This window comes from Squalius cephalus, assembly GCF_949319135.1.
Source record: "Squalius cephalus genome assembly, chromosome: 17".
Taxonomy (NCBI): domain Eukaryota; kingdom Metazoa; phylum Chordata; class Actinopteri; order Cypriniformes; family Leuciscidae; genus Squalius; species Squalius cephalus.
In genome coordinates this window covers 24,963,271-25,025,188 of record NC_137138.1, presented here as the reverse complement: position 1 = coordinate 25,025,188, position 61,918 = coordinate 24,963,271, and the positions used below count along the sequence as shown (strand labels likewise).

Here is a 61,918-nt window from a genome sequence, read left to right as displayed (position 1 = left end):
ATATATATATATATATATATATATATATATATATATATATATATATCTTCTTTCTTTTTTTTGCATTACAGTACACTAGATTTGTGGAGAATTGCCTTGAAAATTCAGTCAAAATCCCAAAATAAAATTATTTTATTGCTGCATGCCAGTAAGGAGCCTTAAGTGTATTGAATCTCACAAAAAATGTTTCATATTTCACACCATAAATAATAGAAAAAAATAAGGAATTATATTTTGGATAAGATTTACCTAAAATCATTCAAATTACTTGCAGTGTGAGATCAATTTGCATTTTCCCCCAAATTCTTATGACTGTAATGTAAATGAAAAGAACAAAATTTATTTTATTTTTATATATAATTATATTAAAAATAATCTTTTTTTTTTGTACTCTTATATGATGAGAACTATATATATATATATAGTATATAAAATATCTTCTTTTTTTTTTTTTTGCATTACAGTACATTAGATTTGGGGAGAATTGTCATGAAAATGCCAAAATAAAATTACAAATTTCTGTCATCTCATATTTTATTTATTTATTTTTATTTATTATTATTATTATCTCCAAAAATATGACCTGGACAATTTTCGTGAGATTCGCACGTTTATGAAGAAAACGATTGAAATCTGGAACCGTATCTTTACCGAGGCAAAGAAACGCGAGCACATCTAGGGCACTGAAAGCTGTGAAGGCACACAGTAGATATTTCCCAGCTTTCCCTGTAAACACTTAATAATGTATCGCACACCACTGCACAGTTTGTTTGTAACATTTACTCACACGGAGGGAGTCACTGGTGATTTTGCGTTATGTAAATGAGCTATTTGCTCATCTAATATTGATTTTCACTAAACTCTTCATCTACAGTATCTTGCTAGTATGTGACTGTAAATGTTACTGCCATCATGTCATAAAAATCCCTTTTCAACGTAACGATAGCTTTGCATCACAGGCCAAGATGTTAATCTGAATTAATGTAGCACTTTAAAAAAAGAAAAAGCCCCAATTCTTGTGACCCCTTATTTGATACTGATTTACAGTATTTTTACATAATTTTGTCTCAATTTAACCAGTTATGGATGGCATTACCAGCCCAATTCCATTGATTTTGCTCACATTTAAAATGTTACGTGAAATCAATCTTACAGTTGTGCTCTCCTCATGTTTTCCATGTAAGTTAGATCTTCCTGTGCTTCATTATGCCTTTGTTTCTCAAGGAAACATTGAATGTACTGTCATTTGCTCAACCCCAGATCATCAACTAATAATGTTGTTTTAATTGTAGTAGCATTCATAACACGTATAGGCTTTGATATGCGGCGAAATGATACCACAATGTCCGAAACTAGTGTGGAATCTGTTACGGATGATCCAGAAGCCATCCTTCATCTGCAATGCTCATGCGCATGTGGCCTAGTCTCTTGCTCCACCTAGCGACGTACAGACAGAACTGAACTTGTATTTACTTGTAGCACTCGTTCTGAAACCGTCATTTCACCTAAAATTGGTTTAGGAGATGGAGTTCCCATATTTATTTTGACACCAGACAAACCCAACTGAAGTGCTGCCCCAAAAGCTTTTAGCCACATTTCCAATTCAAGTAGAAGCATCATATAGCTTTCACCTTAAAGCCATTGTACTCGGTTGTTTTGTCTTGTGCAGCGCGTTTTCTCGTAGATCCTGTAGTTAAACCTAGTTTATTAGAGTACAACCATTCCTTTGTCTTTGTTTCAGCTCTTTTAATGTTATTATTATGACCCATTTAAGACAGTACACTGCCAAACGTATACATCCCAGCTCAGTTTAATACGCTGCTGCGTGATGTATATTTCTCACATTGGCATTTTTAATCAAGGTACTTTTTTATCATTATTTTTACCAGAGTTTTTCAGATTTACAGTTTTTACCAATTTATGGTTATTTGAATGTGAGGGAAGCAGTATATCCCCTTTAAATGTGTACTGTTTACCTGGAAACACTACAGCTGAGCTGATTCTGAGAGTAGTCGAACAAGAGAAATTGTCTTATGTTTTCACTGGTCGTACAGTATGCTTACCGTTCACAGTATGTGTTGGAGAGAGAATTGTCTTGATTGATTAGGTGCTCTTCGACTATCAAATCTGAGGTTCATAAGGACATAATATTTGGCTTTTTTATTTGGACACTTGGTCCAATCATGCCTAAATCATGTAATACTTGCTTAAAATAATCAAAAGAAAAAAAAAAAAAAAAAAACGCTGTCAGTATGCTGGTAGTCATGAATGATTCATTTGTTTATTGTACACAGTAGGACTTTTATTCTGAAAACTCCAGTGCATTTAATTTTTTTTTTTTTTTTTCTTGTATTAATGATGAAAAAAAACCTGATCTGATCACAGCGATGGTTGGAGAAGTACAGCTTGTATTTATTGCACTTTTGTGATTTGGGTGTGCTGTCTTTCTTTTTCTTGTGAGACTTTTGAAAGCTGTGAATTTTATCATCGACACTGTACTGTCAACCAGAATTGTAAATATATCACCAGCACAAGAGTATGTTTTGTAGTTTCACAACAAATATAAAAAGTTCCTTTCTTCTAATCTTTATAATGTTTTGTGTGTTTTTGTGTTCTTACTCTCACATTCCTAAAAGATGTATCTGTATTGAGATCGAGGCCAATCAGTTTTCTTCTCATTCCAACTATTATGTGCAGTTACTAACAGTAAAGTATCAGAAAGAAGACTACATATGAGGAATATCACACAAATGACACTGATTCTCAAGAATGGCCTATATATATATATATATATATATATATATATATATATATATATATATATATATATATATAAACATAATAGTTGGTCCAACTTGCTCATAGATGAACGACAAACTCTCACACAACATCTTACATTATATATCCAGGTTCAAAGTTTAATTTAAAGGGACAGTTCACACAAAAATGAAACGTGTCATAATTTACTCGAAACCTGTATGAGTTTCTTTCTTCTGTTGAACACAAAAGAAGATATTAAAGAATGTTGGTAACCAGACAAATACCATGGAAGTCAATGCCGTGAAATGTCTGGTTACCATCATTCTTTAAAATATATTTTATGGTCAACAGAAGAAAGAAACTCAAACAGGTTTGAAACAACTTGAGCCCAAGTAATTGATCGAATTTTCGTTTTTGGGTGAACTGTCGCTTTAAAACATTTAAACTATGTAAATGTAAAGAATACAATATATTACTATGTAAAAAAAAATCCAAACTTTATATCTATCGTGCGTGTGTGTATTTAGGATATACAAAATATTTAATATAAATCAATTTGTGGCTGTGTTTTTTCCCACTGCCAACGACTGAAAGGCTATAGTTTTGGCGGGTATTTTCCCACAATCCCGCTGGACCGGAAGCAGCGCGCTGTGTGTTTAGAGTCGCTGCTACTGCTAGCTGCACAGCGGCTTCTACATCTACGCTGAAGAACACCTAACAACCTGCCAGGTAAATAGTCGTCTGAAACGTTGTGTTACTCCGTATGATATTTGTTTAGTAGCGTCTCATACTCTGGCTAGAATGGAAATGTTGTTTGTCAGCGTGTTTGGCGGCAGCAGACTAACAGAAGCTAGCGTTTTATGCTAATATCAAACCCTTGCACCAAATTCATGGTTGTTATTTTTTTTAAAAACGTCTTTAATGAACAAATAAGATGTAAAATCAAATTAATCTTTAAAAAAAATTGCTATTAGATACTAGGCTGTGAATGGTTAGAGTTAAGTTATCTAGATTAGGTTTAAGACGTTAATGTTAGTGAATATTTAATTAATATATTGTTATATGGTTATTTTAGTATTTCCACGCCTATGAGCGTTACATTTTGAATAAATGATAACCGAGTTTGCTAGTAGTTTGTTTGGGTCTGGAAACGTTGTGCATGTTAATATTCACTAATACATTTCATTTAATATTCACCTAACTTACTTCAGTCGTATGTCCACTATGAAAGTCAATTAAATATGTATTCCCTGATAAGATTCAAATGGAAGATTCTAGTTGCTAGAGTAGTCATTTGATTGAGTTAACAAACTTATTAATATTCATCAGTCTTTCATTAATAATCATGTAATTTAAAAAAAAATATTTCCTTGCTCATGAGTGATGAATCATAATTAATGCCATGATAACTCAATTGCTCTTCCTGGCAGAGTTTCTTTTGCGTGTGAGAGCTTCAGGATCGCTGGGATACTCGATCAGTTCCTCGACCTTCATCATCACCATCATCATGCCAGCCGCACTTGCAGATACCAGTCAAATTATCTGTGAGGTCTGGGCCAGCAATGTGGAGGAGGAGATGAGGAAGATCCGACAGATCATTCAAAACTACAACTACATCGCCATGGTGTGTGTGTGCCTGTGTGTGTGCCTGTGTTGCTTGCTATTCCATCCACTAATGATGTGGGAAAATGTCCTATAATAACTTTAAAATGATAATTGAGACAACGTTACCGGTCAAATAGAACATTTTTGTTAATATACACTACTATTTAACAGTTTGGGGTTGGTAAGATTCTTGGTTTCTTCTGCTCACCAATGTTACATTTATTTATCAATCAGAAATATATTAAAAACAGTAATATTGTAAGATATTATTACAATTTAAAATAACTATTTAAATGTATTTTATTCCTGTGATGCAAAGCTGAATTTTCAGCATCATTACTCCAGTCTTCAGTCACATGATCCTTCAGAAATCATTCTAATATGCTGATTTGATGCTCAATTATTATTATTGGTGCTCAATTATTAATAATGCTTCTTATTTTCAGATTTGAAAACTTAATATTTTTGTGGAAACCATGATACATTCTTTGATGAAGAAAAAGTTCAAAAGAACAGCATGTATTTGCAATAGAAATCTTTTGTAACATTATAAATGCTTTTACTGTCACGTTTGATTAATTTAATGCATCCTTGATAAAACGCATTTTCTTTACAAAAAAAAAAAAAGTATCCCAAACTTTTGAATAGTAGTGCATCAAAGTTTCAACAAAAAATATATAGCAGCAAAACCGGAAATGTTTCTTGAGCATCAAATCAGCATATTAGAATGATTTCTGAAGGATCATGTGACACTGAAGACTGGAGTAATGATGCTGAAAATTCAGCTTTACCATATTTGTGCTTTGGATCCTCAGGACACAGAGTTTCCTGGTGTTGTGGTTCGTCCCATTGGAGAGTTTCGCAGTACTGTTGACTATCAGTACCAGCTCCTGAGGTGCAACGTGGACCTTTTAAAAATCATCCAGCTGGGTTTGACGTTTATGAATGAAGATGGAGACTACCCGCCTGGAACCACAACATGGCAGTTCAACTTCAAGTTCAATCTGACGTAGGTGTCCAGCATTACTTGCTTAACCCTTCTCATCTCTTATGTTGATATTTGTGTCAGAGGCCTTGTTTACACCTGGTATTAAGATGCGTTTTGGTCGATCGGATCACAAGTGGACGACGCTAAATACTGGTGTAAACGGGGTCTAAAACTTTGAGCTTGTCCACTTTCGACCACTTCCAGAGGGAGTCGAAAATCAGTTCGACCGGATTGCTTTCGTAGTGTAAACGCTCATGTCGTCGAATGTGTTCAAACAGCCACAAAAAACGTCCTCTCTGCATATTGACCTAATGCGTAAACATAATGGGAAGCGCGCTAGCCTGGAGGGATTTAAACTCTGTTGGATGTAGTGTTGTCACGATACCAAAATTATGACTTCGATACGATACCAGGCCAAAATACCTCGATATCGATACCACGGCAAAAAAACTAAAACAGTAAAAGTAATTGAAAAATATGACAGAACTTACAAATCATTATTTTATAAATTAATTTTAAAAAGCTAAAAACTCACATGACCAGAATGTTCCTGCCCTGCTTTATGACCATTCCCTCCCCTTTATTAAAAATAATAATAATAATAATTACATGTCAGTGTGAACGTCCTTACCGAGATGTTTGAAACAATCACATTATCAATCATGCTAACATTTACAAACCTTTCACAACTCTGAACAGGTTGGGATGACCAAAATCTTATTTCATGATACGAGTCATTTAATATTTAATTTTATAATTATAATATAGATATTTAATTGAATTGTATCTTTGTTGTTAAAAATAAGCAAAAAAGCAAATTACAAACAATATGACAAATACTAGGCTATAAGAGCCGAGCAAAATAAACAGTGCTTAATTTATTTTTTGAAAGGTAAATAGACCTTCTGTAGCTGAAAAAATAAGGTCTTCACTCTAGAAATTAACTCTAGACTGATTCTTAATAAATAGATTAAATTTATTCAGTCAAGCATTGGGTGACTGTCTATTTTCTTTTGTTGTTGGATTAACATTAATCACACAGAATATTACGCTGCCGGTCCGGCCCTTTAAGACCTGCACGTATCCAATACATTGGAACATATACGATTTTTTTTTTACAAACGGTTTACGTTCACTAAAGACATACCCGACTGTGTTTACGTGAATACTCGCCAGGACGTGCGTTTTTACATATCATTTTGACTATTCAAACCTAATAATCCGCGAAAGAGAACTGAAGTCGCGATCGTATGCTGTCTGAACGGCGTGTGCGCGCTTCAGGTCTGAGCCCGGCAGCGCGAGCACGTCCCGCGCTTTATTTTTTCATATATGCAAGTTTCTTTGTCAAGTGCTGCGCGTATATATTTTACTGTTCTGCCTCCGTTGTTTAGTGAATGTACACGTCCTGACTCCAGCTGTCACACAGCTACGCAAATTAAGAAATACTGCTCTTATTATTTAGAGTACTGTCACTCTTAAAGTACTGGTACTAATAAAAGTTAATATAGTATCGTTTTTAAAAGCAGGGTATCGCGATACCTTTCTAGTACCGGTATATCGTGCAACACTAGTCGGATGGAGACATTCCTTGGTTCATTCCTGATTTCTAACACGCACTCACAGTGTTCGGCTGGTCTTGCGGCTGTCAGAGCAGAAATGAAGGCTGCTGCTCTCCGTATGTTTTTCCATCGTTTCCTGTTGTGTTCACATATAAATTGCGCAAGCTTATTTGATCAAAAGATCTGAAAAAACACAAATTTCCCACTCATAAACCCTCCCCTTGAAGAAATCAGGACAGAAGTGGTTGAAAGTGGACAAAATAGACAGATTAACACACCAGGTGTGAACAGGAACGTGTCTCCTTCGTCTGGTTGTGATAAGAACGACCAAAACGCATCTTAATACCAGGAGTAAACAAGGCCAGAGTGTTTTACAGAGTTAGCCTGAGCCAGTAATGGTAATGTTGGTGTTGTTTGGCCCTGTGTTTTGCAGAGAGGACATGTACTCCCAGGACTCCATAGATCTCCTCCAGAACTCTGGGCTGCAGTTTAAGAAGCACGAGGAGGAGGGCATCGACACACTCTACTTCGCAGAGCTCCTGATGACGTCAGGCCTGGTGCTGTGTGAAAATGTCAAGTGGCTCTCCTTTCACAGGTAATAGAAAAATCCTTCAATCTCTGCCGGACTCCAATCTGTCAATTTATTAAACATTTATACATATAATGACAATTGCAGGTGAGACTCGAAAAATTCGAATATCGTGCAAAAGTTCATGTATTTCAGTAATTCAAATTAAAAGGTGAAACTAATATATTTAGTATATATAACTATATACATATGCATGATTTTACTTTTCAGAGGGCTGACATTTCTGTATTTAAAATCTTTTTTTTTATTGATTTCATGTAATATTCTAATTTTCTGAGATTTTGAATTTGGGGTTTTCATAAGCTGTAAGCCATAATCATCAAAATTATAACTTTTGCACGATATTCTAATTTTGAGTTTCACCTGTATTATTTCTTAACAAAAATGCTTCACTGCTTTTTTGGGTCAAATTTGAGGTGCAAAAAAGTACTGTAGCTATCGTGCTAAAGCACACATTCTATCAGTTGCAGTTCTGGCACCGCCGTCCCAACACACACTGTCCAACATTCACATCACATGTTTAGCAACACACGTGACATTGACGTTCTTTGCTATCACAAAAGTTAAAGGGGTAATAAACTGCATTTCTTTTTTTTAGTTTTATAATGTTCTCTGGGGTCCACTCAGGGCTGCAACAACTAATCGATAAAATCGATTGTTGTAGGTAATGAAAATAATCGTCAACGAATTTGATTATCGATTAGTCGCGTCAAACAGACGGATTTTGAGACATTCAAGACTTGGAAGTAAACGCCCACTGCTATGATTGGGTAACAGTTTTGCATATTAGAAATCATTTCCAAGGTCCCCGCCATTACACGTGTTTCATGTTGAAAAAAAGATCTTGTTACATAGTTGAAACATTTGCCAACAGTGTGAAACATTTATGCATTTTACATAAGCTTTATAAGTCTTGGTTGTGGCAAATGTAAGTACTGAGTTACCACAGTTATAATTGAAAAATAATGACTTGGGGTGATTTGTGTAATTATGAATGAATGTGCCATTGTTTGTAATGCTGTCGTTCTTAAAGTCTATTCATAGTTCATCCTATTCTATAAAGTGAAAAACATATACATTGTCATTTATAAGTGTTTTAGTGTTTTAAATAAAATGAAGCTTGTCTTACTGATGACAAAACAGAAGATGTCGCTCACTGAAGCTTTTATTCAGGATTTCAGTGAATGGCTTAGAGAACGCTGCTTTTGTGATGGTTTAGATCTAAGTGCTTCCGATAATCCAACGCATTAACCCCATAAACGCTGAAGCAAAAATAAATGTTTGAGGGAATTTTCCGCATATAAGCGTGATGCCTGCGCGAATGATTAAAATCGAGTAGTTTTCTGAGCAATAAAAGCTGTTTTTGTACTAACCGAGGAAGTTTTGAGGACATTGTTTTAGCACAATGACCTCTTATGTGTCAAAAGAGTTAAACTGTTTCTTCGCACGTTGTTCCGACATAAGCAGAACAGCCATAGCGCGTGCACACTAAAAGCCTGTGACGGGAGTGCGAGTTGTGTCTTATTACGCTTAAACTGTTTATGAAAACCTTGTGTTTATTTGACAGTTGTTTATATCTTCAGTGAATGTAAACGGGTCGGATGCGTATCAGTTTATTAGATCTGCGCATTTGGTCTTAAAGTGACCAACACCAATGACAGATGGCAGCAGGTTAGATTGCATTCAGAGGACGAAAGATGAATGAATGAATAATTCAGAATATTTATGTAAAAACTTTAAGGTAAATTATTTAAAAATGTTTTTGAAAATATTAAGATGAGCACACATGTAGTAGTAGAGTCACTTTTTACACATGATGATTTTAGAGTCATCAAGTCCATTGTTCCATTTTGCAGTTTATTCTGGCTAAAACAGTCCACCGACAGGGCGAAAGATAATACGAACCAGGTCAATATTGCATTACTGAGAGAAAAAAACACAGATAAGTCACATCGGTGTACAAGTGACACTTTTTTTATTACATTCAGAAATAATGTAAAATACCAGTAAATAGAACAAACATGTATTTTACTTTCCCTCACACCAAAACAAATCCTTGAAATGTAATGGTATTCCGAACAGAAATACAAGTGCAAAACAAATTAGGGTGACATTCATCATAAACTTATATTAAAAACACCAAGTCTAAATTAATTTATTAATTTAAACCAAAACTACCGGCGTGCTGAAAATGTGCTATAAAATAAACTGCTCATTCAGCAAATCCAAATGTGTGCGCTTTGATCAAATTTTGCACACTTGACATAATTGCATTGTACAAATTGCTTTGGAATACGTCACAGCGCGTTTCAGATGATTAAAAAAAACATGACTTGTTGAATGGCACATCTAGGGACAGATTTACTAACAGCTTTCCAGCGCAAACCCTCTTTTGGCGTGAAACTACTGTCCGGATACTAAAGACACATAAAGGGGTGAATGGGGTTATTTTTGCAGCTCACCATATTGCATATGTGTTTATAAGAGTTTCCCTTTCAGACGCAACATGGGATGAGAGTATTTAAATGAATCACGCAAGGTGATTTACATATGGTATTTGCTCCATTATTTAAGCATGTCTTTAAACCAGACGCTAATTTGCGCTGCTCTTGTTAGATTGCGTCGGTCATTATGGAAATGATCCGGCTGCGTCTGTGTTCTTTAATTTGCTCATCAGCAGATCAGTAGACATCTGTGCGTTTTGGGGAATTCGCTCTCACGCTAATTTGCCCTGTTGAGTAAATCTGGTCCCTAGTGACATCTAAAGGTTTTTTTATGTGTTTTCTGTCCTCATTAGTGGCTATGATTTTGGATACCTGGTGAAGCTCCTCACAGACACCCGGCTGCCAGAAGAGGAGCACGAGTTCTTTCAGATCTTAAACCTTTTCTTCCCGGCCATTTACGACGTCAAATATCTTATGAAGAGCTGCAAAAACCTTAAGGTATGTCAAGTGCTGTAACCCGTGTTGTGATTGTCATTGTTCAAGATGATCAGTGAGTTTTGCTCTGTTTAGGGTGGACTTCAGGAGGTCGCGGACCAGCTGGAGCTAAAAAGGATCGGCAGGCAGCATCAGGCCGGCTCAGACTCGCTGCTCACTGGAATGGCTTTCTTCCGCATGAAAGAGGTTCATATTTTCTAAACGATCCCATAGCTGATGCTGGGAGTCTCAGCTGATCATTAATTCCGCTGTCGTGTTTTATTTCCTCAGCTGTTTTTTGAAGACAACATCGACGATGCCAAGTACTGTGGGCGACTCTATGGCCTGGGATCCGGTTCCACTCAAAGTCAGAACGGAATCTCCAATTCCTCGCAGGAGGAAGCCAACAACAAGCACTGACTAAAATCAAGTGGATGACGCACTTGTTTTAATCCCAGCATTGTTCTTTACAAAGATGATTTCAGATGATTCATGCATTCTAAAGGGACATTGGGACATGCAACCAAGCTAATCTCCGATTCTGTTCTGCTCTGTAGTCCATCACACCACGACGTTCCAGGACTCTAGATGTGCTCCTGTTCTTCCCATCGGCTGCTTTTTTGAAAATTTTATCTTTTGTTTTACAGTATTAAAAACACCATCGTTTTAAGCATGGGACCAGCGCTTGTGTATCTTACTGCTTACGAGACTCCAGGCATTTTAATATGCTCAGTCCTTTTTAGAAATGTTTTGATATTTTCTGGAAAGGCTCGAGATTGAATCATCACTGAGATGAGAGGAAATGCCTTCTCAACGTTGGAACACGTGACTTTGGGGTTGTGTTTTTAAAATAAGCCAGCATGTATGTATATTAAAATCGAAACTTTCAAAAGAAATTGCTATCTTTAAGCATTTTTCATGTAATAAATACATTTTAGATTGAGGTTTGGGGCATCTTTGAGAACACGAGTCCACTGGTCCTATGTAACAGTTTTAAATTTGTTCGTCACACGATCTCGACTGTTTGTGGTACGTGTTTTTATTGTATCTGTTGTTCGAGGCAGTTGTGTATTAAAATGTTTTCTATCGCCACAGTGGTGTCATGTCCAATTACAAGGCATGTGTACTGAAAACTGACCCTTTGTTTACAGCCTTTTAAAGGAATAATTCACCCCAAAATTTAAATGACTTGATCTAAGATTTCTTTCTTCAGCTGAAGAGAAATGAAGGTTTTAGAGGAAAACATTGGAGGATTTTTTTCTCCATTTAACGCCGGTGAATGGTGCCCAACATAGACCGTTTTTGACTGGGCTTCAAAGGGGTCCTCACTACCCCAGCTGACAAATATAAGGGTGTTCTCTAGCAAAACGATCAGTCATTTTAAGAAAAAACGTTTACGATCATCATTTAGCACTGCATTATTCATATACTTTATTATATATATAAAAAAAACCTCTAGTTAAAAGTTTTGTTTTGAAAACGACTTATGGTTGCGTTAATGACCTTTATTCGTCAGGTGGAGCCCTTTGAAGCCGTATAAATATTAAATTGTGGACCGTCAAAAATGGTCTATGTTCGGCACCATTCACTTACATGAAAACATTCATTTCGAAACCTTAATTTCTCTTCAGCTGAGAAAAGAAAGTCACATGCATAGTCTTGGGGTGAGTAAATAACCAGATCATTTTTGGGTGAAACATTCCTTTAAAGTTGGAAGGCTTAATTTTAGTTTTAATTACAGGACCTGTATTATACAGGTCGCTAGTTCGTTAATAGGATTGGGAATAGATTAGAAAATCAATTCCAAAACTTGATATTCAAGCGCCAAAGAGTTCTGCATGCGGGCTGTTTTCTGTGCTGCACTTCATATAGTGCACAGGTCAAAAATACACACGTCAAAAATATCCTCGTAAACAGTTTTGTCTTAAGTGAACGTAAACATTTGAGAAAGAAGAACAGTATAGGCCCATTGGATCTGTACATTGACAGCTATACCTGCTGCCAGCATTAATGTTAACCTAAGAAAATCAATCACTGAACTTGACAGAATAACTTTTGTAACTTTAGCGTAATCTGTGTTTTATTTGCCTGTTCGGCACTGACTGCTTTAATGGCAACTTGTGTCTGTGTAATGCTGTTTATATGCTTTGGAGATGTGTTCCCTATCGAACATCATTTATCCTTTTGTACATTTGTTCTTACACATCTTTATTTGATATTTTTTTATTCCTATGTTAACGTTGCCATCAAGTAACTTATACGATATAATCAGATATTGTGATATTCTAAAGGCGATTATCGATAAAATAGCCCTACATGCATATTTTTTTTTTATGATTCATCCATGCATTTTTTTTTTTAGCATCAGACTTCTCTATGATGATGTATCATGTATGCTAAACTATGCTAATTAAACCCGCCCCTTTCTTACAAGCTCGCATTCAGATCCGCCTCCAGCCAATCAACAACTGAAGGATAAAACCAAGTCCCGAACTACTATTTTTTCCTTTTTCGTTGTTTCATTCGGATGTATATCACAATACGGAGAAAAAAAAGGTTTGTCGCTACTTGTTTCGTTATGATTTAACATTTACACTTTTTAAACTTGACTTAATATTGATTAAAATATATATATTTTGTAAATAAATGTATCACAAAAGTGTCAAAAGAATTTTAAAAGAGAAAAAACTACACACAAAAAGACAATTTGTTTATCCGCATGTCATGTGACAACTGACATCAAACATGCAAATGTGTTAAATTATTGAAATATTAATTTAAAATATTAGGGGGTGCTTCAAATAAATATTTTAAGTCAACGGGGTTCGGCTGACAAAGTTTGGTTCAATAAAGAAAGTCAACTGGGAGAATGTGTTTTATTACAGACATAAGTCAAGTGAATTTTACATATCAAACAACTAATTGCATTTTACATATCAAACATAAGTAATTGCATATGAAAAACACTAAGTGCTATTTGGACAGTGTCAGTCTCTGCCAGGCTTTACAGAGCGATTCTGTAGTTCCGTATTTTCGCAACAAAGTCGTGGCTTCGGCACAGATGTGCTGCGGAAACAGAGTAAACTGTTTTTCCATGTGCAGAAAGACGATGCAACATTCCATGACGTCCGGAAATGGGTATTTCTAAAATAAGAGAGAAAAAAGAAAAAAATCTATCACAAAATGAAATCAGTTTGGTCAGAATACATGGCTACTCTTGAATGGCTGTCAATAGAGAAATCATATTTCATATTTGAAACACAAATTTCTAAGGCCTCAAAATTGTCAAAATGTTTAAAACATTTCTGAAATAACCTGTTGTACGCAATTTATTACATACCTTCTATCATCTGAATGATAGTTTATAATTCAAGTAGGTCTTTTAGTATTTTTTTTGTGAAATCATTACTGATTTTTATAAAGTAAAAGTAAGAATATTTTTTTATATTGTTAGTAATATTTCAAGATGAACAGTTACACTGCAGCAACTTAGGTTTACTTGATTATTCATCATATGTGAGTATCATATATGATACATCAGGCTTTTGAGGAATGTTTATTTGTGCATCTCTCAGATTTACATTTCAAGCTATCAGAATTTCATCTTACTTTTTGGACATATACAGTAGTCAACATTTGAAGTGGATCAAAAAAAGTTGTCCTAAGACAAGACCAGATATTCAAAATTCATGCATAACTTTGATGACAGGATTTGACTGCTCCAAATTGCATATTTTTGCTCAGTTTAATAAATTTTAGGTGTTTTCTACTCATATGATCTCCATTTTCTCCTATATCATACTTAATGAGCCATAAAAGCCTGATGTATCAAATATGATACTCAACAAAAAACACATATGCAAACTTTGTCTGACTATCATTTTATATGTCAGGCATTACGGGGTTAAAGGGACAGTTCACCCAAAAATAAAAATTCTGTCATCATTTACTCACCCTCAAGTCGTTCCAAACCTGTATGATTTTCACAAAAGAATGTCAGTTACCAAACAGCTGATGCTCCCCATTGACTTCCATAGCATTTTTCCCATACTATGGAAGTCAATGGGGTTCTGGTTACCTAGATTCTTCAAAATATCTTCTTTTGTGTTCAGCAGAAGAAAGAAACTCATACAGGTTTGGAACGACTTGATTTTGAGTAAATGATGACAGAACTTTCATTTTTGGGTGAACTGTCCCTTTAAGAAAACTGAGTAGCTTACTCTGAGCAGCTCAGGAATGGCAGTGAGCACTTTATGGTGTTCAGCAACCTGGGCAGTCAGTGTAGAGAGCGATTCACTGCTAAAGAGAGACAAAAAAGAGCTGTTAGACGTTTCTTTGAAGCACCTGAATCAAAGATACAGCATCAGAAATACCTGCTTCCACTAGCATGTTCCTCTGAAGTTTCAGATTGAGAGGTCTCTTTACACTGGCTGTGCTGCTGAATCAGGCTCGTCACTCTCTTCTGAATCTCTGCTATGGCTCTCTGGGTGGCCTGAAGATTGGCATGAGGTTCAGAGAGAAGAACGTTCCAGAAGCCCTCAGAGAAAGCGCCTTCAGATTGAGCTTCTCCGTTACAGTCTGCTTCATCGTTGTGGTTGTTCTCCGTTAAACGGTGACCGTTGCTGATGGTGTTACTGGTCAAAGCTGAAGTCTCATCACTGTAGTTCCACCATTTCTGATACATGAGCTGATAACAGACAAAAGCCTCCACGCTTTGAGAAATCATCAAGCTTCTCTCATCACTTGGGTCTAGTTTCTGTTTGTAAAGTGCCACCGACTCCAAACCTGCAACAAAAAGGGATGTACCAAAATTTCAGCCACCGTAGGACTATACATTATTTGGATAATTGTTTAAAAAATAAACCTGTTAAATCTGATTCTGTTGTATAGAACTTAATTAAAAATAATATACTGATATTTAATATTAATATATTTTCGGTTCAATTTAGGTTACTTTCAATAGAAGTGTGGTTATTTTTTTTATTGGCTTCTATTTTTATTTTTTTATTTTTTCATTAAAATGATTGAATTTCATTGAAAAGTAATACTAATACAATTATACAAAAAAGCTACTTTAAAATAAGAAAAAAGCAGTTTCGGTTTTCGACCAAGTGCATCCAGAAATGTAGGTTTCGGCCCAGAATTTTCATTTCGATGCATCCCTAATTTGAATAGTTAACTTTAAAGCTTTCATGGAAACAAAACTGAATATTCTTGTATCAGCATTTCTTATAAATGATTTACCCATGCACATCATGTGCCCATCTTTAATCAAAATAAATTCCCATCCCACTTGCAGTGACATTTCTTTTCTTCTCTGATGATGTGTTTACTGACACAAGGGCGGGACATCCTGATCAACCAATAGCAAACCACAACCATCCAATCAATTCCCAATGGACAAAATCAAGTCCTGCCCTACATTGTTTCTTGTTTGAGAAACCTTTTCACTGGGAATGTCATGATAGGGAAGAAAAAAACGATCGCGAATTCCGGTTCATGCCGACTTAAAAGTTCACTTGGATTGATTTTATTTTGGTGTTCAGTGTACATGTGGTCGTGTACCTCACCTTGTGGTAAAAGCAGCTGGCACATCTCCGCCATCAGCGTGAAGTGTCCCGCCTCTGAACCTCGACTCAGAGCTTGCAGTAGCTCCTCTAGAGTAGACGGCCAATCGCACAACAGCTGACTCAAAGCACACAGTGTCACGTCCAATGAAATGTGAGATAAGAGCTGAGGAATAAAAAAATAAGCGGAAGATTTGTGAATTTGACGATGACAGCAAACAGACTTCTCATAAAAGAGCATGCGCACACACACTCATGCACACACTCAAGCTCACATACTGTAAATGTTCAAATAGTGGGTGCAGTTTTTTATTACTTGCTTTTGTGTTTCACCTCCCTCCACAATTTTACGCTAGTGCGAGAAGCGCGTATGTGATGAATCATATCAGAGAAACGTCAATAGGCTATATTGGATTATGGTCTATTACTGCATCGCAATGCAAAGATTAAGCAGTGCTTATAGAGAGCCATAAATCACAGCAGTGCTGATATAGAGCCATAAATCACAGCAGTGCTGATATAGAGTCATAAATCCCAGCAGTGCTTATATAGAGCCATAAATCCCAGCAGTGCTGATATAGAGCCATAAATCACAGCGGTGCTTATATAGAGCCATAAATCCCAGCAGTGCTGAATGCTGATATAGAGCCATAAATCCCAGCAGTGCTGATATAGAGCCATAAATAACAGCCGTGCTTATATAGAGCCATAAATAACAGCCGTGCTTATATAGAGCCATAAATAACAGCCGTGCTTATATAGAACCATAAATCCCAGCAGTGCTGATATAGAGCCATAAATAACAGCCGTGCTTATATAGAGCCATAAATAACAGCCGTGCTGATATAGAGCCATAAATTACAGCAGTGCTTATATAGAGCCATAAATCCCAGCAGTGCTTATATAGAGCCATAAATCCCAGCAGTGCTGATATAGAGCCATAAATTACAGCAGTGCTTATACAGAGCCATAAATCCCAGCAGTGCTGAACTGCTGATATAGAGCCATAAATCCCAGCCGTGCTTATATAGAGCCATAAATCCCAGCAGTGCTGACATAGAGCCATAAATCACAGCACTGCTTATATAGAGCCATAAATAACAGCCGTGCTTATAAAGAGCCATAAATCACAGCAGTGCTTATATAGATCCATAAATCACAGCAGTGCTTATATAGATCCATAAATCCCAGCAGTGCTTATACAGAGCCATAAATAACAGCAGTGCTTATATAGAGCCATAAATCACAGCAGTGCTTATATAGAGCCATAAATCACAGCAGTGCTTATATAGAGCCATAAATCACAGCAGTGCTTATATAGAGCCATAAATCCCAGCAGTGCTGAACTGCTGATATAGAGCCATAAATCCCAGCCGTGCTTATATAGAGCCATAAATCCCAGCAGTGCTGACATAGAGCCATAAATCACAGCACTGCTTATATAGAGCCATAAATAACAGCCGTGCTTATAAAGAGCCATAAATCACAGCAGTGCTTATATAGATCCATAAATCACAGCAGTGCTTATATAGATCCATAAATCCCAGCAGTGCTTATACAGAGCCATAAATAACAGCAGTGCTTATATAGAGCCATAAATCACAGCAGTGCTTATATAGAGCCATAAATCACAGCAGTGCTTATATAGAGCCATAAATCACAGCAGTGCTTATATAGAGCCATAAATCCCAGCAGTGCTGAACTGCTGATATAGAGCCATAAATCCCAGCCGTGCTTATATAGAGCCATAAATCCCAGCAGTGCTGACATAGACCCATAAATCACAGCACTGCTTATATAGAGCCATAAATAACAGCCGTGCTTATAAAGAGCCATAAATCACAGCAGTGCTTATATAGATCCATAAATCACAGCAGTGCTTATATAGATCCATAAATCCCAGCAGTGCTTATACAGAGCCATAAATAACAGCAGTGCTTATATAGAGCCATAAATCATAGCAGTGCTTATATAGAGCCATAAATCACAGCAGTGCTTATATAGAGCCATAAATAACAGTCGTGCTTATATAGAGCCATAAATCACAACAGTGCTTATATAGAGTCATAAATCCCAGCCCTACTTATATAGAGCCATAAATCACAGCAGTGCTTATATAGAGCCATAAATAACAGTCGTGCTTATATAGAGCCATAAATCACAACAGTGCTTATAGATCCATAAAATCACAGCAGTGCTTATATAGAGTCATAAATCCCAGCCCTACTTATATAGAGCCATAAATCACAGCAGTGCTTATAGATCCATAAAATCACAGCAGTGCTTATATAGAGTCATAAATCCCAGCCCTACTTATATAGAGCCATAAATCACAGCAGTGCTTATATAGAGTCATAAATCCCAGCCCTACTTATATAGAGCCATAAATCACAGCAGTGCTTATATAGAGTCATAAATCCCAGCCCTACTTATATAGAGCCATAAATCACAGCAGTGCTGATATAGAGCCATAAATCACAGCAGTGCTTATATAGAGCCATAAATCACAGCAGTGCTTATATAGAGCCATAAATCACAGCAGTGTTTCAGCCATATCGCAAGTATGATATGGCACATCTGTATACAGATGTTGCTCAGCTCAATATTATCATCCATTTTGTCTATGTATTTCATTAAATATATTATTATATTATATTATATTATATTATATTATATTATATTATATTATATTATATTATATTATATTATATTATATTATATTATATTATATTATTAATCTGTCAACAGTGTCAAGTAGATCCGTTGGCATCTTAATTTCACACATACTTGCTTCATGGGAACACTAGTGGTGGCAGGAGGATTCTCGACAGCTCTCAGCTGTTGATGAAGTGTTTTCACTTTGACCAGGTCAGCAGCCGCCACTCCAAACTCGCTCTGCCACACTCTGTGCACCGCAGAGAGAACGTTCTCCTCACAGGGCTTAGACCAGGTGTGCGAAGAAGCCGCGGTCCAGGTGACCACATCTGTATCTGCCAGTGTTTGAGTGAGGATCTCATTAACACAGAACATCAGTCTGTGACCCTGTGAAGAAGAGGAGAGAAAGATGCTTTTGGTACACTGAACACTGATAATGTTTCTATAGTTACAATGAATATGCTATATGGAGAAAAAGGCAACATTTACCTTAGAATAATTGTTGGTTAGACAAACACACTATTCATAGTAATAATATTAATTATCATATATTAGATATTTTATTGGTCTTTTATATTGCTTTTGCCTAAAAAAAAAAAAAATAAATCCACTAAAAGACAACACTTGAAAATATATTTTCTTCCCTTATAAAACCGTAATTTAATTTATATCAGTGCCAGTTTAGCTTACTAATTCATTGAATATACATGTATATCTAATAACCAACAACTGGAAACAAACCAAAAGCGAGTCTTGCGTCCTCAGGACTTCCTGTGCTGTGGCCCAGTCCTGGGAAAGCATCAAGTCTTTGGCGCACCTCAGAGAGAGAGAATGTGCGAGCTCACTTTCTCCTGATACCCACGCCAGATTAGCCGCAGTCTTCAGCGACATCACATCCCCTTTCTTGGCAATGACTTTAGCTGCATCAAAGCTCGAGTCTGCGGCGAGGTAACTGGCAGGTGAAGGAAGAAAATACTTTGGTCAGTCAAAAAAAATAAAAATCTTTAGTCAGTTTCAATTATATTACCCCATTGACTGTATACAGCAATTTAAATCATACCACAATATTATACATACAATATTATTATGATATGGTATATACATGTTGACTGAGATCCAGTTAAAGGGATAGTTCAGCCAAAAATAAATGTTCTGTCATAATTTTCTCACCCTCATGTCGTCATTTCTTTCTTCTGCTGAACACAAACGAATATACTTTGAAGAATGTTAGTAACGAAACAGTTTCGGTTCTCATTCCCATTGGATTTTTTTGTGCATACAGTGGAAGTCAATGGAAATCGAACCTGTTAATGCCGAGGCCCGATTTTCGCTCGCCGACAAATGCCCGAAATCATAGGCAAATCGGTGCTCGTTCAAAGCGAGTGAGAATCACGCAGTGTGAATAATCAAAGACGCGATCTGAGAGAATCAAAATCCTGCGGTGTGAATGTGTTCTGACTGAAAACTACATCGGCGATGACCTACAGCCAATGAGAGAGCAAGATACAGGACAGCGAGAAGTTCGGGGAGGAGTTATAGACCAGAATATCAGTATTTTAATAGACACATTTACAATTATATCAAACAGAAACAAAGCACAAACGTTTGCCCTGATCAGCAGCAACAGCAGCACATTGCAAAATTATTTATTTACCCACAACTCTCTTTGCAGAACACACGATCCTTGCTCCCCTCGTCTCCCCAACAATTTCCTCCTGCATATTGTTTTCCCTCTCCTTTTCGCTGCAAATCAGCGCACAGACAATTTGGAATCTCAATCTTCTTGCATGCTATCATTTTAATAACAATTTCGGTCTCACGCACGCGTGATCTTGCGTTATTTCCTTATCAATTCTCGCGTGTTTGGTTGTGAAACGTAGTTTGCGGACCAGAGAGAGTTGTCTGCGATTCTTTCTTTTGTAAAGTCGCCGATCCATCGTGCAGTGTGAACACAGTGTGAACTGAATGCTACCCCAGATAGTCGTGCAGTGTGAAAAGAACAGTGACCCGACTACTTTGAAAATCATGCAGTGTGAACTCGGCATTAGTTTTTAACATTAGTCAAAATATCTTCTTTTGTGGTTAGAAGAAAGAAATGCATACAGGTTTGGAATGACATGAGTAAGGGTTGACAGAATTTTCATTTTTGGATGAACTATCCCTTTAATTGTAGAAAGTACATTTTAAATCATTAACTTTATTACAAAAAATGTAATATTAAGCAGCCCAACATTTTCCATGCATAATTCATTTCACCCTATAAAAAAAAACCCAGACAAGGGATCATGAATTGAGAAATCAAATTTCCCTTGATCTTTTGACATGTAAGAGGTCACAGTATACATATACACTATATATATGCTAATGTGTTTTCACTCACCATTTTGCCGCAGTAGCATAATGGCCATCCTTCTCCAGCACTGCAGCCCAGCTCATGTACAGATCCTTCAGCACAGGGTCCTCTGGCTGGAGTCTGGCTCTGGCTAAAGCGATGGCCTCGCTGAAGATTTATTGCAAAAACAAACGTGAACCTTCAACTCAGGCCAAACACCATTAACATGACAAACAATCGCTTATTGTGATGTTTCTAACCGGTAGAACTGGTGGCCCTTCAGGAGGTTGATGGCCTCATAGAGTTTATGGATGGAGACGAGATGTGACGCTGCTTTGAGGAACTGCTCTTGGTGGCAGAGTTGCTTCACATACGCCTCTACAGTCCTGGCCCATACCTGGTAGCCCGCTGAGAGAGGGTCAATGACAAATAAAGATGTCCAGGAGAAAAGGAGAAATCTTTTTGGGGTTATTCTACTGGACATTTAAAAACCTACACAAAACTTGTTTTTCTATGATTTTCAGTGTTTCCTGCATGCTGGTTACACCACACTGACTGGCCAATATTCTCAAAACTGCTTCACTGCATTTTTAAAAAGAAATTATAAAAGTTTAAAGTCCCCCTGTAGTCAATAATTGTATCCCCTAAAACTCATATTTGATCACCAAAATTACATATTTCAGCGTTTTTTCCTTGAAAAAAAAAAAACATTTCTTCATGCCTTAAAATAGCTTAAATGTAACTACACTCTTGCCTCATTTAGTATACGTGGTTCTATGAATATGCAAATTGGCCCCGCCTCCACTCACTCGCACCAGCTCAGAGATTCACTCGTTGACGTGATTGGTTACAAGGTAGTTTGTGACGTCAGAAACACCAGCGATTTCAACCCGAGTTTTTGAGACTGTCTTTGGTTCGCTGCAGTTTTAAGGAGAAAATACTCAGCAATGGTGCTGTCTTATCGGGGTTGGCATATTAAAAACACCACATAGACATATAATCAACAGTAAAAGCTTGACTCTCACCACAGGGGGACTTTAAGCATTTTTCCAAGAAAATGTTCCTTCAGACCTTTTTTCTTTTTTTACAATCTCTGGACAGTTACACCACCTTGAATACTTTTAAAAAATAATTACACAAATAATTTCATAATAAAATGTATATTTTTCTTAGTAAGTATAAGTAAGTATTTGAAGTAAAAAGTAAAACAATAATATACAAATATAATAATAATAAATTATACAATTTTGAACTAAAAATGTGTTCAGCAGTCATAATACCAGAAAACGTCTTACCCATTGGAGCTAAACTGAGGAGGTGGTCAGTCAGCTCTCCTTTCTCCACAGCAACATTTATTGCTCCAATCACGTCTCCTTTCCACAGCCTCAGATACACCATTGAGTCATAATGACCAGCCTCCATGTGGCTCTCCTCTGTTCAAAACACCACAATGAACTTAACACTGCTTCCAAATCAATGATGCCCGATTCACCTCAGATCTTCAGCATCCGAGCAGATATTGACCCCGCACTGGGCCCGACTCACCTTCCTCCTGAAACATCCTGTAGAGGGCATCCCTGTCCGTGAACAGGCCGAGCTGAATATGATCTCCAGATCCTGGAACACAAGCTCCGCTTTGCCCTGAGGAGCAGAAGGGAAAGGAAATGCGCTATACACATGACGGCCACATATTTACTCTCATTCTGTCATTGCAGAAGAATCTTTAAATTCCTCATTGATCTACATGAGAAGAAAAGCTTGTACTGCAGCGATAATACCATCTGATACCATAAATGTAATTTCCATATTCATAAACCTACCATTCTACCAGACTACCATTCAAATGTTTGGGGTAAGAAAGACTTAATGTTCTTCATACAGGCCCCACATTTTTTGAACAGTAGTGAACATGAAAGTCCAAAGTAAGTCTCAGCAGGACAACTGCATCATTATATCATAGTAAACATTCCAGAGAATTATTTTTTAATTATTGATTTAGCAGATGCATAATCAAATCTAGTTTCTTAAGGCCCGCTCACACCAAGGACGATAATTATAATGATATTGAAATGATAAATATAAATATATATAACATAACATTTGAGAGCAGTAGCACCGGTGCCACTAAGTTCTACAGATGGTGGCACCAGCACCTGATTTGGTAGTGCTGGGGGATTTTCAATCATAAAGGTAATTAATCATAAAATGACTATTGTTTTGCATTAATAAGTGCAGTAACTAATACTGTTACAGGTCTATTTCTCGGAAATGCACATTTGACAGTAAAGCACTGAGCTTGAGTTGAGATGCTGATAAAATGAACTTTTATTAACAGAAGTAACAAACAGATTTTTTTATAGATAATTTATTATTTTATTTTAAGTCATCACATTAAACATAACACTTAAGTTGGACAATATTTAGAGCCTTGAAGTGCTGGAAAAAGTGTGAAGCACTTGAAAGTCCTTGAAAAGTGCTTGAATTTCACTCTCAAAAGGTTGTACGAACCCTGAATGAATACAGTAAAAACATTCGACTATTTCTGCCACAATACCATGGTTACAGTTGGCGTTACTACATTAAATCCATGGTGAATGTTGGTGATTTGTGGACTGAAAAGCCTTTCATAACTCATACGTGGTACAATGTTTCTCCTGGTTTCCAGGTCAGCAGTATTTGACCTGATATGGTTAATAACAGAGAATTCTGCACTGAATTTGAATGTTTCTCATTAGATCTTGCAGTAACGTTCTTAATACTGCTGTGAATCCAAACACTTTCTCACTGGATCACCCAGCGTTGTGTAGTACCGCTGTCACATGATCGAGATCGGTCCACGAGTTAAACTGTTGTGAGCTCTTATCAGTTGGGCATCGTGGTGGTCGCACCATTGCAAACTCTAACAAAATTTAGTCACGCCAGCAAGAAAAAAGGTCCCAAATTTGACCATTTGGTCGCAGTCTGGAGCCGTGTAGTTATCTTTACCGTTATCGTTCTTGTTGTGAATGGGCCTTTAATGTTTCTACATGTTTTTAAGCTCCTGACTTACCATGCGAGTGTCTCACAGCAGCGAGCGTCAGACAGTCTTGCTGAAGTTCCTCTTTGGGTCGGTGATCCATAGAAGTACTGAGCGGGAGAATGGAGCGAGGCTTTCTCTTTTTTAAAGACAGATCTAAAATGAACAACAAATCATATAACATGAGAGCTTTTACAATGTTTCTGTTTTCTCAGAGCAGGTTTGATGTCGATGACGACAAACAATCACCATAGGTTTTTCAAGACCCAAGTTATTTCATTATTTATTAATTTAAATGTATTAATTTATTAATTTGTTAATTAACAATAATAAATAATATTAAGTCATATGAGAAAAAATCCACTTTTTACTGTTAATAATAATTGCTATTACAGTACGGTCATTCATTTTGGAGCATTTTTTAACTAATGTTTTTTTTTTTTGCATGATACATTCAAAAAGAATCTTTATCCCACATCAGTAACAGTTAAACTATTAGTACATTGTACCCAACAATTGTTTTTTGACGCAAGTACATAGTAGTTAAAGACATCCAAGTGGGAAAGAAGAAAATATTGACTGCACACATTAAGGCAAAGACCGACCTGATTTCTCTCTTTTCTTCTCCTCTTTGACCTCCCTTTTAACTGCATGGATGAACTTTTCTCCATTCTGAACCCTCTCAGTGCCACGCGTGTCCACACTGCTCTCTCTGGACCAGCCTGTGACCCCAATGATAAAGGTTATTCATCACACAACACCCAGACAGCCGGAGTGACATTTCAAAGACGGCGCTGGAATCACAAAAGCGAGAGGAAGCGGAAGAGACAGCGAGAGATGAAAGAGAGAAAGACGGGCCGTTACCCGTGACGGAAGGAGCGTCTGTGTTCTTCTCCTCTTCCTCTTCATCATTGTCAGACTGGCCCTCTTCTGCTCCGCTGCCTGCTGTCCCTTTCATTTCTTCACCTAAAGCTAATTCACTTTCTTCCGCCTTCATCCCTCCTTTTCCTGGTGCCTTCTTTTTCTTCTTGGGCTTTTTCTGAGGTCCTCTCTTTTTCTCTATCTCAACACGTTTTTTACCTGTTGATGAAAACATCAAAGTATGCGTATTTTGATGTTTGTTCATGTTCATGTCATGGTCCAGTAGTAAAGTGGAAGAAATGATTGGTTCACATGCCGCTTGAACTTAGGCTATACAGTGAAGAGTGACAAAATGACATTTATTGTTTGAATTTTGTGATTAAACCAGACAGTATTTGAAAGCACAGATTTTCATTTCAAAAGTAACAAAGCACAAAGCTTACTGCAATTATTTAGTGAAGCTTGTTTCCGCCACAGAATAAAAAATAAAAAAGGTAATTGTGACTTTTTATCTCAGAATTGCGTGATATAAAATAAGGATGAGTCACAATTTTTGAATATTCGATTAGTTGATTTTATTATAGAATATCGCTCAACCCAGAAAGTCCTTTGTGACATGCTGGTTCGAAAATATGTGAAAGGGCTGCCCGTGCATGACTAAAGTTTTTTTCTAGTCGACTAGTAGTTGCGGTTCGTTTATGAGACAAGCTCCAGTTCACGAGCAATGCAAGTGATCGCGCCGGCGCCTCCATGTCCTGGTTATATTGTCTGCTATATTTGCTTCTTATTTATTAAATCCAGGCTGGTTGATGAAACAATGATTAAAATTAAGATACAATTTATACAAAACGAAATGAGGGGCGCGATTTTCGTATAATAATTAAATAATACCCATCGATCTTTGAATATTATTTTTGCTTGAAATGCCCATCCCTAATATAAAATCGCAATTGTGAGATAAAAAGTCACAATTATCTTTTAAAATGTTTTATTCTGTGGCAGAAACAAGCTTCCATAATTATTGAATGGTATGTGCCTTATAAATAAAGTTTAGTGAAGTTTTGTTCTTTCATCAACTGAAAACAGCATAGACTAAAAGATGTTGGTTCATCAAAATAAAGATTAAAACGAGAAATCGATATGGTCAACTCAGACACAGCTGACATGTTTACCTGTTGTAGCTTATCCATGTAAAGTAGTGTTAATTAAACCAACGTTTCAGTCAATGACTTTGGCTGGTTTTGGACCAAACCAAAAATTTGTTTCCATTGAATATGTTTGTTTGCCAAAGTGTCGGTGCATCACTAGTTGAATATAACGATATACATACTCTTGGGAGGTGTGACGTGTTCCTGCTTGGATATGGCCCATTCCTGGAGGGTGAAGTCATCTCCACCGGTCCAGATCAGATCTGGGTGAACAGCGGACCACTGGACGCACATCAGTCGGCCTGAGTGACCCCTGTAGTTACACACCGGCTGCTCTTTCAGCACATCCCACACCTGTGAACAATGAGTTTTTACACACTAATAAAATAAAATTTGTATTTTTTCTAGACGATGGATTATCCAAAAACCATAACTATTTAAAGGGGTCATTACATAAGAAACCTTTGATAAGAGGTCTTTGTACATTCTGCAAGTTTCATAGCTTTAAACATCCTCTTAATTATAAACAAAGCACCTATTTAATACCGGATGTGAACACATTATAATAACTGACGCAGTTTACACTGGATATAGTATACAATACAGATTCGCATTCAATTTCTGACACTCCACATGCTTGAGTCTGCCGACAACAGGACAAACAGAAGAGTGAAATAGCGTTTGCATTGAATTTAAATGGCTTGTTTGTGGCTCTGTACAGACTTCAGAAGGATCCCAGCATCGGAAACAAGTGGATGTTTTATTTTAATGGCGTCCCGGATTGCGTTGAAGGATTATATGTTTGTTCGGAGAATTTTGTTTTGTAAACGAAGCACAGTGTAATGGAGAGTTAGCAAAGTAAATGATTTTAGAATTCTTTGTCTATAAATGACATTTTTATACCGATAATGTTTTCAAAACACTTACTCATGTGCAATAGCGAGTGGGCGTTGATACGGTTTCCTATGCAATGATGTTAGCCAATCATAACAGCGGTCGTTTACTGACAAGCCTTAAAGGAGCCGCCCCTTAAAAACTGATTATTTCAGACAGAGGTTCAGAATAAAGGTTAAAATTATTATTTTTATTATTTATTTTATTATTTTTAAGTGAACCTCAAGGAACATATAAAAAACAACAAAACAATATCATGACCCCTTTAATATAAACCATATTTTCATAAAAATTCCAGATAAAATAACCTTGAATTCGATTATATTACTGCGACATAAAATGTTTTTAAACCTTCTGAAAACATTTTAAAATAATAAATAAAAGTGTAGCTTGCCTGAGAGGTTCCGTCATAACATGCCGTCACCAGACGCCCATCGTGATGGGGACTCCAGGCTAGGCCAGTGATTTTGTTGGTGTGACCAGAGAGAGTTCTGAAAGGTTCAGTCACCAGCACTGGATTCTCTGATGGGGTTTCTGTAAGTGAAAAACCTTAATAAGAAAAACAAGCAAATTCAAAGTCCCGATATACTTCAAGCTAAATCGAAGACCGAACTTGTGTGACGTCACTTCGAGCAAAATCAGGCCAAAACAAAGTTCATTTGGAGTTGTTTCTGAAGCTTGCCAAAGCGAACTTTTCAAAAACACCTTCGAACTACCATTGGTCAGTGGCGATTACGTAATAGGTGGGTGTGGCTCTAAGGCGCTGCCTTCTTTGATGAGGAAATCTTCTCTCTGGTTCATTTCTTCAGTTCAGTCCGTCGAGGTCAAACATGAACTACGGAGAGCTACTTTACAGTAGAAATATAAGTTGTAATTCTAATTGAAAGCAACAATAGCCAGGTTTCCATTCAAGGATTTTTTTGCGGAAAAAGGTTTAGTTCTTTAAAATGGTTACTGATATATAACTGATAGTAACACAATTTAGTACAGTGTTTAAATTCAGAATAGGTCGTTGTTTCTCCCATTCTTTAAATTATAGGCCTATTACCAAGACTTCTTTTCAATCTACAGTCTAATAGGCCAATAAATTAAACAGAAAAATAATACAAACCTCTATCTGTTTCTGAATATTGCAAGTATTGATCTGAATAGCCTAAATAATGAAGTACAAAAAAACCCATGACACTTGTTAATAAAAAGTAGTTTATACATAATTTAATAATGTATAATAAAGTTTCAATTCAAATGGATCTTGAAAATCTCTCCAGCTTGTCAAATGAAGGCCGTTCTGAAGGCTGACAAAAAGAAAAGTAAAATACACAAGTAATATGTTACTTCTGTATATGAATAAATAAAGCAGTAATTAATATGTCATAAAATCACGAGTTTGATTTCATGGTCAGCAGCTTTCCTAGGCTACAAGACATATAAAACTCACAAACATGTCAATTGTAAATCAAATTATTTTTTAAATACCAATTATTAATATGTAATATAATTTTATCTTAAACAAATTAGAAATATAAAGTGGGTTGAAAAGACTGTTTGTGAAGCTGTTTCATGACAACTCTCTCCGGGTCAGCGGCAGCGCCAACACAGCTTTGAATGTTGCGATATGATTTTGTCAAAGTTTAATAGACAGAATTGAAAGATCGCGTGGCTGTTTGAATCAAGATCACAGTCTTTTAAAAATGAATCGTGCAGCTCTATTGTCTTATCTCTCTCTCAGCATATGAGTAGCGCGAGGGCTTTTCAGTGCTTTCAGTCTCACATCTCTTCCATGCGTCCACTTGGGATATTACGTCACTCAACACTCATAGATAACGACACAATTCAACCTCTGCTGGAACGAAAGTGGCTAAATTCTGTCAACCTCATCTACAAGCAAGGACAAAAATAAAGCAATTGAATCTGAATTAATATCGATTCTGGAATAAAAAAATAAATTTTAGAATCGTAAAAAATAAATTAAAAAAAAAATAAAAAAAAAATCAAGATAGCTAGGTGAATCGATTTTTTCTCCCAGCCCTAGTGAACATGATAGCTATTGTAGTTCTACACTAAATGCGAGTATGCATTTACTCATCTCACTTGCACAAGAACATATTCTGTATTCCTGAAAGCAAAAACAGTGAAATGTAAATTCAAATAATAATAATAAACGGAGCAATTCCAATAAAACACCATCAGTGCTTGGGCCCTTAATATTATGCAAACCTGCAATGATTAAATAGGTTAAATTACACAAATATACTTTATGTGTTCAATCTTTATGTATTCAAAAAGTAACTTGTCTTACACAGAACAACCTCCTGGACAACAACCAGTCTGGTTTCATAAGCGAACACTCAGCTGGGACTGCCCTGCTCTCGGTATTGAAGCTCTGAGATTGGCAAGAGCAGCTTCCAAATCCTCAGTACTCATCTTGCTGGATCTGTCTGCTGCTTTTGACACAGTTAACCACCAGATCCTCCAGTCAACCATCATGACGAAGGGCATCTCAGGAACTGCACTCCAGTGGTTCAAGTCTTACCGCTCAGTTATGTCCTTCAGGGTGTCGTGGAGAGGTGTCTAAGTTGCAACATCTAGTTACAGGGGTGCCTCAGGGCTCAGTGCTTGGACCACTTCACTTCTCCATCTACATGTCATCGCAAGGATCTGTCATTCAGAAAAATGTTTTTTTTTTTCTATCACTGCTATGCTGATGACACACAACTCTACCTGTCATTACAGCCAGAGGATCCAACAGTAGCTGCTCGCATCTCAGCCTGCCTGACAGACATTTCTGGCTGGATGAAGGACAACCACCTTCAACTCAACCTTGCAAAGACAGAGCTGCTTGTGGTCCCGGCCAACCCAACACTACATCACAACTGCTCCATTCAGCTGGGTTCGTCAACCATAACTCCATCAAGGTCAGCCAGGAACCTTGGAGTTGTGATTGATGATCAGTTATACTTCACAGACCACATTGCTAGAACTGCCCAGTCCTGCATATTTGCCTTATACAACATTAGGAAGATCAGGCCCTTCCTATCAGAGCATGCCACACAACTCTCTGTCCAAGCTCTTGTATTGTAATGCTCTCTTGGCAGGCCATCCAGCATCAACTGTCAAACCTCTGCAACTGATCCAGAATGCTGCAGCTAGAGTGGTCTTTAACAAGCCAAAGAGAGCACACGTCACACCTCTCCTCATAAAATTGCACTGGTTGCCAATTGCCACCCACATCATTCAAGGTACTGATGTTAGCCTACAGACCAGCCACTGGCTCTGCACCCCTAAACCTTGTGTTCTGCAAGTGAATGGTGCCATCCCAAAGAGGCACGAAATCCCTTTCACAGACCTTTACCTGGACTATTCCCTGCTGGTGGCATGACCTCCCTAACTCAACCCGAACTGCTGAGTCTTCAGCCATTTTCAAGAAAATGCTGAAGATGCATCTTTTTACGCAACACTTGCACTTACTATTCTATATCTATTCTATTATAATTTTTTTTGTGCTGTACTAACTAGGACTGGTCACAGCACTTGCACATTGCTGCCCGATATGGGTTGGTTTGACTGCTCATGCTCTCCTCATTTGTAAGTCGATTTGTACTTTGAATTGAATAAATGTTAATGTAATGTCAATCTCACGTTATTAACCAATGCCTTTGCTGCTGACCTTTGATGATATAATTCAACCATACTGATAAGCAAAAATGACTAGATTAACTTTTTTTGATTTCTTTAAGAGTGTTGAACTCCCTCTACTGTACAGATTTGAAATCCCTTCAGCCTGAGGCTTTTTCATTTCACTTTTGGTGTGAAAGGATCTTTACATTTGCCCAAAAAAAAAAAAAAAAAAAAAAAAGTTCTCAATTTAATTAAAATACAATCAAGCAAGCCCAGACCAGGTTAGTAAACATTACAAAAAAGTAAGGTAACACATTTCCTTCCATAAAAAGTAACTAATGCAGCTAGTCACTTTTTAGGGAGTAGGGCATTACTTTTAAAAGTAACTTTGCCCAACACTGCCAGTAGTACATATTATGTATACTGTGCACAGTATGTAATTTTTATTTTATTTTGTATGCATAGAATAGCTAACAACAAAAATCCAACAATGATGAAGAGCTGATTCTCACCAATGGCGCTCCTGAGGTCATGGACGTAGACTGTGGCATTACTGGAGCCGGACGCCAGCAGATACTGAAGATCCTTCTGAGAGTGTTCATGGTGCCAGCGCAGTGAATTTATGATCTTATGATGCTGCTGCACTGTGCACAAGATCTTCAGCATGGGAGCCTTCAACACCTCTATAGACCTACAACAAAAACCCTTATGGAGTGAGACACTTAATATAACCTCCGATAATGAGCTTTATTTGATGCATAATACTCGAAAATGTTGTTGCATATGATATATTTCATATTTAAAGACTAAATTAAATCAAAATAGATTCTGGTCTTATTGTGCACAATTTATGTGTCATTTTTAATCTTACATTTCTCTGATGTTTTCTGATGTTGTAACTAAATCCATGTGGAATGAGAAAAATGATCTTAACAAATATCTCAGCCTCATGACACAATTAAATCCAGATGGATACACTCAATCCCCGTCCTACATAATTTCCTACTGAATATAAAAAAATGTCTCTCCTTATTCGAAAATGAACCAAAACAACACTTTATAGGTAGGTTCAATTTGTTAACATTAGTTAATGATATCATGAACCACAGTATTTACAGTATTGATTATTCTAGCTTAAAAGTAAATACAATTTGTAGACACTACCGTTCAAAAGCTTGGGGTTGGTAAGATTTTTTTATGTTTCATAAAGAAATATAAAATTTAAATAAAAAAATAATTAAAAACAATTCTATGATTTCACTCCCTATTCTAGCTCATGCAACTCTAAGCAATGCCTTTTTGAGCACTTGCGTTTGTTTGTCTTTTCACGATGAATCGCTTGCTGTATTCCTCATTTGTAAATCGCTCTGAATAAAAGCTTCTGCAAATTGAATAAATAAAAATACAGTAAAACAGTAACATTGCGAAATATTATCACAATTTAAAATAACTTTTCAATTTTAATATATTTTAAAATGGAATTTTAAAAAAGCTACATTTTCAGCATCATTACTCCAGTCTTCAGTGTCACATGATCCTTCAGATATCATTCTAACATGCTAATTTGCTGCTCAAGAAACATTTCTTATTATTAACAATTTTGAATGTCAGTTGTGATACTTTTTAAAGTGATAATTTCTTTCAGGATTCTTTGATGAATAGAAAGCACAAAAGAACATTTATTTGAAACCTAAATCTTTTGTATAAATGTATTTACTGTCACTAATTTACTGACCAATTTAACACATTCCTGCTTAGTATTAATTTCTTTCAAAAAGAAATATGACCCCATATTTTTAAATAGTAGTATATAGTATTATATTTGAAAGATTTCATGTCTTATAAATTAACATCAATGTATTATGAATAAAACAAAAATACATAAAGAACAAATAGTATAATAATTAATAAATGATTAATAGATTAATACAATTAATATTAATTTATTACTAATGTTAACAAATTAAAACTTAATGTAAAGGGTTACCAATTAAGGTAACCTCAAAGAGAAAATGATTAACAATGGTTTGATTAACATTATTACCCATCTTCATTTCCAATGGCCAAAACGCTGCCATCCGGCTTCCAGCTAAGGTCTGTGTGTGGGGGGATCTTGTGCTGAAGAACAGAATAACTTTTTCAATATGAACAAATTTAATAAAGACGAATATGAACGGGCGATTTCTCATCTTACTTTGATGCTGTTAGTGTCTCGGATGAGTTTGTCAATGTTACTGGCCTCCCCTGAGAGTTTCCAGGGGTCGTGCTGGAAGATGACCCCCTCTCCGGCACAGCTGTATAAGCTGTAGGACGGCTTGTCTCCTGATCCCCCTGAGCCACACACACGTACACAATTATTAGCGGGAACATCACCATTCCTATTGCTCATCCCTTCAACAAACCCCTCTAAACAAACAAAAGCAATTATCTCCAGCCCCTCGAGCATCGGAGATGGATACGGTGATGAACGTGTCATTTGTCAGCAGCAGGGTGAAATTATGTTTTCATTCCTTGATTACCCAACAAACTCCACGGAAGGAAAGCAAGCATTTTGTTCACCCTCGCTCAATTACAGAGCGCGTTAAAGAGGAGCTGGGCATCACTTATTGCTGATGGATTGTTCTTGGCGCCATTTCAAGTTCAATGTTTACTGGGTCATGCAGGCGGGTGTGTTTAATGAATTGACTTACCGAAAGACATGGGCGGCACAGGAGGGCCCCATGAAAGAGAGTAGATGGTTCTGCGGTGGTAAGTGCTTGAGATTTGAGGAGGTCTGTGCGTGAAAACAAACAATGAAGTGAAATGTGTAATTTTCCATTTTTTTAAAAATGTATTTTAAAGTTTAACTGAATTACGCTGCCATAACTCTAAAAGTATTTTTTTTTTAATCTTGCATCAAAACGAACCTAAGGAATCGCAAGGTTTCATATTTCATATGCATAAATACAGTTTAAAAATGCACGTCTGTTGCTCTTACTTGTTAGAGTAAACTTCATATATTCCCACTTTACCATCATCGGTACCAAACGCCAGAGAACCCTCTTTTAGTGGATGCCATGCCAACTGTAAGAGAAGTGAGCAAAAAAAAAAGTGGGCTTGATTTTAAACTAACTGAATGGCACTGTGGGAAATATAACTGTGAATTAAACCCATCTGACTCACAGCTGTGACTTTAGATTTGATCCCTTGCCAGAATGTCTTGATGTCATATTGGTTCTGAATAGACATGGTGTTCCAGACCCGAATCATGCTGTCTCCGACCCCTAGAGCAAGACAGCCGGTGCCCACCGGAGAGAAGCTGAGGCAGTACACAAACCCACCCAGAGTGGGCAGAGTCCAACAGCACTCCAGAGACGCCAGGTCCCAACACTTAATCTGAAATAAGACATCCATAGAGAATAAACATATAAATATAAATCATCACAAATCTCAGAATAGAATTAAACATCATTTTTAGCAATAATAAGAATAGAATGTACACAGGCTTTGTCTTGGCAGACTAGATCTGCTACGCTTCTGCTGGCATGAGTGAAGGCTACTGCCAAAACATGCACATGTAGGGAATAGGATACAAGCTGCTGCAAGGAAAGTAGGGAGAACCCCTTGGCAGAACTAGGCAGGTGGTGCTGGGGAAGTAGGGAGGCTAGGAAAATTCGCATGGAGTTGAGCCATTTCCATGTTGGAAATAAATATTTTACGTTAGACTGATTGGCCATGCAGCTGGCTTTAGGGGAACCAATCAGTTTGTTCTGAAGTGTTTCATGACTGAAATATGTATATAAACTTTTTTGTTTCTTTACTTTATATTTAAGCGAAATGCATCTCAATTGTACAACGAATACGTTTTCTTCATGCAAAATATAATTGAATATTTTTTACCACCCAGAACACCCTAGCAACCGCCTAGCAACACCATAGCAACCACCCAAAATACCCTAGCAACCACCCAGAACACCCTAGCAACCGCCTAGCAACCATCCAAAATACGATAGCAACCACCTAGCAACAGCATAGCAACTACCCATAAAACACCCTAACAACTGCCTAGCAACACCATAGCAACCACCCAACATACCCGAGCAACCATCTAGTAACACCATAGCAACCCCCAGAACACCCTAGCAACTGTCTAGCAACCACCCAGAACACCCTAGCAACCGCCTAGCAACACCATAGCAACCATCTAGCAATGCCCTAGCAACCATCCAAAATACCCAAGCAACCACCTAGCAACAGCATAACAACCACCCAGAACACCCTAGCAACCCGCTAGAAACACCCTAGCAACCGTGCCGAATTTTGCCACTGCAAGCACCACTTCACATTTTCTTCAGGAAATGTACATTCTAGTTTAGTATTTATTTCTGAATTTGGGGTGAAAATACCCTAGATTCACCCATAACTTACTCCATCTTATTATTGTAATAGCAATTTTTTAACAAATAGACAAATAATGGTAGCACTTTATTTTATAGTCCTGTTCCCCATGTACATACTATGTACTTATTATAGTAATTACAATAACTGGGTAATAACTAGTTACTAACCCTGAACATAACCCTAAACCTAAACTTCTCACTAAGCTCTGAATGTTAACCCCTGTAGCTACCTTATATTAACCAGTTCTTTCTTAGGTAAGTACACATATGTGAACGTACTGTAAAATAAAGTGCAACCCAAATAATTATGCATTATATATTTACTTCTCACACATTTTTGGAGAATGTTACTAACAAAACGTATTGTGGTGGTATCACAATACACTGGTGATACTCATATACCATGATATTGAAAGATTATCACATTTAAATTCCATGGTAACGTCATACCTCAGTTTTAGAAAATGGTGTTTTTGTATGGAGAAATAAAGGTTATTTATTCTGTATTGTGTTAGCCGAGTTTGCTGAAAATGGTTTATAAATGGAGGAAGATCTCACCTCTCGGTCCATTGAGGTGCTGAGCAGAAGTTCTCTGTCCCCTGAGCGAAACGAGCTCATGTTGAAGACGATACGGCTGTGATTCTCTCCATCTGGGGAACTGCCCAACAGACTCCACTTCTGCTTGCCTGACTTCACGAGATCCCACATTACGATCTCACCGCTGCACGACAACATCCGCAGTGAGTCGACTCATGTTCGTTTACTACAAAACATCCTCCAACACACAATAACCAAACACAACATACCCAAAACAGCTGGACACAATCTGTGAAGGTCTCCCTTTAGGCCAGTGGACCGTCAGCCAAAGTCTTTCCTTCAATGCTGGATCAACTCCCACTCCTCGTCTCTTCAGGAAGGGAAGTTTCAGCGTCATTACACCTGAAAAGAGACACACGGTGACCTCAATGACACTGCACCTGAAAGCTACAATAAACCAGTCTGTGCAATCTTTGGGTTATGAATCTTTCTTTGTCACCTTTGCCTCTGGCTGTGCTCCATATCCGCACAGTCTGATCTCGACTACCCGACGCCAGGTAACACCCCACTTCTGCTCCTTCTGTCGCCAAATTGCTTCCATCTACGGAAAGAGTCAAGGACATGTCACTTGTTTTGTTTTTTGTCCAATCTATTTTTGTCCAAAACTTTTTTGACAGCCAAACTCCTTAGACATCAAATATTTAATTTAAATAATATAGTATTTTAAGTTAATCTTTCAATAACTTAACGACACATATGCATTTTCATGGTTCTCCAATGTCAGGTCACATGGTTCATATTTGGGTTCACTCTTTACAGGAACCAACTGACACTAGTTAAAACAGAAATACTGTATGTATGTCCTAAATTCTTCATTTTCAAACATATAAACGGTTTTACTGGGAATATTGAGGAAATCATGTAAACTGTGTGCGTTCACACTTAGTTCGATTTGCTTGGTTCGTTTGGTCCGGACCAAAACAAAAAACATTTAGCCCTGGTCTGTTTAGCGTTCACATTTGCACATTTTGTTCCCAAATACACATTAAACTCGCAGCGCAAAGTAGAAATGTCATTTATGAGACGCAGCATTCACTGTGTGAACACAGTAGCTCTGAAAACACGTCATTATAAGCTCATGTAATTCATGTAAATGAACGAGGTGATATTTTAGTTTCATTGAGATACTATTTTAGTTTTTGCGCAGCCCCATTTGTTTATTTTAATGTTACATTCGATTGAATTAACCAGCTTTTCATCAAATCACAAACCCCCTGCAGTTCCCTTCATTTAAAGGAACACTCCACCATTTTTTGAAATAGGGCTTATTCACCTTCTTTCCTACATTTAGATAGGTGGGCAAATGCATCTTTGTCTCAGTGCATGCATTGTTTTAGTTTGACAGGGTCGGCGCTAGCTTAACTTAGCTTAGCTTAATGAATGGAATCCTTTGTTGCCAGCTAGCATGTCCTGAGTAAAAGTGATCAAAAAAACCCAACAACACCTAATTACTTCTTGTGGCCTGCGTATTCACAACGAGTACAAATAGCGATGCAGATTAACACTAGGCGATTTCCTAGGCAGATATAGACTTGGGACTATATTAGGGGGAAGCACAGGCGAAGCACTGTTACTTGGGTGCAGAGATATCACGCAACACATGAAATCCTCGGTAGCTGTGACACAACTGCGAGCACGCTCAACTTGATCTGACGCGTTGAGCCTGGTCATCGATGTCAGTAACTTGTCCCACTCGCCACAGCACAGACACTCTATTTCAGTCGGCATAGATTGGCATATTCCCCCACATTCACACCACCAGTTCATGTTGGCTCTCATCCTCACGTCCTCAGGGTGTTGAGCGATCGCAACCTCCTCCTCCTGTTGTTCTATTTCCAAAGCACGCAGCTCCTCTTCTGAAAACTCTGGTTCATAGAGGTATGGTTCTGTATCTTGACTGTCTGAGAAGTCACCCTCTTCGTCTCTCACAAAATCAGCCGTGTTCATCGCCATTCATGTACTGTAGGAAAAATAGCCAGCTACTATTCACGCCGGTATGTTGACGGAAGTCGTGGGATTTCATGTGTTGCGTGATATCTCTGCGCCCAAGTAGCAGTGCTTCGCCTGTGCTTCCCCCTAATATAGTCCCAAGTCAATATCTGCCTAGGAAATCGCCTAGTGTTAATCTGCATTTTGTTTTTTTTGATCACTTTTACTAGCTCACTAGCTTTACTAGATCACTTACAACAAAGGATTCCATTCATTATGCTAAGCTAAGCTCGCGCCGACCCTGTCAAACTAAAACAATGCATGGCACTGAGACAAAAATGCATTTGCCCACCTATCTAAATGTAGGAAAGAAGGTGAATAAGCCCTATTTCAAAAAACGGTGGAGTGTTCCTTTAAGAAACCCTTTACTCATTTATATAAAAAGACGCTAATTTAAAAATGTTAACATCACATGATGTTATATTATGTTAAATTATCTTTTTTTATGTATTATATTTAAATATATATTCTGTGGAAGTCTCAGGACCAAAAAATGTTCGTCCAATCATTGCATTTGGTTGCTATTGCTAGCCGCTCTGAAATTACCTACCCTACCTTTAATAGTAATAACTTACTGACTGAGGTAAGACGGATCTTGAAGTTGCTTACCTGCGTTTTCTTCTGATCGTCCGTATAGAGGCTCTTCTCTGGGACGAGGGCACCATGCCAACGCATGAATCTCATCATCATGCCCCCTCAGTCGATGAATCACCTCCCCTTTCTTACTGATGTCTATTACTACTATCATTCCATCCTTATACCTTTAGGAGGAAGCATATACAATTAGCAAGCATCACTAAAGAGTCAGGGTCTCTCTAGGATCACAATGAAATAATAATATAACAAGGCTCTACCCCACTGCGATGTAGTTTTCTTCATGTGGAGAGCAGGACACGCAGAAGATTGTTCGAGGTTCAGGGAAGAAGCTCTGGGTGTCATTACTGCTGAGCCAATAGCACACCACGATGCCCTTCTCATCTCCTGTGACCAGCAGAAGTTTCTGCACTGGAGACCAGTGGACCGCAGTGATGGTGCTCTGTTCAAACACAAACACACCATTTACATTTGTTGATCATGTACATGCAGGGCCTAAAACTAACTTTTTGCCACACCTGCCAATGGCCGGTGACTTAAGAAAATGTCCGGCATAACTACTTTTTACCAGCCATGAAACTGTTTTTGCAAAAACAGGTAGTTATGACACCAAACCGTTAGATACCAGTTAAAATTCACTATTTTTGCAGTTACAGAAATGTAATGAAGTAATCAAATGTAAAATAACACAGTCTTCACTGTATTAATTAAACATAGATTAATCCTTATTAAAGTTACAGTAGTTTTTCAGTCAAGGGCAGTGAGTGATTTGTCTGTGTCTTTTGTTGTTTGTTAAACAGGTAGCCTATAAATATAGACTGCTGTAAGAGCTAATGCATGAATGCAACACTGATACACATGCGTTTTCTTTCTCAACTGTTTATGTTCACTTAAGACATAACAGACTATGTTCACGAGGATACTCGCCAATACGGGCATTTTCAAGCGCAAGAAGATGTGAAAGAGAGTTCAATTCAGTATTCGCGCACTGTCTGAGACGTGGATTTATGGGCGCGAAGATGTTTGCATACAGAAATTTCTTGAGTTTTAATTGGCAAGACTTAAACTTTCGTGATGATGCAGCAGTGGCCCGCCAACTGTAACCGAGCGTCGTTCACGTTTGTTCATGTTCTCACAACATTGCAAGTATTCATAAAAATATATTACCAGACAACTTGGCTTTTCATATACTCGCCAATGCTGATTTTTACTCAAATTTGGCGCTTAGCAAGTGTTAATTTTAGGCCCTGTGAACATGTTTTATGCCATGCAAACTTAAAAAGTTAGTATTTTGTCACCATGAAATCAGAACTGACAATTCTTATGGAATATTGTAGTGTTTATTTAAAATATATATATTATAATAATATAAAAATATTAAAAATATATATAGTCGTTATATATTTGGATTTATAGGTCACAGAAATTTAACTCCATCACACATATTTTGCTTATTTAAATTAGGGCTGTCAAACGATTAATCGCGACTAATCGCATCCAAAATAAAAGTTTGTTTTTACATAATATATGTGTGTGTACGGTGTATAATTATTTTCTATATATAAATACACACACATGCATGTATATATTTAAGAAATATTTGCATGTATATACTGTGTATATATATTTATATTATATATAATTTATATTATATATAAATATTTTACATATAAATAACACATTTTTCTTAAATATATATGCATGTGTGTGTATTTATATATAGAAAATAATTATACTCCATACACACACATATATTATGTAAACACAAACTTTTATTTTGGATGCGATTAATCGCGATTAATCGTTTGACAGCCCTAATTTAAATATGTAGCAGCAGTAGTTATGATTTAATGGTTTTCATGGAGTACATTATAGATATACTATAGTATTGCTGCAAATTAGAAATCTACATTTTTAACAAAAATAAAGCCCAAAATATCTGCTTATTTAAATGTCACCAGTGTGAAATTTTCTAGCTGACTGACATACGGATGTCAAAAATACTTGTGATATTCTTAAAATGGGTAGAAAATATTTCAGCAAAAGTAGTTTTGATATTGTGGTTGTCATGGAGTTATGTTATAAATGTAACATTTCTTGATATTACTGAAAATTAAAAATCTAAATCTATAAAAAAAAAATCTAAAATTTCAAAGTTTTGTAATGAAAAATATAAATAAATGTTATATTATAGTTGCTCTCTGAAAAAGTGCAGAGAGCTGCAATCTAGAACAATCTAGAACAACTTGTGAGTCAGTCACAAATCCATAAATAAAAATATTCACTCACTTGGTGGACATTATGCTCTTTCAGCAGAATTTTCTGCTCAGAATCCCAGATTTTGACTGTCTTATCGTCTGAAGTGCTGGCACAAATGTGTTCTTGTCCATCATAGGAGCAAAATGCAAAACCAGAAACTCGTTCCGTGTGTCCACTGAGTTCACCTGCAGAAAGAAGGACTGATCTGATCAGATCGATGTGATTTTGCAAACGCAAAGCACTGAATGAAAGCACCGGGCTCTTACCTGTGACTGCTGGAGAAGCTGCGGTCACATTTAGCAGATAGATATTATTCTTTGCTCCAAAACCCAGCACTCCCTTTCCATTTATGTCACTGCAGCGGGAACAGTACCAGTTTGGAGAGGCTGGCAGATGTCTTTGGTGCATTATAAAGAGCAAGTGATCGCTGCATCAAGATCAGAAAACTAATCTACGGATGGTGACAGACAGTGAATTCACTTCTCACATGTACTCATGCTGCCGAAAACACACCAGCTGCCGAATAACGACAGCGTGTGTTGTAAAAAATGATACGGAACGCGAGAAGGGACCACAGACACAGTCAAAAAAATTTTTAAGAACATCCAATAAACATGTTGGCCGGAAAATATTTTAGTGGGCCTTATTTGTCATTTTAATATTTTAGTAGGAAACAAACCTTCCATTAATAATAAAAAGTATAACTTTAAAATCATTTGCAGTGACCCTTGCCGTAAAGCAAAGCGTCGTAACGTATTCACCTATAATTTCCGAGAATCGGTTCTTTCGGATAGTTCGGTTCAAAGAACCGGTTCGAAACACCATTTTAGTGATTCTTTTACACGAGTCAGTCCGTGACATCCTAGTACCAGTAGCCCGTCTACGGATATTCATATTATGCTAGTACCTAATCTAAAACTTCCCAGTAAAACTAGCATGTAGTTACACACTGGCGTTTTTTTTCTATTACATTTAGAGTATGTTGTAATTTAATGTTCAGTTGTTGTTCAGTTGGCTCATAAAATGCAACGTCATTAAGAAAAAGGTAGTTTATTTTAAGGTGACGTAGTTACATGTTACTACATGTATAGTATAATAACAGTAAATGATGCATAATTACAAGTAACTAACCCTAAACCAAACCCTCTATAGTAAGTTAATTAATATTACTCAATACTTATGAGTAAGCTTGATAATAAAAAAAAGAAGTAAATAGTATAATACTTAAAATAGTATTTTTTTGACTGACTGTATTCAACCGAATCATCTAAAAGATCCGAATCAAAAGGACGATTCCCTCACGAATCGGACATCTCTAACAATCAATATGGCGGCCTCCGCAGTGACATGGTCTGGTAAGTCAAATCAAATATACTTACGTTGTATTTATATTCATATTGGCATTTCAGTTGCTTTTGGTTTAACTGGGAATTATATGAACATTATCGACAGGTTTAGCCTCCATTGGTCGTGCTTGTGGACATATTCGCTCTAGGTAAGAACATCCCATGCAGTTGCTGTGCAAAGGAAAGGACACAGAATGTGTCTCAAATAGCTATCTAGATAAATAGTATTTCTGGCCATCAAAATAGATCGCTAGGTTTTGAGACACAGCCTATGTATTCTCTAATGTTTTTCGGTCTGTCCTGCTGTTTTCATCAGGTTGCTTGGATCTTCCTCTACATTATCTCAAGTGTCATGCCTTCACACAAGCCCAGAGTTAAACAGCAAACACTGGGAAAGGAGAAATCTGACTGTATATCCACCACAAACGAAAGATGAACCACGCAGACCAGCTGTTAGTAATACACTTAATTCACCTTTACAGTATGTGAATGAATGAAGTTCATTAAATTATGCTGGGTTTGACTTGTGTTTTGTGTGTGTGTGAAATAGGAGATCCATCACTGCAGACGTCAGATTAAATACAGCAAAGACAAGATGTGGTACTTGGCTAAATTGGTGAGTGATCGCTATGTGCTATGTTCACGGAAAATAGGACTACTGTCAAAGAAAAGAAAAGAAAATAAGAACGAATAATCAAACTACAAGCAACAGCACAAATAAATACATTACAGCAAAGATACAAATAAAATAAGCACTGCTTTTCTGTTTTTTTCAAGCATCTAACAGTAGTTTTCTGGTGCAGAAATTGAATAAAGTTATCAAATGTAAACTAACAGTATTTAATCTTCACTGTATAAATTAATTAAAGATTAATCAATAATTAATAAAGATACAAAAGCTAATCAGTCAAGAGCAGGAAGTGATTTCCTTGTCTTTTGTTGTTTAATTTACAGGAATATTTAGGCTTCTGTCACTTTAAGACATAATGCACTGATCCAGTACTTGGATACTGTACACATGCTTCGTCTTTCTCGACTGTTTACGTTCACTTAAGACATAACCTTCTTCATTTGCTAGGATACTTGCCAAGACGAGCATGTTGACAATTTTTTTGTGAATTTGTCCTTTTAAGCGCAAAACTTGAAAGAGTACTCAATATTTGCGCGAGTTTAGTTTACACCCAGATGACAACATGTGTTGTTCAGGTCTCACCTTCGCTCGCGCGCTATCAACACCCGAGTGATGACGGCGTAAATGACTGGTCGTGTTCAAGCATACGGCACACGCATTGAACAAAGTTGAACTCTGTCTGTCTGTTTTACGCGTCGTTATTTTCAACAAACCAAATTATAGATGCGTCGTCAGATTTGAGATGAACCGCGATGCAAGTGTTTTATTTTATTTTATTTTTATGAATTTATTTATTTTATTAACCGAGAACCGTTATACTCCTAATGTTGATAATTACATAATATGGCATATGGAGTAATGATGATGATGATATAGAGTTTGTTGCATTATTTTAGTGATGAATGTGTTTTACAGCTCAGAGGTATGACCATTGACCAGGCATTAACTCAGCTCGAGTTCAACGACAAGAAGGGAGCTAAAATAATCAAAGAGGTAAAAATACAGTGATATGACTTGAAACTGCTCAAATAATATTAATTAAAATATGTTTTTGCTGCGAAAACAATGTGATCATACAGTGTCACACTTCAAAATCTGTTTTAGAAGCTATAAGGTTTTAAATGTTTGTGTTAAAGGTTCTTCTGGAAGCTCAGGAGATGGCAGTCAAGAATCACAATGTGGAATACAAATCAAATCTATATATTGGTAAGTCACAAACATGCCAAACATTAACATCAAAGCTATTAGCACTTTATTTTTTCCTATGGAGTTATTTTTGTCTTTTTTTGTGCATCCTTTTTGAATTTTTTGCATACTTTTAAATGTACAAGTTTATCTTAAATATTCTGTAAACATTACCCTGCTTTCATAAGCATCTGTCACTCATCAGCGATACAATCCATAGATCTTAAACTTTTCATTAAACCAAAAAATAATTCACAAGTGAACGTCTTGACACGCTGGCAAGTGCTTTGACGTGCTTGCAAAAAAATGGTTTCAAGCTAACCAGTTTTATGCTCTAATGAAACTCAAAGTTTTGAGAAAAAATATGTGACTCAACCAAAAGAGAAAAAACAATTGGTGAAAATCATTTTGTTGAAAAAACAATTTGAGAAAAGATAATGGGTGGTTTTTCTTGCAAAATGTTTTGGTTACACTTTACAATAGGTCTCTGTTAACATTAGTTAATGCATTAACTAACATGAACTAAGTGCAAAATATAAGCATTTATTAATCGTTGTTAATGTTCATGTCAGTTCTCAGTGCATTAACTAATGATAACCGATACAGCTTTGGACCTTCAATATGTTTTAGTAAATGTTGAGATTTACGTTAACTAAGTTACGTAAATGCTGTAGAAGTAATGTTCATTATTAGTTCATGTTCATTAACTAATGTAATAAAATAAACCCTTATTGTAAAGTGTTACCAATATTTTGTTGGATAAAGACAAAATGAATCCATATTTTGCATGAAAAGGCATTATTATTTTAGTTTAATTCCAATGTTTTGTTTTATCCATTATGTATGCTTCTGACTTTTCTAATATATTTTGAGTAATATATTTGTAAACATGGCTTTTGGATTTCAAAGTAAACCAGTCATTCTAACAGTTGAATTATATTTTCTACAGCGGAGTCGTTCTCTGGCAAAGGAAAATACCTGAAGCGCATTCGTTATCATGGACGTGGCATGTTCGGCATCATGGATAAAGTGCACTGCCACTACTTCGTAAAGCTTGTTGAGGGGGCGCCGCCCAACGTCGAGCAGAAGACCGGATTCGACCAGGCCAAGGAGTATGTGCAGCAACTGAGGAACCGAACTATTATTCACTCACTGTAGTGTAAAATTAACATTGATTTTTATTTTGTTATTGTGTTCATGTAAATAATAATTGAAGAATAAAGAAATCATGCCAAGCACAGCTTTTGTTTAAGCTTGTGGTTCAATATATATATATATATATATATATATATATATATATATATTAGTATGTATATGTTGGGGTCGAAGTAACAATTCGATTGTGATTCACAAGCAGATAAATCAGGTTCAGAACATGGCAGATTTTCTCAAGGAAAAAAATGGCTTTAAATAGATTTTTTCTTTCTCAAAAAAATGAGTGCTCAATTAGATGGTACAAGACCTTGCTTCATTTTCATCCACCTGAAATTGGGGAACATGCACAAAAAAAATTACAGTCAAGATGTTTTTGTGGTTGAAGAACAAAAACTCCCTAATCCCATGTGTCCGCGGGTCAATTTGACCTGTCATTGAAATGAATGGGAAATGGGGCAAGGTTTTTTTTTTTCTTTTCTTTTTTTCTTTTCATTAATAAAACCAAACCTGGCACAGTCCAGAGCGCACACACACACACACACACACACACACACACACACACACACACAAACACAAATGAAGGCATGAGACTATATAACATCCCCAGAAACACACACACCTGCACTTGGAGATTCCCATTCAAATGAATGGTGTTTCAATTTTGTAAAATAACAATCAATTTGTCACAATGTAGAACATACACAGCTATGAAGTGGTTAGATTTGAACAAATACAATGCAAATCCTCATATGGACTAATTCTATCTTTATTATATTGATTATTAGGCAAGTCTTGGCAGATGTTTTCTGGAACTTTCTCAAATCATGCTGGTGAACATGATTATCATGTTTTACACAAGCTTCAAGAGCAGTTTAAGTGCTGCTGTCATATCAGCAAAAACAATAAACCAAATACTAAGACATTTTGTAATTCAGATTTTTCAATTAAATTCGGATTGTAAAGAAACTTTTGTACTAAATCAGAAAAGAATGTAAAGCTAGAAATGAATCACTGATGCTTGGATTCTGCGGTATATCAGGTAGGCCTATAAATTATTTGAATATATAAAACTGTTTCATGTGCGCAGGGAGGAATGCAATGAATTTTTTATTTGTAGAAAATGGATTTAACTCACCCAAAAATATTCAATGCCAAATTACCTGAAACCCTTCCAGCTCTGGTTGTTCTATCTGAAACAGGCACGGTCCTCTATCCTATTATGCAGTGTCATTAGTCCCCCTCATTAAATTAGGAGGGTGAAATTGAAGTAGCTCCTTAATGGCTTATAATTTGAGGGAATAGTGTTGCTTTGTGCGTTTCCCTCATCTATCAGCCGAGACCTTGTAAACCTTGAATCTGATCGTAAAAGAGTGTTCCACCCTTCCAAAACCAGCAAGGCCTTAATGTTTGACATCCCACCAGATTAACTAACAAAATATGAACTGTTTGAAAAGTATCCCTTGTGAAAAAGAAATGTGCCTTGGATTGAATATGCACATAGTGTACAAGTATTTAAAATATACTGTTAAAATACAGTATCTTCCTGTTTATCTCAAACAGTAAACCATGGCACTAGCGATGCCAAGTCATGGGTTTGCTTCCCATGATGGAAAGAAAGAACTGATCAAATGTTTACCTTGCAACGTTAGTCGCTTTGGATGTAAGCGTCTGCCAAATGCTTAAATGTAAATGTAAAAAAACTATACTTGCAGGTAATATTCACACTTAAGTTCACTTTTTTTCACATTTTGCAATAATGTCAAATTAAAAGTTTTACTTTAAAGTACATTTTAATCATCTTTTGTCAGACTTCTGATGTGTTGCTAAAGTACTTGATTATAATTTTAATGGCAGTGTTATTTGATATTACATGTAAAGTTAATATATTTTACTTATACTAAATTGCAATTACAAATATATTTTAATACATGACATGCAAGTTTCAATACAATTACAAAGTTCTGTCATGAAAATCAATGTAGCGCAGACTGATAGAACCATAACTTAATCTGCTTGCAATCATATAATTCTCTATAGGGCACATCTGATTGGTTCCTGCTGTATCAGTAGCCAATGAGCGCGCTGCTCAACTAACACAGTCTCACCCCAAAACGTCACATACTGACGCGTCTTGACCATACGGCAACATACGACGAAAAGGGTACCCCTAAAACGTCCATATGTGACGTTTTGGGTTATGGGTAGGTTTAGGTATGCGTTAGGGTACCGCTAAGAGGCGCTGCTGGTGCGCTTATGTCTTCGTCTCATATGGACGTTATAGGGGTACCCTTTTCGTCGTATGTTGCCGTATGGTCAAGACGCGTCAGTATGTGACGTTTTGGGGTGAGACCGGGCTGGCTCAACCTTCAAATACTGGTCAGCATTTGCATTGCAGCACTCTTTCAGAAACCCTCCATCTTCCCCAGCTCCACCTATATAGATCTGCTACGGGTAATTCATGCATGCTATATTATACAGCAGCAGCACTAAGCTCACAGCAGCGTGTCGTGTATGTATTGGCATTTGGCAGTAGCAAGTCCTATATTTTTCAGACAATAGAAGTAATTATGAAATTACATATAAAGATGTAGTTAAATCCCATTAAAATAGGTAAAAAAAGCACTCTTAAATTCAATTGCATTTAATATAAGTTTAAACTTTTATACTTTTTCATTTAATTGTAAGTAACTACATTTTATAGTTTCCTTGTTGGTTGTTTGTTGTTGCCTTGTGTAAGGCAATTGGATCATACTCTGCTTCGTCTTTAAAGTTCACTGTTCGGTATACATTTACATTTAGTCATTTAGCAGACGTCTTTGTCCAAAGCGACTTACAAATGAGGAATACAGCAAGCGAGTCATCATGAAGAGGTAAAAATAACAAGAAGTACTCAAAATACAAAGTTCAGGCATTGCTTAGAGTAGCATAAGCCTGACAAGGGAGGATTAAAGGAAAATAAAATATTCACAAATTCGTGTTTTTGTAGTTTACACAGAGAAAATAACGATTTTGTTTTCAAAAACTTGCACTTTGAAATCCGATTTTCAAAATTTTGCATTTTCAGGCCCCCAAATCGTTGTTGTGTAAATGAACGGCCAAACAGCATAAAAAGTTTTCAATTTTTAGTTTAAACCACCCCTAAGTTTTCTTCTTCCATGAGGGGGTTTGGCTTTGTTTCCAGGTTGATCGTTAAAGAATGCGACACACAATAAGGTCTCACGTCTCCCGGGAAATCACATAGAATTCAACCAGATGACGACTCCGAAACTCCACAAGCATTTCCCATTCCAATCCTGGTCCTGGAGGACCTCCAACACTGCACATTTTCACACCGGTCTGTGGGTGTGATGTCTGAGGCTGAGACTAGTCGCGCTGTATCCTGGCTGTATACTGTTTACTGCAAATGTTGTTCAATTTCCACCACTGGAACTTTGGGGTTTGATGCTGCAGGCATACCATGCCCTTTTACACTGGTCTGGTATCAGGCTTGACATTAATCCATTAAAACCTCAGCCATCACTAGAGGAACCCAAACCTGGATCAGTGTAAGAGCAAGATTTCAGTGCTGATGCGCTCAGTGTTGTCACTAATGTCCCCATAGTTCCATGTGGCTCTTGTTAGACAGCTCTGCTCCTGAGGCCTCTGGTGTGGTCTCAAATGAAATGCTATCTCCTGGCCCCAATTTCAGCGGACAAGTGCCCTCAATTTCAGGTTAGAGCCCTGGTCTACACCTTCACTTCGACTGCTCAACACGTAGCACTACCAATACTGGTTATCTTCACATTTCTCTGAGTGTAGTTGGAAACCCCGTCAAAATACATGATGCATTTTGTATCCTATATTTAACCTGAGGGTGCAACTTTGATGTGTGTTGTTTCAAATAATAATTGACTAGTATGTTTGCATCACTTAATAGGTCTATATTGCACTCTATTCCCCTTTGTAGAAAATCAATGGGGTTTTTACTTCTGGAAGCTGACTGCTGCAGTGTATTATGTGGCTATTTATGAGTGCTATTACTTTCTAAGTGTTCCCGAAACACAATTTTTATGGCGGATGATAAACATAAATAAATCCAATAATCTTACACTACAGGACAGACACAAGTCATACCGTAAAATATCTGTATAAGTAACCAACTAGCAAATGCATTTTGTGCGCTAACCACCACTAGCATCATAGCTACAGGTTTAGCATGGGCACTCACATAGCCTATATAAACACAAATGAAAGAGGGGAAAATGTAGAAAACGTAATAATCAGGTGCAGATTAATGTTGTGTTGACCTCGAGTTAATTTATGTAAGTCTATAAAAAATTATGAATCTGTTAACAGCTTTCTTGTATTTGTTAAACTAAATATCATAGGCTCAGTGTTTCTTCTTGTTGAAAATAAAAAATACAGTTGGTTTGCAGGGATTTCGTCATTGGTTTTGGAGACTCGCCTAACATGAAACATGAAATTTAAATGTCAAGACAGAGAAATGATGATAAATAAGACATGCGCAAAGATGAGCAAATGGCACTCAGCTGAGACATTTTTTTAGACCCAAAACCAATATTTAAGCAATTTAGTTGCCATGTGCATATAGCATTTCTAAGCACCTAATACATATAGGCCTAGCATATGGTTCAATGTGAAATGTGCATCCGAGGCATTCCAGTGGCTTTCAGTCCATTTATGTTAGCTTTCAGGTCATCTATAAACTAACAAATCAAAAAATATTGATGACTTACCTTACATATACAGATATTTTGTCCAATGAAAACCTCTCTAGAACTAGCATGTCCGCTGTTGCTGCAGGCCAACTGCATGATTAGCAACAGCAAGTAAACTAAAGCCTACTGGGTATTTAAAAAAATAATATTCCTCCTTAACTTCTTTAGAATTTTTTTTTAAATTCTTTGTAATGGACAGATTTAAGGTTGATGCAGGAAAAAAGAAACACTTTGCTGAGGAAAACACTTTGAGCTGTCCTCTGTTTTCAGGGAGTGCCTAGAGAAGTTCATTTATCAGCCTGTGGGGGTAACAAATGATTTCGGCTTACTAATAAAATCTGTGGCAGAAACCACTTGGCCCAAACCACAAGACACTATGGGATATTTTACCCTTGAGGCCCAAAGTAAAAGCCACACCACTGTTTCACTTTTTTTCCACCTAGTGTTCCTGCTTAGACCGTCCACCAAACTTTTTATATATATATATATATAGAGAGAGAGAGAGAGAGAGAGAGAGTGAGAGAGAGAGACTCTTCTCTTCTCATTTACTCTTCTCATGTTGTCCAAACATGTACCATATTATAATGTCTTTCCTCTGAGGAACACAAAAGAAGATATTTTGAATAATGTTGGTAACCAAACGGTTTTGGTGGCCATGGATGGAAAAAAAATCATCTCAAAATATCGATTTATATCTTCTTTTTGAAAGGAGAAAGAAAGTCATTCAAGGTTGAAACAACATGGGGGTGAGTAAATGATGACAGAAATTAGAGTTGAACTATCTCGTTATGGTAACTGTTACCTTTTGTTTTGTTAGATTCCAAGTTATGCAAATGAATAATAATTTGCATCAGACGCAAAAATAAAATTGCAATCAATTTAGTCACTAGTTTACAAGCTTAAAAATGTGTATGAGAGGAAAAGCAATTTATTCAGGTAATAACCAGTATGAACAAAGTGTTGTTACTGCATTTCAGGGTTCCTGATTCTATTGTCGTTTTTCATTTGTTAAATTTGAAAACTCCGTACTCTCTCTCAAACTCTAATTAGAGGAATAAAACATGCAGAGGAACGTTCTGACTGTGAGACGCTTTCCTCCTCATGCCAGTCTCTAGGTGTCGCTGTTGGAATTCGATCAAATTCTCTCAACAACATCCATTAGCAAATAAGAAAGCCTATTATTTTTTTATTTTAATTTATTTAATACACTAATAACATATATGTTTTAATAAATGTCACTGCAATGTCACGTTGAAACAGGTGAATTGAAGACTGGCTGTTTAGTTGGTAAAAGGGGCTGTCAGTTTCAGATTTTTAGGTTTTAAATAAGGTTGATTTTGTTTCATTAACCAATATATTTATCTTGTCACTCACTTGTCTTAAATCAATTGACTTTTTTACTCAGAGTCCCATATCATTACTTTTTAAAGACCATGTTTTTACTGCTGAGGACATTACAGTTTTAGCATAACTTCTATGTGGAGTGGCTGAAATGTCCCAATTTCTTCCATTTACAACATTTTTAACAAAAGGCTTATTTGATAATGTAACTGTTTTTTTGTCACCTCAGTGCGTCTTACTGTCCTTGTGTATCGCAGTATTGAACTTGCGGCGAAACAAAGTATGAACATTTCATCACCCTCAATGTTTCATTTCAGCTAAACTTTCAGTGTAAGTGCTGCAAAAGTTTTTATATTAACATTTCGCCTCTATCCCGTTAATGAAATATTGATTTGAGAATGTATTGTCATGGAAGTTTTTAAAGCGGTTAGTGCTTTAGCTGGGAGCCATTTTGATCCTCTATTACGTTCTTCTGAGTGATAATGTTCCTCGGCTGGAGGTATTTTAGGGCTATTGTACAATAATTACCTCAAGCTATTTGCAGAACACAAAAAGGCTATTCAAAAGATTCATTATTGATAATGTAAGTTTGATCTCTTAGCTGAAGTGACACTTTAAAAGTTTTAGATGATGTTAGATGATGTTATGTTAAAGTTCGAATTTAAGTTTAATATGCAAAATTTAAAGCTATGTTTACATATATCCAGTTAGCAGATATGTTTCTTGAATAGTTTTACATTAACATGTTGCTAAGCTACATGTTATGCTTCAAAATTCACGTATAACTTTGATGAAAGGTTTTTATCCACTTTAAATGCTGACTATATGAAATTATTTTTATGGACACTTTTTTATATATAAAAAACTGTTTTATATGTCTTTTCTTGTAGATTACAAAATATGTTAGGGATGTTTAATATGCAAAATCATATACAATATTGTCATATAACGCACTACACACATAATATTAGTTAACAGACATTTTTGTCCACAGATACGTATACTTTAAGCAATTCACTATTTAATTGAACTTGTTGTGGGGTTCGAAGCTTCAACGTTTCATTTATCAAGTTTTCTTTAAATCAACACAGGCTTAGTTTTACAACAACAATGAAAAAACTGATGGCAAAAACAAAAGATGATGGCCTCGAGTCATTTGAGTGCGCTGTCTCGAGAGCCTTAAGATTCTCACCCTATTGCGACGATACCATCATCGCTTAAGCAAACGCATTCACTGCAGACTGTTCATGAATAATTGGAAAAAAGCTTTTACTTAATTAATTTCAGTGCTGACATTTCTCACTGTCTCGAGGGGGTTGCTCTCTACAGGTGTTCCTTCACAATGACTAAAATCATAATCGCTTTGAAAATTTCTCACAGCTTGGCAAGAGAGGTGGCAAAGGGATCACAAGGAACTGATGCTAATTGCTCTTAGCCCCAATAGGATAAATTAATGTATTGCTTTTTTCTTCTTCTTCCTCCTCTTCTTTTTTTTTTTTAAGTTATGTTTTTTTTTTAAATGCAGTCTTCCTAAAACTGAACAACACTTGGTTATGATACGCTATGGTATGAATGTTAATCAATATAACTTCCAGATCATTTGTTTTTAAGTTATCAGGTTCTGATAAGATTCTAATGGAATTTTATTTCACTTGTATTTAAGCATATTAAGACTGCAGACCATTTCTTATTAAATGCCATGCCCCATGTCAGTGACTGACAAGTCAGATTATTTGTAAGAGCAATTTTACTTGCCAATAAAATCCTGTTCTCATTCAGATTCTCATTTTCTTGTCTTTAAATTACATTACATTATATCTCGGTTCCAAAACCAAGTGAGCTGCCTTGTTATCTAGACCACAGCCACCTTCTAATCTTATTAGTATTCTAAGGTGTTCATTACTGAATAGACACCTATGAATAGGCCCTAATTTATCTGCCACACAAGTAACACTTGCATGGGAGACTCAACTCACAATTGATTTCAATTAATTTTTTGAAGAGCTTGAAGTTAACATGTTGCTATAAGCTAGCTCTTGCCTGGCTGTCATCTTGAACAAATTTTTTTACTGTGCACAATGCATTCTGGGATTGCATTCTCCAAGGAGAATACATGAGATTCGACCAACATAAGATATTTTAGAAGGCAACATAATGTGCCTGTCCTTTGGAACAGACTTTGCGCTGACAGCTTGTGAAAAAGAAGTACACTTTAGCATACTTTTTAAAAAGAGTACTTCTTATGGGAATAATATAGGCTACTTTAAACAATACAAATATCAAATACTTAAAGTCAACAAGAAATCAAAATTGACAATCCTATTTTTTTAATGGAATATTGCTCTTACTTTCTATTTCTGTTTTGTTTTTTCATACTTTGCAATGGTCTGGTTTGCCTGAGTTCTGTTTGCTAGTTAGTTTCCACGGTCACTGATTATAATACGCACCTGTTCTTAGTTCTGTTAATCAATCTCTGTGTATTTAATCCCTTAGTTTCCTCTGTTCATTGTTTAGTCTCGTTTATGTTTGTTTGGTAGTATTTTAGGAGTTTGATTACTGTATTCTCCTGCGTGTTTCCAAGTTAAGACTCTGTATCCGTGCACATCTTTCTTTTTTTTTATACATGTGCCCTCATAATCTTTAATCAAAATAACTTCCCCTCCCCTGCATGTTTTTTCGGCGTGAAGGTGGGGTAATCTGTCACTCACATGAGATCGCAGCAATAGCACACCATTCAAAATCAAGTCCCGGGCCTAAGTTTTTTCTTGTTTGAGAAGCTGTTTCACTTGGATATACGTCACAATAGGGACGAAAATACTATCGCAACTTCCGTTTCATGCTAACTAAGTACAAAATGAATGTAATGTTTTCAGACACTTAATTGCATGTTTTTTTTTCACGTATTCATGTATTCTGGTTTAAATTTACATGAAATGCAATTAAGATGCACTTGACTTGAACTTTTGAAGTTTAAGTAGGACTAAATAGAAGTTATTTTGGAATTACATCTTTATATGTAATTTCATAATTACTTCTACTGTTCTATAATTACTTCTATACTTTGATGTCATTTCTCAAATAACACACAGCAATTCAAATTAAAATCAAGTACTTTACATGGGTTAAGTTCAACACATCAAAATTTGTGTACCTCCTTAAATCACAACAAAATATTATTAAAACAACTAAATTTGATTTAAAATGCTTTACAGTAAAACATTTAATTTGACATTTTTACAGTGCACTTTTAAAAGTTTACTTAAAGGGATAATTTGTGGTTAATGTAGACTTTTATTCACATATAAACTTTCATCAACTCAGTGATAAACAGAAGCTCAAGCATGTGCTTGACATGCAAGAACCAATGAGGTTCATTCTCTTGTGTTACGCAGCACGTTTGAGCTTCAGCAAGAACCAATGAGGTTCATTCTCTTGTGTTACGCAGCACGTTTGAGCTTCAGCAAGAACCAATGAGGTTCATTCTCTTGTGTTATGCAGCACGTTTGAGCTTCAGCAAGAACCAATGAGGTTCATTCTCTTGTGTTACGCAGCAAGTTTGAGCTTCAGCAAGAACCAATGAGGTTTGTACTCAAGCATCAAGCAGGTTAGGTTGAGCTTCTGTTTATGTTCGCAGATCAATGTTTATATGTGAATAAAAGCCTAAATTCAATCTGTTCATCAAGAGATCGAGTCTCTTTGGAATATTTAAACTAAACCGCTCAATTCATATGGATTAGTTTTACAATCTCTTTATGAATGTTTTGAAGTGTCAAAGTGTTAGTTGCAAACATGACGGTGAGTAATTAATGACAGAATTTGAATTTTTGTGTGAACTATCCCTTTAAGCATACCTTTAATTGAGTATTCTTGCATATAAAACACTTCTATTCCCTATGCAGGAACGAGCAACACAAGGTGAGAATTTCATGGACATGATTGCTCATGGAGCAGTAAGGACACAGCTGCTGACTTGCCAAGTGCCAGGACGGAGTCAAGGCTGCATGATGGCGACTCTTGGGCATCATTAAAGCAGGTGATTACAGAGCTCAGGGTTGAAGAAAGCCCTGAGTGAAACACTCAGATTGATCCAGCTCCCCTCTCTGACACACACTCTCCCTTTGATCAAAATGACATATGGGGCAGGGTGCACAAACACACGGGAGACACCAGGCATCGGTTATATACAACGAGGACATTTATGATGAGCACTTTTTCAAAATGCTGAGGCCTAGTCGTAAATGTTTACAAGCGTGATATAGAGATATCATCTCAGAGATTTCGCCCAGCTAGTCTGTTGGACTTCGATCATTTTGCCCTTGGGTAAAAGGTACAATATGTGGGGTTTTTTTTTTTTTGCATTAAAATATCCAGTTGCCATTTATTTTTCAGTAAGTGCACTTACGTGTACTTACAGTGTACTCACCTAAGAAAGCACAGGTTAATATAATTAAGTAACTACATGGGTTAAGGGTAGGCTTAGGGCTAGGTTCAGGGTTAGTACCTAGTTAATTCTCAGGTATTGTAATAACTATAATATGTACATAGTATATACATGGGAAACAGGACTGTAAAATAAAGTGCTACCAAATATCCAAAAACCACTAGAACATTGTTATATATTTTGTTGACTTCTATACTTACACTATCCCAAATGTTTTCAACAATGTTTAAATTTAAAAATTTTAACCAGAGACATGGCCTGTGTCATTGTGTCGTATGGTCATTTGGTAGAAACCATGGAAACCATGCTAAACATCAGTTATGACCAGCCAACTATGGTCGCACGTTATCACCCTGTAGCCCAAGACTGATTTCTCACTGAAGCTAAGCAGGGTTGAGCCTGGTCAGTATACCTGGATGGGAGACCTCCTGGGAAAACTAGGTTTCTGCTGGAAGAGGTGTTAGTGAGGCCAGTAGGGGGCGCTGCTCACCATGTGGTCTGTGTTGGTCCTAACGCCCCAGTATAGTGATGGGGACTCCCAAATATACCCCATATATATATTTGATATATATGGGGTATATGTCAGAATCTTCTGTTCCAAGCAAATCTCATTTATGCTGGCAAAAGGAGATTCCCCCCTTCTATATAAAGCGCTTTGAGTGCCGTGAAAAGCACCATATATGCACCCCAGCTTAGGCTGGTTTTAGCTGTTTGTTTGTTTGTTTTTTCAGCAGGGTTGCTGCCCAAAAAGTATTAGTTGTTCCAAACCTATATTACTTTATTTCTTCTTTAACACAAAAATCAAGATATTAAGAATGTTTCATTTTTGGATAAACTCTTTAAGCCCTCTCATATTTCAGATATGAGGATGACATGCTAATTAATTATAAGCACTCAGTGTAACCGCCTCTATATATTTTCATAAATCAATACAGAGGGTAGGTCAAAGGACACTTTCCGCATGACTAAAGTGAATGAGTTAATCATGAATGTAGCCTTTAGCTTCCATTCAGTGACCCTGCAAATCAAGTATATACAGTAAGAAAAACAACAATTATTTAGCCAGATAGTTGCACCCCCTTTTATCCTGTCGGTGAGAATTAATCTGTGACCCCCACACACTTGACCCCTGTGTATGTGCTAATGGTCATTTATCAAGTTCATCATAAACAGCTTGGCTCTATGGGTGGACTGCAATTTACTTGTGCACATATGCTAATCTCTGTGACTACGACAGGATATTTGCCAACTGTCTATGTCCTTCTTTGTCATCATCCATTGCAGGACATTTCAAGATATTAATTGCTTTGTGTCAAAGTGGCGATGTATGATCTTATATCTTAGGACATTGAAGTATGCTGCTCTCCAAGTGCAGCTGTGTTAGAACCCGAAGGAGATTACCAAACCAAAGATTTAATGTCGATTCAGTTGTTGTTTCCTTACAGAAATATGTAATGTTTGCACTCACTGCTGTTCCATTGTATTGCTCGCTTTGTTTTTGTGCATGGTCATCTAATTTGATGAACAATCAATGTCAGTAACCAAACAGTTGATGGACCCAAATGACTTCCATAGCATTTTATCAATGGGGTCCATCAACTGTTTGGTTACCAACATTCTTCAAAATATCTTGAAATGAAAGAATTTTCATTTTTAAGTGAACTATTCCTTTCAGGGTTCGTAAAAGTTTCGGAAAGTTTTATTTTCAAGTACGGCCCTGTATGACATCATAAAGATTTTTTATTTTTTATTTTTTTGGTCAAATTACGGCTTTGGAATGATATTTGGGTGAGTAAATGATGACAGAATTTTATATCTGGGTGAACTATCCCTTTGAAGCAGTGACTTACACAACCCCCTGCTTGACTCCTTACTCTCTTTCAGCTCCTTTTATATGCATTGTGTTTTGTCATATAAAAGCTTGTTAAAATCACGTGTCCGTAATCCCCCTGTGTCTGTCTTCCCTCCCCGTCACGTCGCGTAAACGCTACAGTAAAGTAAGGCTGCATTTTGTTGTCTGTGCAGGATTTGGCTGATATACTCTAACGATTTCTTGTCACAACTGGGCAAATTTTTCAACAACAGCAGGAACAGAAACCCAGAGAAATGCTTTTGCCAGCATAAATGAGATTTGCTTGGAACAGAAGATCCTGAATAGGAACAAATGCATCAGTCGTGTCCCTAGAAGCATCACATCGTGCGCCACACTCCATGTGTTGTATGTAGCGTGAGGGAATATATTCTGGAAACCGAGACTCTCTGGTACTGATCTTTATGGAGTCAGCAATCTTTAGTCTCATAAAAACAAGACCTTACCTTATAGCTGCCAAATTGAGCGGTGTCAAGCATTTCAGAATAGCACTTTACCTCAAAAGGCCCATTTTGACACCTCCAAATTGATCTTGCCCTTGTCTAATGGCAACAGCATTTTTAGTGTATACTCTAGCAGAGAATTTAAGTGTTTTGTCACTCAACAGGGATCCTGATGCCAAAGTGACTAGCTAAAACGACTTCTCCCCTTCCCATCCCCTTCACAAAAGTCTGGACTGAGTTTCTCAAAGGCTAAATGGTTCACCTGCACCTTAATGTTGTAATATTCATTATAATGCTGCATGCATTCAGGTTTGTTTGTCCTGATGAGTTTTTGCAGTATACTCTCCCAGCACTTGCTGAAAAAGAGCAAGGGCTTAACAGCTGCCGAATACAGGAGGTGTGCAGTCATCCACTGTGAGATTCCAAATGCAGCACAACACGCTCCCGGGAATTACGGCGGGTGGATGAGAACTCTCACCTCCAGCCTCTCCTCATTACCTTTTGTAATAGAAACGGCACAGAACTAGCTAGTCCAAGATTTGCCGGCCCCTTGCCCCGCCATGCACAAATGCGCGCAAGAGCTAAAGATAATGTTTACGATGAAAGCAACATGGCCGATTTGTCAGAGTACTGACACGGCATGGTGACAAGTCCAGCGGCTGTAACTTGGACGGTTCTTTTCAGCCTCTTGAGATAATAAGCTGTCACTAGCTGTTTAGGCTTCGAACAATAACAGGCCTTGCTTTAATCTGTTATTGGGGGCTCGCCAGCTTGTGGCAAATTCATGCAACTGACAAGCAAATCATGCAAAGTGTCCATCAGATGCATTTGTTGTTCCTCCATTTCAGATCCCCAGAGCCGTTAGGCAAGTGTGCTGATCACAAGAAGTCATACAGCTGATTAAATATCGACAATGGAAGTGGCCTATGAATACCATCAGCGGGTTTGTGTTCAAGAGGTGAAAGAATTTAATGAAGAGACAATACAATTTAGAAACAAGGTTGCTGTTGGCTAACAGATCATCAGGGACATAACAGTCGGTATGCAAAACCTACCACCCGCAAGTTATTTTATAATGCAGTATATAGCATATTTCATTGAGTAGCTTAAAAGTTTTGTAGTTTTGTAACTGAACTTAATATTTCAATATAAACTAATGGACAAAAATAAGCCTCATGTCGTTTAAGGCTGGAATACACTACATGACTTTTGCCCCGATTTGCAGCCTGGAGAAGTTGACGTCAGTTGCCGAAAGTCAGAGCCAGTCTGCAGTTGACAGAAAATCACATAGGGATTTAGATGGATTTTTTTGGTAACCCTTTATTTTGATGGTCCCTTTTGAACATTATGTTGGCTATAAGTAACTTTGCAACTAAATGTTCACTAACTCTCATTAGAGTATTAGTAGACTGTCTGCTTAATATCTGCTAACTCTTTATTGTGATGGTCCGCCAACAAACATTCTACTGATTATAAGTAACTTTGCAATCTAAGTACGTCAACTAGTTCAAACCCTAACCCTACCAGTTTACTAATACTCTACTAACACTCTAATGAGAGTTAGTAGTCAACAGAATGTTAAAGGGACCATCAAAATAAAGTGAAACCAATTTTTTAGCTTCAAATTATGAATCTGTCCATTTGAACGAAAACAAATGCGTCTGATATTTAAGCTGATTTTAGAACACACATTATTTTCATTTGTCATGTGTCTCCTAGCAATGAGGCGCAAGGTTCTGCATGAGTTTGTTTTTTTGGAACCGCTTGAAAGTCTGGTGGTGTATGATCCTCAGTCGTTTTGTGCATGATGCCCAGTTTTTCTTTTCTAACCATTTACAAAGTCAGCAAGTGTATGACTGCCAAGTGTTTTCAAATCTGTTCCTATTTTAAAAGTTGTGGAGTGTATACCAGCCTTTACTTCTGTGCAGACTGACTGTCATCAGTGACGTGGGGTGTATTGATAAGTATTCCATACTCTTAAAAGTTTGCTCGCCCAGAAGTTTCTCTTGCGGGGACTCGAATTCCACGAAAACTCAATTCACTTTGCATTTCACAGGCTCAAGGTTACTGTCCCATTTGTGGCTGTTTTTTCATAAATCAGTGGGTAATGTAATTGCCTGAGATCGAGGTATGCAGCCTATGAATTTACTGTACTCCTCTAGAGGCACTTAAGGTGGCATTACGAATGTTGGAAATGTATTATCTCAAGAAGTCAACTTGCCGGAGATCCAGTTGCAGCCGACAGGAGATAAATAAGGAACAAACTCTCTTTACATCTGCAGGAACTGAGACTAATAATGTTCTCTCCTTGCCTGAGAGTACCATCAAGAATCCTCCTTTTATTGCCCTTCAAAAAGTAATGTGCATGTGCATCTGGATCACATTTTAGGCAACCCCATTAGGAGGAAAATTCTCAGTCTCGGTCACTTATTCGTTACGCTCTATAATTTTGACATGTTTCCTGCATTATGCACTCAGTGTTGGATGACACTATCATCAAATGAAACCACCCTCTAACAGCTATCACAGGGAGTTACAGCTCGGCTTACTGAGATCCAACAGAATCATTGACAGCTGGACCATGAATATTGACTGAAAAAAAAAAAAAAAAACAGCGTATGTTGGCTTTTGGATGCTGGTGTCCCTGCCAGACTGTTTAACTAGTGACTACTATGGTGAACCAGCTCCATCCATCCATCCATCCATCCATCCATCCATCCACCCACCCATTCATATTGCATTCCATTTTCTACCTCAATTCAAATTCAGGAACTGAATTGGAATTTAAATGCGTTCTCAAATCGGAATGAAGCACAAACCTGTTCCATTTTATTTTGTTTTATATTTTATTTTCAGGCAATAATCTTCTATTTATGAATCTGACTTTCTTTTTGTGTATGAAGGACAGCACTCAAGTGGATAATTTTTTTTAGAGTTATTTATCTCTACGGCAAGAAGACTTAATAAATGTTATGAAACATAAATCTTCAATGCTTAGAAAATAGCGATTTAAGTAACTTGCGATGTTAGAGGTTAGCACTCGCCGTGTTTGAAAACAGCAGTGTTTTCATTTGTAGACCAGCTTGTGAGTATTCAATACACAAGTGAACATGTGAAATACACTTGACATTGGCCTGAACGCTCTTAATAGTGTCTTTTCTTTTCTGAAGAAAAGGTGTGGTCATGCATGAGTGAAGTTCTGCACCAGGTACACGGTTCTCATCACAGTCATTTCAATTACACAGACTGTAATGTGGAGACCCTAGTGACCCACACGGAATCCTCCGTAATTTGGTACAGAAGTGTAATGAGAGAGACAGAGAGAAGACCTTGATGGAGTACTCCGCTGACCACCCAGCAAGGAGTAAAGTAGGAATTTCTTATTCCAGCAAGAGATCATCAGAAATTCAATGATTTGGACTGCAGGCAACTGATGAAATTGCATAATCACGCTTTTCGGTTTTTCAGTGGGAGATTTGGCTGTGACTTCTGGTGGAAGGAAAGAATAAGAACACAAAGGCTCGTCTTTGAACTCTTTCACTTCCGATATCTTTCGGGAGAGGGCCAAAGTTTCACTGCCTGTGAAAAAAACATTCCGGCGGTTGCAGATGCCACAGCTGCCCCGGGCAATGACGGACATGATCTCAGAAAGCAAAACAGTCCCTGGGAGAGCCAAGTACAAAGAGTCAAGAGCATTCAAATTTTCCTTGCGTTCTCAGCAGCACGGATTATTCACTTCTGGGTTAAATACATCCATTTCAGTTGTAATTACTCGCCAGCTCACGGTTCTTCTGAAGTACTTTAACAGGACAAAGGCACCTCACCTGTGAGGTTCATGTCTCATGTCTCACTAGACTTAACTCGTAGCGTGTTGAATAATGAAGTGAGGGGATAAGTGACTGCCATTTTCCAGCTCTCCATGGCAGAGTGCTTCTCTTTCTATCCCTGTACAGCTACTGGCAGCAAGATGGATATCAATGGAGCTGTAGGTTGGTCAAAAGCCCTGTGGCTCCAGACACCACTTAGATATTCATCAAAGGCTTCAAACTCCAGCAAGATGAAATACACTAATTTGAGCTGTTCGTCTGTTTGAAATGAAAACAAAAAGGCCTCTCAGAGCGTACTGACATGAGATGACCCTCGCTGTCATAACTGTTGAGATATTATTCAGCTGAGGGATGTCTTAGCTGACAAAGGGAAAAGAAATGTAGAGGAGATTTCTCTTTGAGAATTTGGTCAAATAGAAAAAAAACAACAACCTTTGTTCTTACAGTCTGTGCAGACATATTGTGCTGATTTTCTGTGTTGTTAAAAAGACGATGAGGGGTATCATACAATCAACAGAAAATAAGATAAGAAAATATACTCTATAGTAAGTTCAATCGATGTCATTCCTCATTAAAACACACAAAATCAAGGATATAGAGATTCAGACAATACTCATTAAAATACTGTTCACT

General features: G+C 37.0%; 3 protein-coding genes across 4 annotated transcripts; 2 read left to right on the top strand and 1 right to left on the bottom strand.

The window, feature by feature from the left end:
• Positions 1-3,277: 3,277 nt before the first annotated feature.
• On the top strand, positions 3,278-11,512 carry cnot8 (CCR4-NOT transcription complex, subunit 8). The gene is made up of 7 exons (XM_079846979.1): positions 3,278-3,489; positions 4,191-4,384; positions 5,181-5,374; positions 7,346-7,507; positions 10,299-10,443; positions 10,516-10,626; positions 10,711-11,512. The coding sequence occupies exons 2-7, from the start codon at positions 4,268-4,270 to the stop codon at positions 10,837-10,839; spliced, it is 858 nt and encodes a 285-aa protein (XP_079703105.1). The 5' UTR covers positions 3,278-3,489; positions 4,191-4,267; the 3' UTR covers positions 10,840-11,512.
• Positions 11,513-13,277: 1,765 nt separating this feature from the next.
• Positions 13,278-40,864, bottom strand: gemin5 (gem (nuclear organelle) associated protein 5). 2 transcript variants are annotated; one of them, XM_079898287.1, is made up of 28 exons: positions 40,595-40,864; positions 40,359-40,513; positions 38,330-38,511; positions 38,085-38,236; positions 35,926-36,027; positions 35,696-35,828; positions 35,448-35,610; positions 33,673-33,885; positions 33,488-33,573; positions 33,201-33,283; positions 32,705-32,841; positions 32,555-32,628; positions 31,023-31,201; positions 27,287-27,426; positions 26,181-26,352; positions 24,854-25,069; positions 24,595-24,711; positions 24,023-24,145; positions 22,519-22,614; positions 22,269-22,406; positions 21,234-21,381; positions 21,022-21,141; positions 19,383-19,593; positions 18,774-19,028; positions 15,990-16,152; positions 14,793-15,204; positions 14,640-14,718; positions 13,278-13,563 (listed from the first exon to the last, which is right to left on the bottom strand). In XM_079898287.1, exons 1-28 carry the CDS (start codon positions 40,734-40,736, stop codon positions 13,393-13,395), a joined length of 4,362 nt encoding a protein of 1,453 aa, XP_079754413.1. In that variant the 5' UTR covers positions 40,737-40,864; the 3' UTR covers positions 13,278-13,392. The 2 variants fall into 2 exon arrangements, with proteins under 2 accessions (XP_079754413.1, XP_079754412.1); XM_079898286.1 differs by having other exon boundaries at positions 35,926-36,031; positions 38,086-38,236; positions 40,595-40,862.
• Positions 40,865-41,192: 328 nt separating this feature from the next.
• On the top strand, positions 41,193-44,730 carry mrpl22 (mitochondrial ribosomal protein L22). The gene is made up of 7 exons (XM_079847888.1): positions 41,193-41,683; positions 41,781-41,823; positions 41,991-42,126; positions 42,225-42,290; positions 43,221-43,298; positions 43,442-43,511; positions 44,440-44,730. Exons 1-7 carry the CDS (start codon positions 41,656-41,658, stop codon positions 44,646-44,648), a joined length of 630 nt encoding a protein of 209 aa, XP_079704014.1. The 5' UTR covers positions 41,193-41,655; the 3' UTR covers positions 44,649-44,730.
• The last annotated feature ends 17,188 nt before the right edge of the window (positions 44,731-61,918 follow it).

Bases quoted from the DNA above. Each gene is read 5' to 3' on its own strand.
- cnot8 (XM_079846979.1), top strand. From the start codon at position 4,268: ATGCCAGCCGCACTTGCAGATACCAGTCAAATTATCTGTGAGGTCTGG. The intron at 10,444-10,515 runs GTATGTCAAGTG...TGCTCTGTTTAG, and splicing joins AGAGCTGCAAAAACCTTAAG to GGTGGACTTCAGGAGGTCGC. The intron at 10,627-10,710 runs GTTCATATTTTC...TTATTTCCTCAG, and splicing joins CTTTCTTCCGCATGAAAGAG to CTGTTTTTTGAAGACAACAT.
- gemin5 (XM_079898286.1), bottom strand. From the start codon at position 40,736: ATGCACCAAAGACATCTGCCAGCCTCTCCAAACTGGTACTGTTCCCGC. The intron at 33,574-33,672 runs GTGAGTCAGATG...CTTCTCTTACAG, and splicing joins TCAAATCTAAAGTCACAGCT to TTGGCATGGCATCCACTAAA. The intron at 14,719-14,792 runs GTATTTCTGATG...GTCTCTCTTTAG, and splicing joins GAACATGCTAGTGGAAGCAG to CAGTGAATCGCTCTCTACAC.
- mrpl22 (XM_079847888.1), top strand. From the start codon at position 41,656: ATGGCGGCCTCCGCAGTGACATGGTCTG. The intron at 42,127-42,224 runs GTTAGTAATACA...TGTGTGAAATAG, and splicing joins ATGAACCACGCAGACCAGCT to GAGATCCATCACTGCAGACG. The intron at 43,512-44,439 runs GTAAGTCACAAA...TATTTTCTACAG, and splicing joins CAAATCAAATCTATATATTG to CGGAGTCGTTCTCTGGCAAA.